Source organism: Rhineura floridana, chromosome 5, assembly GCF_030035675.1.
Source record: "Rhineura floridana isolate rRhiFlo1 chromosome 5, rRhiFlo1.hap2, whole genome shotgun sequence".
In the NCBI taxonomy this organism is placed as follows: domain Eukaryota; kingdom Metazoa; phylum Chordata; class Lepidosauria; order Squamata; family Rhineuridae; genus Rhineura; species Rhineura floridana.
In genome coordinates, this window is record NC_084484.1 from 7,744,107 (window position 1) to 7,805,054 (window position 60,948).

Below are 60,948 nucleotides of genomic sequence, written 5' to 3' on the forward strand. Positions count from 1 at the left end.
GAGTAGTTGCTGGCCAGCTCCAGGCGCTATTGGATGAAACCGATTATCTAGATCCATTTCAATTGGGTTTTAGGCCTGGTTTTGGCACTGAGACAGCCTTGGTCGCCCTGTATGATGACCTATCTCGGGAGAGAGACAGAGGGAGTGTAACTCTGTTGATCCTCCTTGATCTCTCAGTGGCTTTTGATACCATCGACCGTGGTATCCTTCTGGAGAGGCTTGCGGAGTTGGGAGTTGGAGGTACTGCTTGGCAGTGGTTCCGCTCCTACTTGGCGGGCCGTCTCCAGAAGGTAGTGCTTGGGGAACATTGCTCGACACCGTGGGCTCTCCAATGTGGGGTCCCGCAGGGGTCAGTTTTGTCTCCCATGCTTTTTAATATCTACATGAAGCCGTTGGGTGCGGTCATCAGGAGTTTTGGAGTGCGTTGTCATCAGTATGCTGATGACACGCAGCTCTACTTCTCCTTTTCATCTTCTTCAGGTGAGGCTGTCGATGTGCTGAACCATTGCCTGGCCATGACAATGGACTGGATGAGAGCTAACAAACTGAGGCTCAATCCTGACAAGACTGAGATGCTGTTGGTGGGTGGTTTCTCTGATCAGATGGTGGATATACACCCTGTCCTGGATGGGGTTACACTCCCCCTAAAGGAGCGGGTTCGTAGTCTGGGAGTCTTTTTAGACTCTTCCCTCTCACTTGAGGCTCAAGTAGCCTCAGTGGCACGGAATGCGTTCTACCAACTTCGGTTGGTAGCCCAGCTACGTCCCTATTTGAGCAAGGAGGACCTTACATCAGTCGTACATGCTCCGGTAACCTCGCGTTTGGATTACTGCAATGCGCTCTACGTAGGGCTGCCTTTGAACACAGTTCGGAAGCTTCAGCTAGTGCAAAATGTGGCGGCCAGATTGTTAACAAGGACCAAGCGGTCCGAGCATATAACACCTGTTCTGGCTCGCTTGCACTGGCTGCCAATATGCTTCTGGGCTAGATTCAAAGTGTTGGTATTAACCTATAAAGCCTTATACGGCGCAGGACCACGATACCTGTTGGAACGCCTCTCCCGATACGAACCGGCCCGTACACTACGCTCTACTATGAAGGCCCTCCTCCGGGTTCCGACTCATAGAGAAGCCCGGAGGGTGGTGACAAGATCTAGGGCCTTCTCAGTGGTGGCCCCCGAATTGTGGAACAGTATCCCCGAGGAGGTGCGCTTGGCGCCAACGTTGCTTTCCTTTAGGCGCCAAGTTAAAACCTTCCTGTTTTCCGAGGCATTTTAATTTAAGTTAACTTAATTTTTAAATGTTGTTGTAATTGATTTCAGATTGTTCTTATTTTTATATGTTTTTGCTGTATTATATTGTGTGATTTTATTGTATCTTGTGTTCACCGCCCAGAGAGCTATAGCTAGTCGGGCGGTATAAAAGTCTAATAAATAATAATAAATAATAAATAATAATGTTTGCAGCTGGCTTTGAGTCCCCTATGTGGACTATGCAAACAGAAAATGGATGTAAAAGCAGCGCCCCCAATCTCCAAGTGGTGCAAGACTTCCAGTGGTTCCTATATTTACCCGGGGTTTGGTTTCCTTGGAAAGAAGGTCAGCGGAGACTATGGTGCCTTATAGGATATATGGTTTTTATTTACACACATTTGAACCTGAGCTTAAGATTGAAGGGTTCACAGCATTAGCAGTCCATCAGATCTTGCTCCCCATTGCCCATAGCTTTGGGGGTCCAGAGAGCAAGCAAGCCTCTCTGTCTCCAGTTCCCAGCCTTTCCTCCTAGTTTAGAATAAAAACACACACACTTCTCCTTGGTTTCAGGAAGGAGGACCTCCTTCTACATGATGGGGAGAGCCTCTCCCCTGAAAAGAGTTCCAATAACTCCCTTTGGATAGGCAGATTGACCATTCAATAAGGCCATTAACTCACAGGCTAGCTTAACAAAGGAAACTAGCCTGACCAATAGAGCAGGTTTCAGATACAAGATTACAGGCTTGAAGGCAACCTAAAGAAATCATCTATCTCATCCCCCATAACATTATACTTTGGCCCAGTTTACATACCTAAAGCAGATTGTATGTCAGCATGAGGGAAAATGAATGTTCTTGCAATTGCACAATGCTTGCAGTGTCACGTGTCACCTGGTTGGCCACTGTGAGAACAGGATGCTGGACTAGATGGGCCACTGGCCTGATCCAGCAGGCTCTTCTTATGTTCTTAAGGCCCTACATGCAGAGTCCCTCGCTGGATCGTCACCTTGCAGTGGTGAGTGGGCTTGCGCGTTCCAATGAACCCTGTGAGCGATGCCGTCGGGAGTCACCCATGGCGGTAAGGTCAAGGGAGAGGAACCAGACAAAGAAGGATCCAAGAAAGCCCTCAATGGCAAAACAGGTGGAGGATAACAATGTGTATGTTACAACGGCTGTGAAGGCGGATGAAGGCTGCAGCAGATAAAAGACTTCCAGTCGTTGTGGTATCCCATGCCATTGGATCAAAGCCTTTTTCTGTTGATCGTCATGCGCTGATCTCCCCACATAAAACAAATTCACACACAGGTGTCTTCCAAGCACCTTATCTTGGAAGACAATCTTACTCAGCCACGAGTGATCACCAATAATAAATAACGTGCAGAGTCCACTCCTCTCACTTTTTGGCAGAGACACATTGGAGAAATACAGTTGCATCTCATGCTGTGCTTTGGCAGTCGTAAGAGCACATGTACATTCATGCTTCCCCATCATGCCTATGGAGCAGTGGCTTTAAATGATTGTGCGAATTGTACCTCTGCATTGCTGTAGAAATGCTAAAGAACTGATCTGCCTTTTAAAATAATCTTTTCATACAAATAATGGTGTTGTCACTTATTTTTTTCCTACCATACCGGTTGTTAGCAATTATAGATTTTAACCAAGTTTTAAAACTCTGGAGTCTAAGCAATAAAGCTTAGGACGGGGTTAAAATGGATTTTTTATTTTACTGCTATCACAAATCTATACTGAAGTAAAGAAACTTTTTTGCCTTTCAGATACCAATTCGGCATGTACATAATTAAGTATCCTAAATAATGAAATATAATATATTCTGTGTGCCATAGCCCAAAGTATCAAGCTATAAATTAGTAATTGAAAGCTTTATTAATAAATAAAATCTTGGATGCCAGTTCAAACTATAAAGACATGGGGGGGGAGCAGGGAGAAGGTTGCTTTTTTAGCCATTCATAAGCTAATTACAAGCATGTGAAAGTACTTCCACAGGCAGGTCTTACAGCAGCTTGGCTCAGTTCTGAGGTTTTCATGGTTCCCATGTTTGCAAGTAACTTATGATTGCAATTGGCTATTCCAAGCAAAAGGTGAGAGTAGGTACAGAAATATTGCCATAAATATGACCTGTAGTTTAGTGTGCTAAAAACGTGTACCAGTTTCAATTACCTTTCCTCACTCCCATCTGGCTTTGCCCCACCGTTCCTTCCAGTGGCCACAACATCTTCCAGTCATTTGCCCCCATCCCTCCTTTATCTAGTTCCATTTGCCTCTGTCCACATCTCCCCCTTCTCTTGCCCTCATTTCCAATTTCTTTTCTAAGCTCCTTTGGCTGAAGACAGACATAACATAGAAAGACAGAGGCCTTCAGAGGGCCACTGGTGAACCCAGATGCCTCCAGGTGAGCATATCTGCAACTGCTGGCTCAGCCATTAGTCTTATTTCTCCCCCAGTGCTTCAGGCTTCCCCCTGAAGGAACAGGTATGTAGTTTGGGGGTTCTTCTCGACTCTTCCCTGTCTCTCGAGGCCCAAGTGGCCTCGGTGGCACGGAATGCGTTTTACCATCTTCGTCTGGTAGCCCAACTACGCCCCTATCTGGACAGGGACGACCTCGCCTCCGTTGTTCACGCTCTGTTAACTTCAAGATTGGATTACTGTAATGCGCTCTACGTAGGGCTGCCCCTGAAGACAATTCGGAAGCTTCAGCTGGTGCAGAACGCAGCTGCCAGACTACTGACGAGGACCAGTCGGTCTTCGCATATAACACCTGTCTTGGCGCGTCTGCACTGGCTTCCTATTTGCTTCCGGGCGAGATTCAAGGTGCTGGTTCTTACCTATAAAGCCTTACACGGCGTGGGACCTCAATACCTTGTGGAACGCCTCTCTCGATATGAACCTACCCGTTCACTTTGTTCAGAATCTAAGGCCCTCCTCCGGGTACCAACCCATCGGGAAGCCCGGAGGGTGGTTACTAGATCTAGGGCCTTTTCTGTGGTGGCCCCTGAGTTGTGGAACAGCCTCCCCGAAGACGTACGCCTGGCGCCTACACTTTTATTTTTTCGGCGCCAGGTAAAGACCTTTTTATGCTCCCAGGCATTTTAATTTTCTTAACCATTTTAATCTTTTAATCCGTATTTTTAATTTTTGTCGTATTGTGTTTTTGTAGTGTTTTTTGTTGTTTGTTTGTATATGTTTTTATGATTTTTATTATGATATATTGTATTTTATTGTTAGGTCCAAACCCAACACGCAAGTCGCCCTGTCAACCCCAACTCGCTTATTACACCCGGGAAGAGTGCAAATGAACCCACTATCAGAGATCAAGTAACACGAGACAAAAACCTTTGCAAAGGGGACCCAATACTTACAAGCCGAAGCAGGCCAGCATGGGAACCTCGTTTATTGGTGTCATAGGGTTTATATAGGCTCACCCCGAAGTTTACAGTATCGGGCATACGTCACAAAATACAAAAGAAGCAGTTGCTAGACACTATAGCTTTGGGGCAGACAAAAGGAGGTAAAGGGGTGTAGGGGGAAGGACGAAAGTGGAAACACTAAGATTATCTCTTAGATTCCATGTCTGCATACTTCGCATGTCCTAGAGATAAGCACTATGCAACTACAGAAGAAGGGAAGAGTAAAGGGGTGGCCGGCTGCAACCGGGCGCCCCATGGGTAGGAGACAGACATGAAAATTACTACGCTTGCATATCAAAGGGTTTCACAAGTCAAGATCTGAGGGGCAGCGGAACAGCTTATAACATTTCTATGCAAGGCACCTTTATAGCAATAAACAAGGTCATAGGCATGGATGTGATACAAGAGATACATAGTAGGGAAGTTTCCAGCTTAAACCGGCTTTTATTATGCGAGCCACTGGAATGTAGGTAAGGGTCAGGTCACCAGGAAATAAACCGACATTTTATATCAAAAGTCAAATAAAGGCCACTTTGGTTCTATTTCCCATAAAGCCCAAGTTGGTTTAGATAGGACAAGTGAACTATAGTTTTACAAGCACTGGGGATTTCAATTTAACCCCAACAGTCCCCCCTTTCAGCCCTGAGAGACTAACTAGTCTCTCAGGTAGCTGTATTACCTTGCTTGGGTTGCCAAATCGGTCTCAAAGCCATTTCCATGTAAGTTGGTTGCGGTTTTCGGAAAAATGACAGTGTGAGCTTGTTTATACAGACTGAGGCCAATTGCATCAAATTTGGAATAGCAGATTGAGGCTTTCGGGAAAATGAAGAAATCAGCCTATGCAGGCAGGCGGAAGCAAGCTGGATTAAATTTGGGATGCATTGTATACAGCAACAAACAGCTATTAATAATACTATAACTATTACAACATAAAACACAATCTTGCGTCAGTCTGCTCAACTTCCTTTTCAGTACATCGACCAAGGAACTGTCAAGTATGACTGGACCTTTTGATACTACTAGAATGGCCCGTTTGCTTGGTTTTGGTCCCTAAAACTAAACTCAGAGACCTATAGACATTAACTGAATAACATTAGAAATACATTGCAAGTAACAACATCCAGTAATAATAATAATAAAAAAACTATTACTATAATCACATAAAACAATATCTTCTGCCAGCTAGACCAAAATTCACAGAGCCACCAAGGGCCAGCAGGCATTTGGCGACCCGTTAAGCCCCATAGGAAAAGAACAAGTCAGTGACCAAAGGAAAATCAAATGCAACAAATGCTACCATCTCAACAGTAATATTACCTTACCCACTGTTTTATGTCCCATTCTTCAAAGTCCAATTGCCATTTTCAAGTGGGTATATCACATGTATTGGTCACACAGACCTCTCCTCTTACTAAACCGCTTATCACCCAGCCCTCCTCTACCTCCTTTAAGCTGTAGCAGGAACCAAAGGAGACTGTACTCCATAAGTAACAAAGGGGACTCCCACTTATCCATGTGGTGAAGTGTGTGTTCCTTGTTTTGGTTGTCCCTGTCTCCTGTAAAGTCCAGGCCAGTGGGGGGGTCTCAATATAAGAAGACCCCCTATGTCTGTATATATTTTCCGATATGTGTGCTTCTAGTCAAGAAAAAATGAAAACTAATGCTATTTCTAACGAGCAATGGGATTCCCTGTGGATGGGGGTGTATCCGCCAAGGATTAAGATAACATTTATGAGACAGCGTTTAACTCTGCCCTTGTTTTTCTATGCACAAAACCTCTGGAACGCATTACCAGCCGTGGGGGTATGTGTGAGTTGGGGTGGAAGTTATAGCTCTTGGCTTTTGCACCTCCTAGATTCCACTTGAACCAAAACGGGGTTAGCCAAGCCGTACCACTCCCTCCTTTTATGTGAAAGGCAGATGTACACAGATGACCTTTCACATATTAGCAAGCACCGTTCTGCCCCCTGGCTCCAATACTGACTTCCAGGGTGTGACTGTGCCATATGAGATGGATACACATTACAAGGGCTAATTAGACAAAGATCAGAATTCAAATCACCACAATGGGGTGCATTATAAGGGTTAAACCTTCTTTGGCATCCTTATCCCAGCCAAACAGGGAATTCCAAATACATCCATGTTCCTATATCTGTGAGTGCTTATCTATAATGTAAATGACTGTATGGCAATCATGTGCTATCTAGACTGTACTTGCTCCCCCATTTGTTTAACTGCTTCTAATTGTTTCTGTACATAGGATGAGAAAGTAGTGTCTGAAGATCAGCTAGGTCATAACCTAATGAATTTACCTAGTCACAAGAGGGCATCACATTAGGTTTAAACAGCAAGGTGGCCTCAGTTTTGCCTATCTAGGAAATGGGCAAATCATACATTTCACAGACAAATTTAAAACAATTACCTGGGATCGAGTACCTCAAGAAGAGGTGTTATTTTCCTTATGGAAGAAAGAAAAACAGGTACAGGTTCTAATCCACAATCTAGCAACAATGATGAAGAAGAGAGAGGAAAAAAAACCCACATACAACATTTTGTTATTTCCTGTCATTTTCCCTTTTCCTGTCATTTTTCCCTTTTCTTATTACCATCAATAAATATTTCTCAAACTATCCTTCCTCTACCATCAAAATAACTTCTTTCCTAGAATCCTTCATTTTACTTACAACCTTTCTAATTCATGGGTATCTTTTCCCTGTCAAAGTGTATGGGGGGAGGAAAACATTTCTACCCACAAGGCACTACATACAAATTTAGTTGGCACTTACAATTGCCTCCCTTTATATACAGGTAAATGGGTAGAGTAGTTTCAAAAGTAATTTTGTTATTTTTGCCCCTTTGGCCACTGACAGAAAAACTAACTGTGCCAGGCTTTTATCTACAAGCAACAGCCAAAGGTTCAGGTCTAATCTAAACAAAAGGAACTCTAGTATCTTCTCCTGATTTCAAGATGTATGCTTAATACGTTTGTGCTAGATCTAGAGAACATGGGGGGGGGGAAACCAATCTCTTTCCCTTTTCTGTAATTCTGGCTCAACATGCAGTAACAAAACAAACAAAAACAAAAAACAGAACCACGTCAAAAGAAACGTAACATTTACAAGATAAGAAATAACTGACAAATAATGAAAAGCAAAACTTATTCTAGACAAATATCCCCCCCTCTGTGAACATCTGCTATTGGGATTAATGTCAAACGGCAAGGGCTGAAATAAGAAATTATATTTAATAAGTTACAATCACATAACAGACAGCACAATAATTAGGAAAACACAGCCAATCCGTCTTTATATAAAACATAGTAAACTATAGGGATCACGTTAGACTTAAAGCATAAAACTGCTGCAGAGAAAACAATCATCCCACTGTTTAAACAGACTGGAGAAAACAATTTTAAGAAGCTTGAAAAGGAAGGGAGCTCCAAAGAAATAAAACATTCCTCAATGGCAAGGACTGAGATAAGGAAGATATAAAACATTACATCAGGAAGGAAGATGCACACAAGTAATTTGTAGCAAGCAAGACAGACAAACACACAAAAAACCTTAATAATCTAAATTCATATCAAATAAGGAGGAAGGGAAGAAGGAGTTAACCCAGTACAGGAACAAAAGAAAAAGAAACCCCGACATTCTAAAAGGAATCGCTTAGTTCAAATCCTATACTTTCTATAAAAAAAATGCTAAGAACTACTAAGAGAACAGGTGGGCAGCGCAGCTGATCCAAGCAGTTAAAAGAGGAAAAGGTAAAATCAGCATGATTTATGAACGACAGTAATGGAAGGAAAGTTCCCTTGAAAGCAAACCCACAGAAAAACTTTCATACATACACTCAAAAAAAGCTATACGCATACAACCTCTCACTTGGGTACCCAACTCATACACATTTCTTTTATGCAAATCCTTCCTACTACCATTCTTACGTTCTTACTTCCCGGGAAAACACAAGCCTTACACACCTAGGAGTCTGACCCGTCCCTGGGCGTCCAGGTACGGCTGGTCTCGCACAATCAATGGCGTTTCCTTAGTCAATAACCATTTCTCTTTTTCTCCTTTTTCGCAAGCGCATGACCGTTCCCCCCCTGAGGGCCCCTCTCCTGGATCCTTCTCTTCCGTCTCAGCACTTGAATCGGAAGAGACTTGTTTCCGCGCCGGCCGAGGAGCCCCGCCTTCGGGACTGGAAGACGGCGCTGGCGCAGAAAGCATAATAGAACGACTTAAAATCATTCTTCTATCTGAGTCATCCTCAGAAAAATAACTTGGCCAAATAACTTTGGCCTCACCGGTCAAAGATCTGTCTTTCAGCATTGTAAAAACCCTGCAATCTCTGCACTCCCATCTGCCATAGGAGCCAGAAATGCAATTAATCTGAATGTTTTACCTCAATCCGCTCCCCTACTCCTCTTAAAGGAACGGGTTTAAAGGAGCCACTCTTTGGCTACCGTTCACCCGGTGCCAATACTGCAGTTACCCGCGGTCTCGCTACCGCACAGAGCTCAATCATCTTTCTCTTTTTCAGGCCTCTCTTACGCACAGGCAAGTCCTCCTCTTGCCACAGCATACACATTATTCCCAAAGGGCTGTCCTTTACCGGCACACTCCCTTTATTTCCCATGACGTCTGATAGCGGGTTTTCCTCAACTTTTTTTATCCCCAAAATGTCAAAGTCGCCCGCTTTTATTGATAACCGAGAAAATTCTCTCGTGGCGCCTGTTATCAAATTAAGGGGTGCAATGGCAAAAAGGGGGTCCGCACAAGGGATCCCGGATGAGCCCCCAATTGTTAGGTCCAAACCCAACACGCAAGTCGCCCTGTCAACCCCAATTCGCTTATTACACCCGGGAAGAGTGCGGAGTTGAGTGCAAATGAACCCACTATCAGAGATCAAGTAACACGAGACAAAAACCTTTGCAAAGGGGACCCAATACTTACAAGCCAAAGCAGGCCAGCATGGGAACCTCGTTTATTGGTGTCATAGGGTTTATATAGGCTCACCCCGAAGTTTACAGTATCGGGCATACGTCACAAAATACAAAAGAAGCAGTTGCTAGACACTATAGCTTTGGGGCAGACAAAAGGAGGTAAAGGGGTGTAGGGGGAAGGACGAAAGTGGAAACACTAAGATTATCTCTTAGATTCCATGTCTGCATACTTCGCATGTCCTAGAGATAAGCACTATGCAACTACAGAAGAAGGGAAGAGTAAAGGGGTGGCCGGCTGCAACCGGGCACCCCATGGGTAGGAGACAGACATGAAAATTACTACGCTTGCATATCAAAGGGTTTCACAAGTCAAGATCTGAGGGGCAGCGGAACAGCTTATAACATTTCTATGCAAGGCACCTTTATAGCAATAAACAAGGTCATAGGCATGGATGTGATACAAGAGATACATAGTAGGGAAGTTTCCAGCTTAAACCGGCTTTTATTATGCGAGCCACTGGAATGTAGGTAAGGGTCAGGTCACCAGGAAATAAACCGACATTTTATATCAAAAGTCAAATAAAGGCCACTTTGGTTCTATTTCCCATAAAGCCCAAGCTGGTTTAGATAGGACAAGTGAACTATAGTTTTACAAGCACTGGGGATTTCAATTTAACCCCAACATTATCTTGTTTGTTCACCGCCCTGAGAGCTATTCTGCTAAGGGCGGTATATAAATTGAAATAATAAATAAATAAAATAAATTTTCAAAAGCATACCCTGTATGTTTATCCATTAATCTGACAAAAAGGGTTTTTTTAAAAAAAAACAAACCCAAAGAAAAACAAGCGGTAGTGGAAAGGTTTCTTGTTGAAGATCCGGAAGCAGCCAATCAGTGCTGTGGGAAACGTGCAGAATTCCCCTTCCCACACAGCCATAAAATATATATTTGCACTGATTGCAGTGAGGGTCCTTCCAATGTAGTCCCACTGCTCTAAAATATTATATCTGTCTTTACCCTTGGTTGGTCTTCAGTCCCTACATTCTCCAAGCCTTTTTTCCTATGTTATGTATTTCTACCATTCCTCTTTACTTTGGGCCCTTCACTTTTATCCATTGGCATTACCTACTCAGGCCCTTGCTCCTTCCAATTTTCCGTTCAGACCTCATCCTTATTGCCAGCGAAAGACGGAGGTTTTGCAATGCAAATCTGTGTATGTGGAAGGAAGGAATTGGTCTATCGGCTGTGGGGTCACATATTTATTTAGGTTTTGTTTACTCTGCCAGCAGCACTGTGCTTTTCCTCACCGCAGTTCCTGAGCTTCCTTATACGCATAAAGGGGATTCATTTTTGAAATGGGCAGTAGAGCTGTGGATAATCTATATTTGGCATACATGTCGAGCAGGAACTGAATTGGACATAGATCCCTATGTGTGCTTAAGCATAAACATCCGGGTGAAAGGGACAGGGAAGTCATGCAGGGGCAGGGCTCAGCAGTGTGGCACCGCTCCCATTCATGCATATAACACGTTACGGGGACTTTAGGGGAAAAGGCATGAAGGAAGGCCACAGATCTCTCTGTCTGTACCTTTCCCCTCCCTCTCAGCTTTCTGATGGTGCTTCTCTTGCCCAGATCAGCAAAACAGTTCAGGAGGAAAAAGCAGACAGATACACATCCATGCAAATGCACAGGACAGCATATAAATAAATATTATTAATGAGAAATGATGACAATGAAAAAAAATTGTTATTTGGTCTGGCTTCCTGTTGCATCGACAGCTTAAGTTCCCATAGGATGTAGTCTTTAGTTCAGTGGGAATCCATCTCTCCCTTCTTTCAGATGTCTTGCGAAAACTATGTTGTTTAGAGAGGCCTTTGTAATTTGATATTTTTATTTTTTATTAGTTTGTATTTATTGATGTTTCATTGATGTTTTTAATGATATTTTTACATTGTTTTTACTGATTTTATTTTTATATGTTGTATGCCACCTTGACACATTCTTATGAAAGTATGGATTATAAATAAATGAATGAATGAATGAATGAATGAATGAATGAATAAATAAATAAGACCACATTCCTGTTTAGGATGAATTCAGTTAATCAATGTGATAAATGTCTTGATCTTTGGTTAGCTGGGATCTTTGCTGCCTTCATCCTTATTATGCAGCTTCTATTTCCCTGATGCAGTGTCATATAGTCTTGTATCCATGATGGGTGCAACCAAGATTTTCTGGGCCGAGAGCACAATATATGGATTGGGCCCTCTGCTGCACATATAAATAGATTTGCCAGGTCTCCGGTTTTCACCTGAAAACTCTGGTTTTTGGGGTCCTGTCTGGGTCTCTGAGTGAGTCACCTTAATCTCCGGACTCTTGGCTTTCATTTTAAAAAATTAAGTTTCTAGGTGGTCTGGCTCAAAAGATATAAACCAAAATGTGAGCCCCCCCACAAACTTCTGTTAGTACTTAGGGTTGCCAGGTTCTTGGCCTGAGACTGATCCTGTATCTTTAGGAGAAGAGAAAGTCAGCCAAGTGCAGGTGTTCTTGCAACACTGTAATGAGAAAAAACACAAGGTGGAATTCTCCCTTCCCTCTCCACAACTTTTAAAGATACAGAAGTCCTCTTGGTTGGCAGGCCCGGCCTCCAAGAGGTCTTCTGTATCTTTAAAAGTTGTGGAGGGTGGAGGGAGAATTCCACCTTGTGGTTTTTCCCATTAGAGAGTTGCAAGAACACCTGCACTTGGCTGACCTTCTCTTCTCCTAAAGATACAGGATCAGTCTCAGGCCATGGACCTGGCAACCCTAGTTAGTACCCATTGCTCTAATTCCTACCCTTTCAAGTTTTTAGCCAATAAATGAAGTCAGGGTTGTGATTGACAATATTTGTTGACCCCCAGGCAATACCTAAATCCCATTTCAAGTTCTGAGAATGGTTTCCTTTTCCTGCTTGTCTCACATCAGGAATTCAGTAAATATAAAACTTTCAGCAGCATAAAGAGTACTTACTTTGTACAGAATTGGGACTTGCTTTTGAGTAAACATGCATAAGATTGCATTACAACAGAAGATCACAGCAGGATCTTGGTGGGCATACACAGTAAACAGTTTTAGTTATAATAAAAGTGTACATGCAGGGTTTTTTTAATTACATGTGAAAATGGCATATTATACATTCTATCTTTCAAATAATTTTTGAACAGAAGTTTTAAAAAGTGTATATGCTGCAGTGCTAGACTTTTCTAACTAAGGAGTCAAACAAATTTAAATTTTACTGGACTGTTGAAGCAGTTTAGTTGTCTTATTCATAACCTGTTTTGACAACTTTCCCAATATGAAGCTTTTCTGGGAGTAAAACTGCAATGCTAATTCCACATACCTGGGAATTAACCCCATTGAATTCAGTAGGACTTACTTTTGAGTAGATGTGGTTAGGATTGTGCTGAAAATCAATGGGACTTTTGAGTGAACATTGAAAAGGATTATGTTGTAAATCTATTCTCCTCCGATCCTTTTTAAAAATTATTTAAAGCAGTTAGGCAGGTTTTACTTAGGTATCACTGTTTTTATTTAGCAGAAAATTAATCCTTTTAAAAATGTTCTGCAATGGCCAACTGGTTTTGACAATAAACTATTATATGGGGTGCATATATTTTTACATCTCCAGTGTGTGTGTATATGGAATATTTCCAACAACCCTGTGAGGTAGGGTTGGAAACCAAGGCAGCTCACAAGAAATAAATCCAATAACCATAAAACAAGTATCAAACAGTTGCAAAGCAGCTTAAAGTGGCATGATTCTGAATTTTGGATTGGGTGAGTGAAGTTCCTTATCACTGAATTGCAGTACATGCTTCCCTGTCTCAGTAAACCCTACTGAATACTTTGGGACATGCTTTTCCCTCTACATTTTAAGTGTGCCCTTCTTCCTTGGAGTGGTCATGGTTCCCCTCTCATGTTTTCACCCTGAGGGGCAGATTAGGCTGACAGATGGTGCATAGCCCATGGTCACCCAGTAAACTTTGTAGCTTATTTCCATTTAAAATTTAATTAAAATGATTTATATGCAGGCAAAGTTTATGAAGTAATACAGATCCACATAATACATTGAAAGCACATGCAACTCGCATTTAAAGTGCATGGCTTCCCCCAAAGAATCCAGGGAAGTGTAGTTTCCACCTCACAGTTATAGTTCCCACCACCCTTAACAAACTACAGTTCCCATGATTCTGTGGTGGGATTCATGTGCTTCAAATGTATGTTGAATGTGCTTTAAATGCATGGTGTGGATCTGCACCAGGTATGCTGTGCATTCATCAGTGAATTGAAAATAACAATTTTAAAAGATACTTTTTTAAAGAGAAGGGTTGTAGCTCAGTGGTAGGGCACATGCTTTGCATGCAAAGGTCTAAAATTCAATCTTTGGAAGAGACTATTGCCTGGAATCCTGGAGAGCCAATGCTAGTCCATGTCATCAGTACTGAGCTAGATGGTACCAAATAGCCTGAGTCAGTGTAAGGCAGATTCCTTTGCTCCTAAAAGTGGAAAGAGACCCAAAGGCCACAGTGACTCCAAAATTTATTTATGTCTTTTATTTACAACATTTATATATCGCTTTATTGCAAAAACAAAAACACCTTAAAGTGGTTTATAGAAGGAATTAAAACAATGAAATTATTGGCAAAAACAGTTAAAGAGAAACATTCAAAATACTAAAACCAATAATGAGTTAAAAACAAAAAAAACCATAATAGCTTCTACATGCCTGGGTAGGCTTGCCTAAACAAAAATATTTTTACAGGTGCCAAAATGAGTACAATACTGTAAAGCGGCTGCCTAATATAAATAGGCAGGGAGTTCCAAAGCATAGGTACTGCCACGCTAAAGGATCGTTTTCTTACAAGAGCAAGTACTATGTGGCACTCCTAACATGGAAAGCACACCTTGAACTTTGCCTGGTAGCAAATTGGCAACCAGTGCAGCTTTCAGAGCAGAGGCATTATGTGCTGATAGGGTCTCACTCATGTCAGCAATCATGCCACAGCATTCTGCACTAACTGCAGCCCCTGGGTCAGGTTGCACTGCGTGGGAATTTCTGTGACCTTGGCTGAGTGGCTGCCAGGATTTTTTTTAGTTTTAGTTAGGAACCCTGACTGGTTGTGGGATGCTGAGTTTTCTATCTTATTCATAGAAATCTTGTTGTGGTTGGTATAGTATTGCATTTGGGAAATCATCACTGTCTTTTGTTTTTCTTTTTCTGTTTGCATTTCATTTATCTCTGACCTTACTCCCTTACATCCATAGAAGCAACAACAGTGGTTCCAGGTAGTCAGCTGAACCTCCTTAAACCCACTGATGATGCACCTTGTTATTTGCATGATGGTTTGTTTCTTGCCCAATAGTGGTAAAAGAGAATTCACAAGTGTGGCTTCAATTGCTGCTGTTTCCAGTCTACTGCCTGTGAAGGTAGACCAAACCATGTGTATTTTCTCTGTGTCAATTATTTCTCACTGGAATTGGGCTGGCTGTCAAAGTGAGTTTATAGCAGCCCACAGAGTGGGCAGGAAAGAGTAGAGAATCTTCTAAACTCTTATTCATTTCTCAAATCTCTCTGCAGTGAAGGGTCAAGTCTGTAAAGAAGTTTGGAGCAGTGACTTTAAACGGTAGGCAGGGCATTCCAGGCAGGGGGTTGCCAATCCTGCTTGGATACGGATATCTTTGCAGAGGATCCCTAGTCAAGCCTTACCAACAGCACAATCCTAACAATATCTACTCAGAAGTAAGTCCTGTTGAGTTCTATGGGGCTTAATCCCTTAGTAAATGTGTTTAGAATTGTATCCTTCAGGGGCATCTGTCTTTACTCCTGCATGCTCCCATCTAACATCTCCACGACACTAGGCTCCTTTCTTCCTACAGGGACCTTCTGGTGACTGGCCTAGCTTGAGGGCACTTAAACCCTTCTTGCCAGAAGCAAGTAGGCTAGATTAAATGTTCCCTACCCAAGGTCCCTAAGCAGGTGAGAAGGAATGATCTCGTCATTTCAGCTGGACCTGGAAACACTCTCATTTGTCTAAGATTTCTGTCTTAATTTCCAATCTGTGAATTTTTTGTTTGTTTAAGAGGTATGCTCCAAGCAGCTGTGGTTGGTGCTTAATGTATCATGCTTAATGACCTCACTAGGGCCCACCCCTATGACATCACTAGGGTATGCCCCATGAGATTATGAAGGCCCTCCCCTGAAATTTCAGGATTTGGGATGCTTCTGACGTGGCAACCCTACTTGTAAATGAAGACACACATTTGCATATACTTTGTCATATGCAAGTTTTGCAGGTGGGGGTGGAGGGCCCAAAAGTAAATCAGGGACCACACACAAGTAATATGTCTGAGAGACAGAATGTTAACGGGTGAAGCATTCCCTATAAATTGAATCTTCATACTAGAAAAGGCTTAATTGTTTAATTTCTGCCTGCCACACAGCTGTTAAAGACACAAGAGCCATGGTCTCTCTCTGTGCCAACTCCAAACCTTGTAAAGTACTTAGGCCAGAGTAAAACCAACAACAACCCATTTGGGCAACTTGATAACATATTTTTTAATAAAAATATTAAAAATAACATTTGTAACTGGTATATTATATTTATATACTCATAGGCAAAAAGAGGTGATGAGGTAGTATAAAACACACACATAGAGCCAGAAAGCAAGCATTTCTCCACTCTCTGTGCTTTGATTGCTATATTCCACCTTTGGCATTTTACAGCAAAACACAAACCAGTTTGCCAACCTTGATAAACAATGACAAAAATATTCTGAGCACATGCAGTTTCACATTTTAAACTCACTTAACTCATAACTGGTTTTGCTTACTTACTTTCTTGGGCCAGTCACTAATTCTTAGCCAACCTACCTCACATGGGTGTTGTGAAGATATAGAAAGAAGTATAAAATGTCTGCAAAAGGATGCTTAGTACTTGTTTCATAGGCATAAAATTATGCTTCCTTTAACCAAAGTGATGCATCTTTGTATTTATTTATTATTTTATTTTTATTTATTAATTAAATTAATATCCCACGCTTCCTCCCAGAAGGAGCCCAGGGCAGCAAACACAAAACACTAAAAGCACTCTTAAAACATCTTAAAACAAAAGACTTTAAATTATATTAAAACAAAACATCTTTAAAAAATCTTTAAAAAATGAAACTGCTTTAAAAACATCTTAAAAAGCAATTCCAACACAGCTGCAGACTGAAAAAAGGTCTATACTTAAAAGGCTTGTTGTACTCTGAGGAAGCATGCTTTTCTGCCCCCCCCCTTGCAAGTCAGTATAGCCCCAAGGCTTCAACCAATCTTAATCTGGCCTGATTTCTGCAATCCTGTACCCACTTTAATTTACCTGGGAATAAGCTTCATTAATCACAAACAGACTTATTTCTGAGTAGACATGTACAGTAGGGCCCCGCTTTACAGCGCTTCGCTTTACAGCATTCCGCTAATACAGCGGTTGTGAATTGTAGAAAGGCCCCGCTTTACAACGCTTGTTCCGGTTTTACAGCGGTTTTTTGCCGCCGGGCGCCATTTTGGTCAATGTAAGTCAATGGGGTCCGCTTTACAGCGGTTTTTGCTTTACAGCGGGGGTCCGGAACGTAACCCGCAGAATGCGTGAGGCCCTACTGTATACCATTTTACTGTAAATTAACTATACAGTAAATCTTAATGAGTGTCTGCAGACATGTCTAAGACTCTGCAAAGCTTTAACATTTTAAATTTGCCATTGTAGGGGCAGAGGGGAGATTTTTTAACATCTACCCACACCCCCCTATTGGGTCCTCCTGCCTGTGCACAAGAAGTGACTGAAGGAATGTTGAGATTCGTAGTTCTTGAAGGATTTGTGATGTGAAGTTTTTGAGATAACATGCCACATTAACTTTTGTAAGAAAAAAAAATGCAATTTCAGTGAATATGTGAGTGGAGCCATGGCAGCTAGCTTCACCCCTGAGACTGTGCACTGACACATTCTTAATGAGTGCCTGGACTTTGGCTCCTGCACAGCAGGAGACATGCCTAAACCTCTGCAATGTTTGCACATTTTGTATTTGCATTTGTTGTTTAACACCCACCCACACATATTATGTATTAGTACTTGCACAAAATAACTTCTAGGGAGTACTTGATCTCAGATGAACCCAATGATGCATCCTGGTTGCTAGAGAGAAAGGAAGGGCAACAGGGAACAAAGGAAAATGAGATCTTCAGAATTATAGAGATTCCAAGGAGTAAAAAATGAGATAAAAGAAATGTCCAAGCAGCAGCACTTTTGCACCCAAGGGATTGCTATTGCCTGGTGTCCAGACAACCCATTCATCAGTCACAGATCACAGCTCTATTGGCTAAAAACAATGAAAGATGGAAGGAACGAAGCTGTCTCATCATCTCACAGAAATCACTTAGAAGTTTACTTGAACATTTTGCTTTGTATCTTCCCTTCCAGGATGCCTATCAACTTAATTTTTTTTACAAAATGAAAGCTTAGAATCCAGGTCCCTTGATCTCAGAAGCCCTGATCCATGTACAGTTTCATATGAGAAAAAGGCTGCTCACATCTGATGGATAGGTGAAGGGTGAATTGTCCTGGTTCTCCAGTTGAGGGTGATGAACCTCATCCCAGTCAAATTTCCACAGATGGACATTCTTTGCACCCTGACAGGTGGAAGAATAGCCAGAGGAACTTCTGCTTTCCAAAAGTTGGGATTTTACAAATCCTACACATCCTGCCAAGCCACACCCACCACATCTTCTGTTGGTTCCACCTACTCAAAAGTTTCTCTTATATGCTCCAACTAGCTCTACCAACAGAAGCCTCTCCAATGAACCATGTCAGCTAAAAGTGACCTCTATAGTCAGAGGCAGTACCAGATGCCAGGAACAAAGAAAAGAACTGTGCTACCCTCACGCTCTGCTTATGACCTTCTTAGAGGCATTTGACTAGACACTGATGGGAACAGATTATTCGACCAAATGGTGAAAATGTATTTGCCCAGGGCTACACACTATGTAGCAGAGATGGTTTCTGAGCCCCAGTGCCTCCTACCCCAAAGCCACCATCTTAATGGCAAATTATTATTATTATTATTATTTAGTAGTAGTAGTAGTAGTAGAAATTGGCTGATCCCTACGCATCCGACACCCACCGCCCAACCTTAAAATGACAGTTGGTGTGTTGTGTATTTTGCATAAAGAACTGAAAAGTACAGTACTGAACTATGTATGACCAGTATCCTATAACCAAAGGGGAAAACTTTCTCCTGTATTATTCATATTCTGAGCCTCCTCTTGGCAGGAGATGAAGACAGTGAGGAGGAGGTAAAACCAATGTCAAGGGGGGAAAATCAGGCATGGAAAGAGTCCAGGAAGACTTTGAAGGAAGTGGATTCACACCAAGGTGGTGTGAAGATTAATTAGCTAGCAGTCAGGTAACTTTGCTGAGTATTCATATGGCCATCCACTTTAATGAATTCATGATGCATGATGAATTTAGATTTAAATTTCAGTGAGTGGCAAATTAATTTGCATAAAGTTTCACTCATTGCTTGAACCTCTGCCAGCATTTAGAGTATAATCCGGAATAAGGGTTTTGTGGGGGGTGGGGGTGTAAAACTTGATAACCTCTTCTTTTTCACCCTCCCCCCTTTTCATTTTGGAAAGTAGCCAGTCTGAGGCATATATTGCTGAACTAAGCACATGCTTTTAAAAAAGTTTTCAAAGTATTTTCTTCCTATACTGAAAGTTAGACATTTTTAAAATCTCTATGGGCATCTTGCTCTTCAAATCTTGAAGTCTGCTGATCATGCACATAACTCATTCATGTGACCTTGTATGACTTTTGCAGAAGAGCCTGACATTGATGTTTGGGAGCCTGGCCTTTGGGCCCCACACCACATCCTTGATTTTAGGGCCCATCAAATGTTTAATAGGTCAGTGAAGGCAAACCCCTCTCCACAGCCACAGAGATAATTTCACATATGACGTGGATGCTCCATGCAGGCATCAGATTACTTGAAAATTTGATTTGCACAATTCTTTCCTCTCCCAAACAGCAAACTGAGCATCATGCAAAATTTGCAAACATTTGTACAAACAAATGTACAAACATTTTCTGCAGTATAATATGTGTAGGGGAAGGGTGTGCATTTTTGTTTGCTGGCCCATAAAGGTTGGAGAGAGGTATAACATTTTGTGAGCATTAGAGCTAGTTTGGAAATGATCTCACCGAGTTCAGTACTGAGGTATCCCTTTCTTTACTGGGATAATCTCTGAAGGCGTGTTCTGCAAATCTGGTTCAGTTTAAACCAAGATGGCTGTGGAGATGCTGTGTGGGTAGTACCTGTGATGTCACCAACACACCTTTTCCACAATCCCTACAGCAAATTTGCAATTGTTTTTAATTTTTCTGTTTTTACACACACACACACATGCACACAGAATGAATACACAAACAAATAAATGCATGTGCTACTTGAAAAGAAAAATGGATAGACTACATGAAGAATTGGGGGAGGGGCAAGGCTGACAGTTCAACCAGTGTTTAACTCACTGGTACGTTTTCCAGCATGCAAACTGTGAACCTAGTTTAACACTGCAGATTAAGAACCTTTTGTAATTATACTATGAGTGATACCCAATATTAGTCATACTCAGACCTCTTAAAATCAATAGATTTAAATAACTTAAGTCTATTAATTTCAATGGGTCTCCTCTGAGAATAACTTCACTTAGATATCACTCTATGTCTTTATGTCTTAAACTAGGCCTAGATGTCCAATAGCAGCTAATTAATTAATTAATTAATTAAAGCATTTTAAGTCCCACTTTTCTGCCAAAAGAAGCTCCCAGGGTGGCTTATAGATCACTAACAAGAAGACAGTCCCAGACCTCAGGCTTATAATCTAAAAAAAAAATGACACAAAAGAAAATACGCAAATGCAGGTACAAGTTCTTAGTTACAAGTTCTTCTAAGACCACCTGGGATGGAAAACATCAAAGAAAGGAGGTGTCAAAAGTTCCTGGTCTCTCAGCTGTGCCTTTCTTTTCTCCTCTGCCACAGTCTGATGTAATGGCTGCTGCCAGGCGATGGAGAGAAAAGACTGGATTCTCAGAAAAGCTGATGGTGGCCCTGCATATTGCCTCCCAAACTGGCTCACATCAATAAAAGAGAGGAGAGAGAGAGAGAAGCCCTGCTATCAGGCTCACAAATGAAAAAGACAAGACACATGAGGAAGCAGGGGTGGGAAAAGGTAAAGGAGGGAGGTTAGTTCTTCAAGGCTAGAACAAAGCAATGAGCTATAAGAGGACATTTATATCCAGTTCAGACCATGCTGATCTTTCCTTGCTGGTGTTCTTGCTTGAATAGCAGTTGATGGCTCTTCTTCCTTTGGTAGATGAACAGAGCTAGAGTGTCCTTTCTCCTTTCTTCTGCAGTCCCATGGCAACTATTGTCCTGTTACATGACACAAAGAGCCAGACAACTATTACACAAATATTTCTGACAGTCACAGAACTCAGACTGCCTTTTATTGCATTCCCTATGTAAGTATAAAGGGGAAAGACACAAGTGTGATGTCCTTCCCCACCTGTGACCACTAGTGATGTCTTACCACCGTCAGGCCCACCTTATGATGTGCAGCCCACCTCTGGTCACCCCCAGTCAGGAACATCAGGTTTATCTTTACCTTTCACTGCACTAGCATAGATCTCAAAAGATCCCCCTGCTAGGCCACACTACCCAACACTCTGTATCCCTTATAGCCTATAGACTGTGCCTTAGTCTCTGCCTGGCTATCTCGATACCTTGTGTCTATGGGTATAGGTAATTTCCAACCCCCCCTGCAGCCTCTTGCACTGAAGCTTACAGCCCTGGGTTTCTCTGTGGGACTGGACACAATATCTTTTCCTCTGCCACTGCCACCATTCGATACATTTACTGTTCAGCCTTGGTTACTCTGCCATCCCCCCTGGATTGTGTATCCCAGCTGAAGAATCAGGCTTTTAGTAAACCAAGAAATATTTATTAAGCATTAGAAATAACAAGATTACTTAAGACTTTGTTTACAAGCGTATGGTTTCATATATGTTCTCTTATGTACTTTACTTCCTAATTGCCTCAGAACTCCTATTTCACTCTCTCAACAGCCACCTTATACTCTCCACACCAACCTCTCCAACACACCAACAACACACCACCACAAAACACCACCTTCTCCACATCCAACTGTCATCCTTCCATTTATACTCCCAGCCATTCAAATGCTCCTCCAATCATCCAGCATTCTACAGCCCATGTACTCCCCCTCCTCACTCACTCCACTTACCATATGTCTTATATTATACCAGCGCTTACCATATTTACATTACAAATCAGGAACATCAGAACAAGCACCTCATATGATTAGTCTAGCAGGGGTGGGGAACCTTGTGTGACCCTCCAGATGTTGTTGGACTTCTGTTTGCATCAGCGCCAGCCAGCATGGTCAGTGGTTAGGGATGATGGGAGTTGTAGTTCAACAGGATCTGGACACCTACAGGTTCCCCACCCCATGGTAGAGGATAGAACCTTTGGGAAAAACTGATTGAGAACATGTTTAAGGCTATCTTATCCTGTTCTAAATGGAGTAAGTACGTCCTATGAATATGGACTAACAAAGAGCATGGATCCTTCCACCAGGTCTGCTTCAGCCCTTCATCTCCACTTCCATGCACTGTGGTGGATGTCAAATGTTGGCTTTGGAATGGGAAGATCTGCTTTTAAAATCTTCTTCCACAGTCATGAAGCTGATGCCACCCAGAATGACTTTAGGGGGTGGGTGTAGTGCAAATATGATCTCCATGCCTACTGCCAGGCTCTTTGACTAGATGTAAGCTGGGAAGAGGCAGGAGGCATGGACGAGTTTATACATCTGTGTGCATCTCTGGTGCTTTCAATTGTACCCCACCCCCTGCTTTAGACATGATTTGGGGCAGAGCCATTTTTAAAGAGAGAAGTCTACTGCTCAGTGCTTAAATTATGGAGTGGTGAGGTTTTCCTTCTGTCACATAGTCCTTGTAATGTGAGTAGGAAAACGAAAGTAGAGCTTTTGGTTATGCTGCAACAGTTCAGTAAAGTTCGTTTCTTCTAAACAGTGTTTGGAGTTCATTTCAACACTTGCAAATATTACAGTCCTGATTGGCCATTTGCAGCCATTGATTTTGCCCTTTTCATCATTTTGCATTAGCGTCCTCTTCTCTTCCTTTTAGGAAACCAACAGTGACTATGACATGTTAATGAAAAAGTGGGGTTTTCATTGTTTATACCATGTATGGCTAGAACAGCCATTAATTCAGACCTTCACAATGCATACTTCCACTTTTTTTGCTCTAAACCCAAAAAAATGATAAAATTCCTCATTTTCTTCCAAAGAATGTGCATTTCTTCTCCCTGCAAATTTGCCAGTGATTAAGGGCTCTCTTATGCATGCTTCACTGATCTAAGTAGAATAAACTGGTCTGTCCTGATTTATTGCAACACTCTTAACAACACCCACTAATTTCTTCTTTTACCGAGCTGAAACCACTTTATAATGTAGGACAAGGGAGAACTTTAAGGAAGGGCAAATACCCCCAAAAGGAAGAGGGCTCAGTTTGCTTGAGTGTTTGCCAACGAGTGTTAATTTGCTCATTTCTGGATTTGTCTTTGGGAGTTTTCTTCTCACTGACGACAGAAGATTTGACAGGTGTGAGAAAGTGAACATATTTTTTAGCAGTTGTGGCCTCTTTGTGGGGTGAGGGACGTGTCACTGAATGGCTGTATGGCAAAAGAACCCAAACAGTCAGCATTGCTAACAGTCTGGGACCAAACAGGACTTACATCCAGGAACTTCAATTTAACTGCACTGTGGAAAATACATGAATGGAATAATTCATGTCAGATTGTTGTGGAAGTACTTGGTACAGGGGGGCTGGGAAGAGAAGACAGAAAGTGATGATTTAAGAACAAGACCTAATGCAAAAGTGATCTACACATGCCAAAGGATGAGGTGGTCAGATGCTGAGGTGGTAGATTAGAGTGTGCCACTGCACAATGCAGATGGGAGCTGCCAGTTTTGAATGTTCCTCCATGTAATAAACTCTCAATGAGTAAGCCATCCTACTCTGTGGGATTGATTTCTGAATAGTGATGGAAGGATCTGTCAATTTCAGTTCTCTCAGTTTCTCATTTTTCCAATCTGAAATTCAGTTCTCAACTGTTCTGCAATGTACATCTTTTTTAAAAAAATAATCCTCATGAAAATTCTCCAGCATTTTAGTGAGGATTTCTTCAAACATACACTTTTTTGTATGTAGTTTTGACTAATATATACATATGTGCAAGGAATTTCTCCTAATATGGTGCATTTTTGTATGTTATTTTCACTAATACATACATTTTTATGTACACTTCACTTAATATATGCATTTTTGTAAGCATTGTTGGTTGGAGAATTGCACAGAAAAATTCAGATACGTGTGAATTTTGAAGGATGGCTGCGTTTTGGTTCTCACATTGTTTCAGAAAATATAATTATGATAGATTTGACTATCAAATCGATAGCCAGATTTTGATAGATTTGACTTTAAATGGAAACTGAATCAAATTTCTCCCCCTTCCCTATTGCTGACACAGCTCCACTGTACTCCAACAAGACTAAAATGAGCACTTTGCAAGTCTAGAGTTTCTTGTAAAGTGAAAAGGAGTGTAGTAGCAGCAGCAAACAATAACTGGCTATTAAAGTGCCCCTTTCTCAGCAGATCTCAAACTGAGGTCACCGGCTTTGTTTCACAGGCTTTTGCCCTTTGGCTCGTGGCTCTGTCCAGGCATGGTCTTAAGTAGGACCTGGAGAGGTGGGGAAGACAAATAACCTTTGTGTGGAGGATCCACAGGAGGAAATAGGTAGCAGTCTCCCCAGCAGGCTCCATCTGTTTAAAATATTAAATACTGTATGGAACCTCTGTTTAATTCCACTTCCAGCCATTTATAGAAAAGCAACATCTCATCATCCCTAAAAGACTCTAGCGTGGAAACAACTTCTGCATCTGTTCACACTAGCAGTGCACAGTTGTTTAGAACCAAATCAGTGATGTATTTACTGACAATAGCCTGACAAAGATCCTCCCAATTAACGGGCATTTGTTCTCTCTTTAATCTGTATTCACCTGTGACCAGGCTTGAACCAGGATGCAACCATTGGTGGGTATCTCATGCATCTCCTAGAGTGGTCCATGCTGTACAGTTTGTTTTGCACTCAAGTTTGATCAATGTAGCTTAACCTTGATTATCTCAAAGGCACAGGAATATATCCTCAGTCACAAGAAGCAATAAGGTGGGCACTACCCAGCACACTACCACTCTGCAAATTCCATTCATTTCAGGGTCGAACCAGATGGAATGAAGCAGCCACATTTATTGATACACATCTAAAGCACAGGTGGAGTTTAATTTTACAACAAAAATTACCAAACCTTTGCAATGCTCTGTCACTTGAAGCTCAGCTCTTTTCTCCCCAGCTTGGCTCATTTCTGGAGTACTTCAGAGATAAAGCAGGTGATATGAGGGAAAGGGTTCAGCTCTCCTCACTGACATGCACCTTGGGAAATGAATGGGACAGTTATGGGCCTATTGGGGGCCTGTGATTGAAAAGCAGTGTATAAATAAACTTTAGTGAGGAACACATTTATCTGTCTCTGTCACAACTCCTTTGGCTGCCAGCAGCACTTAACAAAAGCAGCACTGCACAAACCCATGAAGATTACATAGCAGCAAGGACTAAGAGTTTTTGCTTCTGAACTGCAGCACTGCTCATTCAGAGCTGAGAAACCAATTACACTGAGTTTTCCCAGCATGTCCACATACTCTTATTGTTAGCAGGTGATCTATTCCTACCCTTTTAAGCTGAGAAGAAAAGGAGATCCAGACAGCCTCAGCACCATTGTGCCAGGTGAGACTTCCTCTGTCATGCAGTAGACACATTAAAAACCAAATGCCTGTGGAAGGAGCAGCCTTAGAGAGACAGCACAGTCATTACTATCATGGCTCCGGCTAAAGCATTCTCTCTTCCTACCCTCATCTCTGTTTGCAGCAAACTATAAACTATGTTAACACTCGTAGAAAATATTAGACAAGAGAGCAACTCATAAGAATCCTAGTAATTGCTAATTTTAGTAATGTGAAAATCAGCCCGCAAGAGATACAGCATGAATTTTCCATTCTGTTCAGACAGCTTTTTCTTTTCGGACTGTTCTTATGGCAAATAATATGCAGAGAGGCATCATGTAGCTTCATTATGTGATAGCACCAGGCAATCAGAATGTGCATTATTAGCACACCTATTGCTTCATTCCATTTTAGTAGCTTCAACCACTTTCTTGACTTCAAATGTCCCAGTTCACATTCATAAGAATTTGCAGAATCAGAGCACATATTGTATCTGAATCACAGCTTGGAAATAACTAGTTACAAGTAACGAATTACTTGTAATTTATTACTTTTTTGAGTAATGAGTGGGTAACTTCATTACATTTTGTTGGTAATAGAACAAGTAGTAACTTCATTACTTTTGAGGAGTAATTGTAATGTTTCCAGCATTACTTTTGCGCATTACTTGGGGGGGGGGGGAGCAGGGGAAGTCTTCTGCTCCACTGATTTGTGAATAAAAATCATGTGCTTCAAATTGGGTTTCTGTGCCTTCCTTCATGCTCTATGGGTGTTTAGGAGGCGACAAAGGAGGTGGAGAGCGAGACGGGGTGGAGAAAACAATTGTTTAAAAATTGACAGGAGTGGAAGGAGAAAAGAGCTGGAGGCAATATATATATATACAAAATTATGTGTGTTGGGGTATCATCATTGCTGGGGTGGGGTGAGGGGATGTGAGATTCTGTTATGCCATTCTGTTAATCCTATGGATAAAAAATATTATTCTCATACCCTCTGTGTGTGTGTGCTTATTTTTAATATTGTTTTAGGCTACTTAGATGTGCAGCAGCCAAGGCCAGCACCCTGTAGGCAATTTGTTTTTTAAAAAGTAACTAAAATGTAATTGTAGCAATTACTTTTGAGTAAAAGTAAAGTAATCAGTTACTTTCAGAGCAATTGTAATTGTAACGGTAACTACTACTTTTGGGGGCCCATGTAACTGTAACTGTAATTTATTACTTTTTAAAAGTAATCTTCCAAGCTCTGATCTGAATCCCAAACTGTTCAGGTAAGCTAAATGGACCTTTACTAGCATCGTAGCAACTCTGGTAGGGCCTGGCGTGTCTCTGAGGAAAGAAGGGAGAATTCAGCAAAAGTGTTGTGTTGCTGATGTTTATTATTTTCTAGGAAGAACTTAAAGGCCCTTTTCTTGGGGAAGGGGGACTTAATCCCAAGACTTTCCCCCAAAATGAATAGCCCTGTTGAACCTTGCTCTATGGAGCTTCTGAACAGAGCCTTCAAAAGGCTAAGCGTACATCATAAATATGGTATTTAGTGTCTGACGTTTTCTAAAGCCCCTGAGACAGCTTGGCAAACCTCTGGCAGGAATCATTTCAAATTGGCTGGAATAATCACAGGTCTCAAAGGTTTGCAGTGACAAGATACACAATTACGGTTGTATGAAAGGGGGGAGCGAGGCTGCCCAAAGTTTCTTTCATGGCATAGCTTATATGGGGAGGAGGGCTTGTGAAATGGCCCTTTCCCATTGCATTAATAATATCTGAATAGGAAAAAGGAACTTTTGAGCTCTGCAATATGTAACATGCACTCCTTCTGCCTAGCTCCCCTGCTGATTGATAGCTGGGGTTTTGTCTCTTCTGACATATGCTTTCTTTGCTCCTTCTCTTGCTCTTTCCAACTCCCCCCCCCTTTCTTGAAGAAAAAGTAAATGCAGGGTACTTTGCTTTCAGTGTAGAGAGGCAGGGGTGGAACTGAAGGGCCTGCATTCAGGAGCTCTTCAGAAAGGGCTTCCTGTGCTGTGTGAGTCATACCTCACCCCCTCCCCAGACATGAGCTGAGTTGCCAACCCTCTGCTTCCCAGCTCCTGCTTTAGGAATTCAGACTCTTCCCCTTTTCATGAGAAATTGATTGCCACTGCAGTAAAATTTCCTGTCTTGCGCTACCCCTGGGCAAAGTGGGCAGATAAGAGAGGCAGATGTGATGGACATCTAGCTGTTCGTAACCAGTGCAATGAAATGGATTTATTAGCAGAGAAGGGAAGCCCATGAGCCATGCTAATGGTTGGCAGGGTTACTTGCTGGGGCCCAGACCCGGTAAAGCAGGCATGAGGAATCTTTGGCCCATCGATTGCTGAACTACAACTCCCATCATCCCTGGCTATTAGATATGTTTGCTGAGGGATAATGGAAATTGTAGTTCAGCAGCATCTGGAGGGCCAAAGGTTCCCCACATCTGCAGATTGAATACCAGCACTGCCATCTCCCTTTGCAGGGATGTAATAACATAAAAAGAGCATTACTGGATCAGGCCAATGGCAATCTAGACCAGCATTCTGTTCTCACAGTGGCCAACTAGGTGCCTATGGGAAGCCCACAAGCAAGATCTGTGTGCAACAGCACTCTCACCTCTTGTAATTCCCAGCAACTGGTATTCAGTGCTTCTGGCAGTTGAGGTAAAACATAGCCCTCATGGCTAGTAGCCGTTGACAGCCTTATCCTCCATGAATTTGTCTAATGCTCTTTTAAAGCTATCCAAGTTGGTGGCCACCACTACAACTTCTGGAGGTAAATTCCATAGCTTTGCTATGTGCTGTTTAACTGTGCTGCATGAGAAGTACTGCCTTTCTCTGATCTTGTCAGCTTTCACACCAAGTGAGAGAGCATCCCAAAGGATTTCTCTCTCAGTTTGTGTACATTACATCCCTTCCCAAATTAGCTAAGGGGACCTCTGCAAGATCTCCCCAGAAACCTGGTGCTCTGAGATTATATGTATAGAAAAAAAATCAGTTGCAATGCAGAATTGGTCCCAAGCCTTTACCTGGAGCACAGAGGACTAAAGAACTGGTGTTGCTGTGAAAGAGAGTAAGAAGGCAGAGAGGAGCCTCAGATTATCACTTTGGTGAACAGACAGACTGAGATGGGAGATGATCCAAAAGCCATATAGGGCTTTGAAAGTTAAAATCAGTGCTTTGAATTATGGAATGAAGCAACAACATTTGTAGTTATCTGAATCAGTAGAAGGTGCTAGACAAAAAGAATAATTTTTGTGTTCATCTCACTGACCACGTTGAAACTTGTTTGTTTCTTTTGAGCATCTTTTTCCTGCTTCTTCTTGGGCCACACAGCCTTTCTTTATTCTCTTTCCATGTTGTGAGGACGTGCTCTCTCTAAGCTCTTACTCAGAGAGATGGCTATGTATGCTGTTAGTGAATAAACCCTAACTTTTCTTCCTTACCTTTACCAGTGGTCTTAATGGATTGATTTGTTGCAACTGCCATGCTAACTCTGCTGACCTTCCAATAAATGAGTTAAAAACCAAGTTGGGAGTCCAATGAAGATGTTTCACTATAGGTGAGAGATGGTCTCAATGCCTAGCTTCTGTCAGCAGTCTGGCTGCAGTACTCTGGACCAGCCGCAGTTTCTAAATTGTCTTCAAGGGAAGCCCCATTTAAAGCACATTATAACAACCCAGTCTAGATAGCAGGGCCAGGCTGTTGCTATCCAGGAGGGCTCACATTTGGCCTCAACTGATAAAAAGCACCCTGTGCCAGCAAGTCTGCTTGAGCCTCAGATATGAATCTGAGTACTCCCACATTGCAACCTTTCCTTCAGGGTGAGGGCAATTCCATCCAGGTCTGGTTGAACACCATTTCCCTGAACAGAAAACCATCCACCAACAGCATCGTCATCTTGTCAGGAGAAATGAGTTTCTTACCTCCTTTGAAACCTTTGTTTATAGAGAGGCTGGTATCTGATGATACATCTTTTTTTGCAATGTATCATAACACATTATGAGCAGCAAGTGTCATATGCTTGTCTGACTAACAGCTTCACACTGAAAGGCTCCAAAACTGCTAAACCTATTTGCACCAACAGACTGTGGGCGCTGTTTCATTTCTTGCCAGATGAGAGGCCAAATGAGCCTCTCCCTTTCCTTCCTTCCTTCCTTCCTTCCTTCCTTCCTTCCTTCCTTCCTTCCTTCCTTCCTTTTCTTATCCCGCCCTTCCTCCCAGAAGGAGCCCAGGGCCGCAAACAAAAACATGAAAAGTGATTTAAAACATATTAAAACAAAACATCTTAAAAACATATTAAAACATCTTAAAAACATTGTTTAAAAACAACCTTTAAAACAGCTTAAAAAGCAGTTCCAGCACAGACACAGACTGGGATCAGGTCTCTACTTTAAAGGCTTTACAGCCTTCCTCTGCTTGCTACCCTTTCTCCCTTCCCTAAGGTGTTTATCCTTGGGGGACAAATAGCAGATGGGAAAGGGCTGGGTGGGTACAAGCATAATTGAAGTGTGTGTGTGTGTGTGTGAAGGTCCTACTCAAAGTGGATTATGCCTGCCTTAGTTCTGCTTGAAGCAGTTCAAATCTGGCTGCTCACATAGTCAAGCACTTGGATATTCACTGCAGGAATATTTTAAACTGTGGACCAGCTGCATAGATCTTTAATGCAGCCCATTCTGGTACAGATTTGTCTCTCCCCCCCCCATTTCTTCCTACAGTTTTCCTTTAAAATGCAGTAGTTTAGTAGACATGAGAGAATACAAATAAATAAATAAATAAATACATAAGCATTGAGAGATAAGTTTATATCACATGTTTTGTGCAATCTCTTTGCTGATTCCTTAATTTGTAATTCAATCACTGCTTGTGTGGCTGCCTCACTAGTCAATGTACAAAGAATATGCAAGTGGCTTGCCAAAAAGTATATGTTGCTCCAACTGCAGATTTTATTGCCAAAATATAATGCTCAGTGTGTGATTAATATGGGATTAAGGAGTTAATACCATGTATTGTGCGATGCAGTCTTGGTTCACCCCTGGCCTGTAGTCTTTTTATAGCTATGTTGAATTTAAATGACCATCTCTATACCTTGGAGAATTTTGCTCGTAAGTGTTTGTTAGCAGAACCAAATGGTCTATACTTCTGAACAAAAGAAGTTTCCATTTCTAATAAAAATACATTATTCAAGGGAGGAAACTCTGTATAAGGGCAATTTTTTACTGGATGTGCATCCAGTTGTTCCCCTCTGCTTTGCCCATAAACTTGCTGTCCTTCCTACTAGCTGTGCTGCTCACATGCTCACATTCATGATATTCAAGGGTTCTGTCATTCCTGCTCGAGGGATTCAGCCTCTAGAAGTACAGATTCTATAAAACCCTGGACGCCTTTCAAGGATCCAAGCCTCCTATTGCCACTCTTTGTGCACATGCCCTGCTGGCTCCAGGATAGAGGAGCTTCAAGTAAAGTCACCTGCAAGAGTCTCTGCAGTAGAGAGAGCTGAATCTGGGAAGTTGCCTGCCGTTTTAAGTTTTTCACAATGCTCTGGAGCAACGTTACAGCAATGACAGGCAGCTTTCCAGCTGCTGCTGCTGACCATAATTAAGGAACTGGGTGGAAGGGTGGTCCAACTGGCAGTACTCATGAGCCCTGCCACTGCTTGAGGATGCAGGTGCTGTGGCCAGCCTGGTGGACACATGCACTTTGGCACACACAGCTCCTCTTTACGAGATCCATATATTAAAACTTTTCCTTGTGGTACAAGCCATTCAGAGCACATTTTTATTTAACAAAATGTATATACTGTTTGATTGTGATGAAACCTCTAAGACAGGGGTTCCCAAACAGTGGTCTGTGGACCACCGGTGATCCATAAACTTCATTTAGGTGATCTGCAGTGTGTCAGTGGATTTGTGGTTAAAGACAGGACATAGCACAACCATCGTATTAAATATTCTTATTGATCCACTGCAATAAAAAATTATATTTACTGGCTGCCATTAAGGCTAACATCCCCACTAGTAATCAATTTGCTGTACTTGAGCCAGATCCCACGAGGCTGACAGCGATCCCCATCTGTGTTCCTATAGATCCGTTTGAGGTATCCAAAGTTATTTCTGATTCAACAATATCCAACCATGAATACAGAAGAATTCTGCCTGATCAGTGTTCTTTAAAGGCATCAACCTATGTTGTTTCAATGGAACTTAAGAAAGATTTAGAAATGGACAAAATTTCTGCAATAGATTGGCAGATCATGTGCATTTAAAACTGTTGTCTTGGAATCTTGCAGGCTGGAAATTTAAAGAGTTTATAGATAATATTAATGGCACTGATATGTTTTTTCACAAAACATGGGAATGTGATCCGATGTTCTTCAGTAGGTATGTGCCTTCTCTGTACCAGCTGTCCTTTTTAAGGGGAAATATAGAGCTATTGCTGGATTAGTCTGCCTAATTTCTTCATCACTGGATGTGATTATAAATGAGCTTCCTGTTCGGTATTATAAAAATATACACACAGAAATAGGAACTAATTTGGTTGGTCCTATTTCTTAGCAGAGTTGTAAAAATACAAGCAGCAGAATGAGAATAAACCAGCCCCACCTTTCTCTATATAAATAACAGACACAATCCTTTAGGTAAAAGAAAAAGAATGTTTACTCACAACCTCTTCACTTGTTCAGAAGAAGATAGGCTCTAGCTTAGAAGAAAGAAAATATAGAAGTCTCAGTCCATCTTGGTGTTTGTATTGATGCTCTTAGCGAGAGCATCTGTACCATGCAGCCTCTCTCAATGGTAGGAAGATCAGCAATGGAGAATATTCAAAAAATCCCCCAGGACAAAGGAGGAGGAAGTCGGGTAAGTAACCCCCACCCACTAGGAAGTTACATCATGGTAAAAACAGGTACATGGGATATTCCCCAAATATCCCTTAAAGGAACATGCAACATTTGCCTATTCCAACACTTCCAGCCTGTGAGACACTATTGTGTGCATAGGACAGTGTTTCTCAACCAGTGTGCCTCCAGATGTTGTTGGATCACAACTCCCATCAGCCTCAGCCAGCACTGCCAATGGTCAGGAAAGATGGGAATTGTGGTCCAACAACATCTGGAGGCTCACCAGTTGAGAAACACTGGCATAGGTGTTAACTTTATAGCTTTAGAACTGTCTCTATGTTCAATGTGTATTTACCCCTGGTATTCATAAGGATGACCATCACATTATTTGGTCCAAATTTTAGGACTACTTTCTGGAGCAAACAGTCAAGTTCCCCTCAGCATTTCCAGTTCTTGTAGATGATCTGAATGTTATATTTGGCCAATGTATGACAGTAAAGAGCAACTAGCTGGCTATTGTTGATAATCCAAAGGATACTTATACAATTTTGCTGGGAGCTGTTTGCTAAGCAAAATGAACTATATATTTTAAATACTTCAGGGCTGGGGAATAAGTGGGATGAATTGACATTTAGTTCTGTACCAGGGTTCAGTATACTAAACTATACTCTGATTTATAATGAATTAAGAGACCTTGTCTTACCTTTTGAGATAGGAAAGTGAACTGCCAGTGACCACTTGCTCTCAAGTTGACTTTGCTCTTGTCAAAAGAATCAAGATTAAATTAATGACATTTGCCATCTAAAATGCCTAGTGTCAAATAATTATTAATAAAATAATTAGGTGGTCTAATGCAACAGAGGATGCTTTTCTGAAGCTCCCTGATTCTCCCCAATTAATGGAACTGGATAGGCAAATAGTAGCTGACTCTTTTAAAAAAAGTTTTTATTTATGATTTAAAAAACAACAACCCAAAAACAAAAGCATACAATGCATACTCTGAATTCCAAAGTACTTGTACGTTACATTTTTTTGCAAGAAAAACAATAGCAGGAACCTGTTAACCCTCCTCTCCCCCCTGAACAGTTTCAGGTTTTATCAGATTTCTTTTTCCATGTCAAATCTTAGATGGACAAACCATAACTGACCATGTGTTGATGATGGATTCATTGGGTGGTCCTGGTTGCTTACATACTGAATAAAGCAATACCAAGTATTAATACATTTGGCAGAGTCCACTCGCTTATTATATGATTATAGTCTCTGGGTAAGCTTTTCCATGAAAGCTGTGTACCAAATCCTTTGAATCCATTGTTCCAAAGTAACTTTATTTACACTTTTCCATTGGTAGGCTATTGTTTGGTGTGGTGCCAGTAGTAGAAAGGTAATCAACTCCTTATGTTTCAAATCAGCAAAGAGTACTAACAAAGCCAGTTTTGGATGACATTCAATTTTCTGTCCAGTCATTGTTCCTATTTCCCTGAAAAACTGTTCCCAAAACTATTTGACTTTTAGTAGCTGACTCTTCTCCAGAATATCGTATACTAAGGATAGAATCCTTAGTATCCAAAATATGTTCAAATTTACAATCCAAAGTATGTCCTCTGAAATGGCCATTGGGACATGCTAAGGGCTGGTTTGACAGAATGTGCAAATCTTAGGAGCAAATTACATTGCCCGTATTTAAATTATTGTATAAATAATGCACCCCATTTGTCTTCCTCTTATTACGAGCTACAAAAAAGCACAGCGCTTTTACAAGAAGTTACAAAGCTTGAAGTACCAAGATATTTGTGGCAGCAGCTGGTATCTGCCTCCCATTCCTAGAGTTCTTTGGGCAATTAGTTTCAGGAGCTTTAGCTGGTAATATGGGAGGTGTTGAGTGCCATATACCAGCTAGTGTTTGGGAGAACCATTTTATGGCAAGTTTTAATAGTTCTCAAAATTGTCCTTCAACCGATACTTCTTACTTGCCTTCTGAAGCTCCTGAATGCCCCTGGCTACTATAAATGAATTCAAAGAACTAATCCATTGGTTAAAACCTGGGAAAGCTCCTGGTCCAGATAATCCCTTTGGAACTGTTAAAACTGAATGGTAATTGGTGGATTCTTTTTTTTGGCTGTTTTTTTGCTTAGATTATGGAGCAAGCTGAATCAGACTACTGTGGACAAAAGATTGTTTCTGATCCAAAGTTTATATTCAAACACATCAGCTCAAGTGCATTACTGTAACAGTAGTGATCTATCTGAAGTAGTTTTTTCTGCCTGTGGAGTTAGGCAAGGATGTGTTCTTGCTCCCAATTTATTTCATTTATACTTGGCTGATCTTCCCACAAATTTGGACTGAATATCTTCTGATGCTCCCAAACTAAACACCATGGAAGTTTACATCTTATTACGTGAAGACAATGCAAACCCAGTTAGGACTCAGATGGTTGCTCATTGGATTTGATTTGATTTGATTTGATTTTGTTTATTTCAGTCATAGACCAGTGTGAAAAATACAGTATAAAAATTATTAAGGAAAATACAGAGGTTCAGGAATAAAAATATCTTTAAAAACCAGTTTAGGCTGGTGAGACGAATTCATTTTAAAACCAATATTACATCTAAAATTAGTTATACATTTATCAGGTTACTTCTGCAGTGTATGGCAGCAGTGCAGAACCTAGCTACCTTTGCTGATATTTGCGGAGAGTGATCAGATAAAAGGAAGTCCACATAGAAAGCCTCCTCCCTGCCAGGTATGTTATGTAGAATGAGAGTCAGTAAGTCAGAACGGAGATCACGGTAAAATACACAGTGGAGTAATACGCGGCCCACTGACTCAACTTCCCCTTCGTTGCATGGGCACACCCGCTCAGCGTGTGGGATTTTTTTAAACCTACCATCCAGAAGTGCTGAAGGTAGAATGTTAAACCTGGCACAAGTAAATGCTTTCCTAAGCTTCGGGATGGTCAAGGTAGCTAAGTAGCGAGCGGGGACAGCTGGTCTTAAACTGGACCTAAGATCGGGGTAGAGTGTAGCCTGGGCTAGATGATTTTGAAGATCTATATCTAAAATACGTTGTAAAATAGCTGATTTTGCTCTTGAGTAACCAAGAGTGAAAACAGAGGAAGTGGAGAAACCTAGACTCAGTAACTTCTTGTTTAATGACCCCCTCCATTTGGACTGAAAAGCATCAGACAACGTAAGGGGAGCCAAGCCCACAGGAGCAAACGTCATTTTTAACCAGAAGTTTATTCTGGCAATCCAAATACACATTTCTATTTTGGTTAGCCCGGCTTCTGAGTGCACAATGGAACTGGGCACACATCCCCGAATACCAAGAATAACTCGCAAAAATTTGGTTTGGACGGATTCTAAAGGGGTGCAGTTGCCATAGACACATATTTGTGATCCATAAAGCAGCTGAGCAATTACTTGGGTTAGAGAAATCTGAATTGCTGAAGGGACATATTGACCCCCTTTAGTGTAAAAGAAGGACAAGAGTGCCTTCGTAGTTTTCTGGGCATTTGTGATAGCACTCTTTGCTTGAAGTCTCAATGCTCCAGATGATTGTAATATTATCCCGATGTATTTAAAAGAAGCTACCTGATCTATTGGGTGCCCATTTATCTGCCAATGATGCTTGACCCTTTTTCGAGAGAAGACCAAGACCTTGGATTTGTCATAATTGATTGTCAAGAGCTCTTCCCTGCAAAAGCAGGCGAGAGCACTTAGCAGACATCTTAGTCCAATACATGAAAGAGATAGAAGGACTACATCGTCGGCATAGAGGAGGATAGAAAGGGGCCTCTGGGACAGTATTATCATATAAAGAGCGCATAAGTAATAGAAGATGCCTGTCAATGCTAGAGGACTTGACCTTCGCCCATAGTCTATCTCTGGGTATCAAATCAAACGCTGATTTGAAGTCGATGAAAGCCGAGTATAGGGCTCCCCGGGGCTTGGCCATATACTTTCCTGCCAGATGTTGAAGAACTAGCCCATGGTCCATAGTGGAGCGATCCGCCCTAAAGCCGGCCTGCTCCTCGGCTGGGATAAGATCTTGCTCCAGCCATGTCTGAAGTTTCTCAAGTAAGTGGCGGGCATACAGTTTGCTGACAATGTTTAAAAGGCTAATAGATCTATAGTTGGAAGGGTCAGACCTTAAGCCTTTTGTTAAAAATTGGAATAACTATAGTGAGGCCCCAATCCTCCAGAATGCAGGCCGAATGGTCTATGATTGTAAATAAAGCAGCCAAAGTTGGTGCCCACCGTTCCACATTGGATTTAAAAACCTCGGCGGAGATATTGTCAGCCCCTGGAGCTTTACCTGGTTTAAGGTTATCGATGAGATTCGAAACTTCCTTGGCAGTGACAGGAGGCCACTCGGGATATTCATGTATGTCAAAATTTGCCATTTGTTGGCTGGCCTGTTCACAGGTATATATTTTACTAAAATGAGCTTCCCAGGTATTGGCTGAGATGTAGTAGTCCAGATTAATTGAGGATTTGGGCCATCCCCTGGCTACCAACTTCCAGAAGGTAGATGAATCCTTTAATCTGGAGGCTTTGAGCAGACGCTGCCAACATTCTTTCTGAGCTAGGGTCTTTTTCTGTGCTATTAAATGCTTATAGGATTTTTTCAGCTCCAGACAGTCTGTAAACAGCAACTGAGAGTTCTCAGTTCTGTATTGTTTATATTTGGCGAATAATTGTTTTTTTAGAGCTACACATTCCCGGTCGAACCAGGGTTTAGATTTAAAATTGCCTGTGGGAAGGAGAGTTTGGCCTCATACTTTAGAGGTTAAATCATTCTGTAGTGCGAGGGTCAGTTGTTGAAAAGACAAGAGGGCAGTTTTTGAAGATGTCACTGTTATTATAGCCTCACGGAAATTGAGGCATCTAGCCGAGTTTAGTGTACCTTTTATGTCCTTATCTAACGCAATCGACCACTTGATTCGGGATGATCGAAGTTCAAACTCTTCATTCAGAGTTGGTCTGTGGTTGAGACGGATGGATTGCTTGCCACAGTACAAAGAAAGGACCAGAGGAAGATGATCACTTGCAGGACAATTGTCTACTGAACAGGAAAGGATTGTGTGATATAGGTCATATGATACTGCAAAATAGTCAGTGGTTGATGATCCAGCGGCAGAAAGAAAAGTAAATTCCCCAGTGCTGTCTCCTTTCACACAACCATTGGCTGCAACTAGGTTCAAATTGTGAAACATAAACCGGCATAATTATACCCTTTGTCTTTCAAATGTCTATCCGGTAAGCCCCAGGATTCCTCTGTTGGTGGCTGTGACTCTTGAAAATGTGAGAAAAGAACCTCATCATTCGGGCCTGTTCTGGCGTTGAAATCCCCAGCTAGCACCACTGGGGCTTCAGGGTGTAGAGCTGTGACTTTGGCAATATATTCTTCTAGTTTTAAAATGGCAGCTTTCATTGATGATTTTTGACGACAGGGGGGTGAATATACATTGACAATCAGCAGGCTCATCCTGTCAAATTTGATCATTAGGGATGTTGCAAGCTTCTCAAGGGGGTCCGGTTTGCTAATGGAGGCATGTAGATTTGTAGAAATAAGCGTACTCAGGCCACCCTTGAGCTGTCCCACCTTAAGGCTTGGAGTAGCTTCAAGCGAGTGCGTTGTAAATCCATTTATATCTGGGCCTTCTCGTAGCCAGGTCTCTTGGAGAAGGATGATATCATGTTTTTTTAAATACTCTAGAAAGGACGAGTCTGGGGCTTTGCTCTTCCAGCCAGAGATGTTTCACGATAGGATCGATAGATGAGGGTTGTAATGGGCTGGTATATGTCATACTGGAACTGAATGAATGAGGGATGGGTCTTGTCTTACGGTTGAACGACAAGTTATCCCCGACTCTGCCCCATGTGGAGCAATTATCTTGAGGATTGGGTCGAGTCTGCTGACGTTAGACAGTACTGGCTTGGGAAGACGGATTGGATGAGTCGAATAGCCACCTGCCTTCTGGGGGAACCCTTCTTTAGGATTAAGCCATCTCATGATCGTCCATTGCAAGGGAGTATAATTACTTTTAACAATATGAGAGGAAGATGCTGAGTCTTCCGTGGAATGGTCACATGTCCTGCTTGGAGCTGTTAGATTCCTTTCAACTGCAGTCTGGACTGTACAGAAGTTTTTATTAGGGGCAAGACATCCTTGAAGGACTCTTGTTTGATGTTTAAAATGCTCCTTGTGTACTCTCTCAGGGAGCCCATTCTTTCTGGGGTCAGTCTCAGTACAAGTTCCAGGGCTAACGGGCGTCAGTCTCTTTTCTAGGTGCGACCTTAATGCTTGTAATCGCAATAGAATTTCAGTTTGGGCTGGGAAGGATAAAGCAGCAAAGGAGTCCAATAAAATCCTCTCCTCTTCCATTAGTGGCTCCATATGATTAATGGATGCCAAAGTATGCCCAGGAACATCAGATTCAATTGTCGCTATCATTGGTCGTGGAGCAGGGCTTCTTAGATGTAAGGGTGATTCCTTAATCTCCAAATCGATCAAGTTGTTTCCCAGCTTATTAGAAGTCTTTGCCAGGCCATCCTTTTTTGATAAAGCAGGGTGGATATACAGTGGCTGTGGCGGGGCAATGTTCTCAAAAACGTGTGATATCAGTAAGCCTCGCGATGCTAGAGAGTCTCTGCTAGCGAGTAAATGGCTAGCTTTACACGGGTCAACAAAAGTCACCACTGTGCAAGCAGTGACATAGCTGTAGAACAAATACTCTACCAGAGTTATATCATCGATGTTTAGGTCACTATGGGGAATACTTTGAAGAGTTTTTGATAAGTGGATTTTGCGCTCTCTTTGTGAGAGAGAGCCCAGGGGTTTAGGGTAATTGGATATAGCTAATTTGTGCCGGTTTAAAATTAAGGTCCAGTTCACGACTCTTGTCTGTTTCAGGGAGGGTTTGAGTTCAATAGGTATGAGTGACCATGGATCTTATAGGTCAAGGATCTGGTTTTGCGCTAGATCTTTATAGGAAGAAGGCGGTGGGGTGTCGACAGGCTCATCTTGAATTAAGTTGGTATTGGCACAGTTGTCTTGTTCCATCTGGGGGAGTCTTGCCCCTTTTGGCTTCGTTTTCGATTCAAGCGGAGCTTCAAGTAGCTTGAAAAGTTTTTCGAAGTTCATTTTACTGTGACGATGGTTCTTTGGATGCTTAATGTTCTTGATGTTCTTCCTTTTTTTAGTTGGGTTTGCCTTCTTGCCACGACTCATCATTGGGCCACCTTTTTGTTTCTTCTTAGGTCTCAGAGTGGGATTACTTAGTGAAAGAGTTTGCATAGAGTGCCCATGGGGGGGGTTTCTTGAATTCTCTTTATCACGATCTGCACCAAACTTTATGGTAGCTTCTGCCAATGTAGTTAAAAGTTGATTGGTTTCAGATAAAAACAGCTTTATGTGCTCCAAGTCAGTTGTTATTGTTTTAAGCCATGACTGCATTTCTGGGAAGGTGCTTTTAATTGAGACGTTTGCCTCATTGGACGACCAGCTTTGGTAGTTAGTTTGGTTGGTGTATTTTATATTAGCCTTCACTTCAACATCAGGGTAATCCAGTAGATCAGAATGTTGATTTAGAGGCTTTTCAGTTTGTTCCAGTTTGTCCCAATTGGCTGGCCTTTTTGATGCTCCTTGGAGGGTCATGTTCTCCACCCATGCAATTTCCTGCGCAAGGTTTAGAGAGGGCAGATTGTAAATGTTAGATTGCAGCTGTGCAGTAACGTCCAGCAACCAGTCCATTACTAGGGCTGGAGATGGAATATTTCCAGCAGTTTGTTCTTTGGATTCCCTTCCCTCAGTTTTCCGCTCCTTGGGAGGATAGAAGCAGGTTATTTTTGGTTGTCTGGCCTGGCCAGCTTGTGAAGAAAGCTCGAGGGAAGGGACAAAGCTCAGATTTTTATAATCTTTCCTAGTAAAGACCATCTTTCAGGGAAGCCTCCTACTGTCGCTTTAAGGTCTGCTGGGGCCAGTTCAGCCGCGATGCGTTAAGCAGAACAAATTAAGGGAACTGTGGGTTGAAGTTTGTGAACAACTTATAAACAGCTTGTATGCAGCCAGCTATAAAATAATGACTGATAGAAAAACTAGTCCTCAAAAGCCTTTTAAAGTTTTAAGTTTTGAAGCTGCGGTTCCCAGGTGCTAGATACGGTTACTCCCTGCTCATAGATTAGGAAAGTAACTCACTTGACTTAGCTTTGGATGCCAGCCAAGCCAGCCAAGCCAGGCCAAGACGGAGGAGAGCAAAAAGAGCGTTTTAAGCAGAAACGACCATAAAAACCAGAATCTTGGAGGAGGTGGTGAAAAGGGCACAGATAAGAAGTCAAAAAATAGTAAATAATAGATACTGACTAGTATAACTGGCCTCTTATCAGATGAAAGCAAGGAGCTCCTGCAGCTGCGTCCTGCTAGATCGCCATCTTCCACTCATTGGATTTGCAAATTATTGTAGGAAAGAATTTCTAACTGTTCATTATGCAAAATCAAAGGCTATGGTGTTTTCAAAATGGAAGGCCAAGTATTCTTGAACCATGGAGGGCCACAAATTAGAACAAGCACCTTGGGATCTGGTTTCATGACTTTACCAATAGGACTGTGCAGGGCATATTAGCAAAGGCTAAAGCAGAGCATGCAGTTAGAGCCTTACCTAGATTTCTCTTCACAAAAGGAGAAAAAATGTTCTAGCAACTGTTGGTCTAGCAACACTGCAAAGGTTGTGAACCTGATTTTATATGGAGCCTCAGTTTGGTTTTCTGAGCTTAAATTTTCTTTAGAAGGAACTCATCCCTACATTTTTAGAGCTATACATGGTACACCTAAATGTGTTGCTAGCAGTGCCCTTAATCTGGAAGTTGAACATAGTTCATTCAATAGCTTAGCATGGATGTGCTCTATTCCAGTAGTTCCCCAATTTTTTCCCCACAGACCACTTGAAAATTGCTAAGGGTCTTGACAGGCCATTTAATAATGCTAGTTAACAGCAATTGTAGTGCACTGTGCTAGATGCTGTATGATTTTTAATTGTATTTTTACAGACATGCTGTAGACCACCTGAATGACGCTCATAGTTTAGGAACCCCTGCTGTATTCATTATTGGCTCTGAATTTGGTCCTACGCCTCTCTTATGCCTGTGGCATATTAGATGTTGTTCAGTTGTTTTGTGTCTACATGGAAAGAGAGTTAAGGCACAATCCAACTTGCATTTATGCTGGGCTGAGGGGAGCTGGATGTGGCAGATCTCTAGCTGAGCCAGCTGGGTCTTGGCTCAGCCAGGCTATGCTGGCATAAGTCCCTCAGCCCAGCTCAGCTGACTCAGCCCAGCTCAGCTGGAGCTCAGCTGAGACTGGCGTAAGTGAAGCCAGCGTAAACTGGTGCAAGTCCCAAAAAAAGGGCTTTCTGGTGGCATGTCAGGGGAGGGGTTGAGATGAAGGGACTTAGGCCACATTCCACTTGTGCTCAGAGTGCTTCCTGCAGGTCCCAATCCAGGCAAAAGTTATACCGGGGAAAAGGTCGATCTAAGAAACTAAACACCATAGAAGTCAATGGAGAAGGCTTACTCCCCAGTAGGGGTATTTGGGAGAGAGGCTTTTACTTTCTGGTCCCTGCACACAGCTCCTGGCTGAGCTGGCATTCAGCCAACCCAGAGACTCCTGAACAGGAATTGGAAGCAGCAGAGTTTACACTGGCTTCTCTTGCTCCAGCACAACTTACACAGCCTTCCCCTAAGTTGGATTGTTCTACTAATGAGAAAAAAAGTATTGCTGGTTTGTCCTTCATATCTACTGCCCTTAGACCTAGTACAAATGAAATCTATAGTTAAACAGAGAGTAACAAATATGGATATGCAAGAGTCACATGTGTCAGCTAAAGGGCCATGCACACCATGGTCACTGGAACTGTCTTGGCCCTCCTTTAACAAATATATGCCATATAACAGTTCTCTAACAATACCTAAGTGCAGAAGAGCAGTTTTGTTGGCACGTTTTAACATTTTATCCTATAAGATCCTAGACAGCAAATTGGGTAAAGTAGGGATGGAAAGATCTGTTAATTTCGGTTCTCTCAGTTTCTCACTTTTCTAATGTTAAATTCAGTCCTCTACATTTCTGCAGCAATGTATGATTTTTTTAAAAATCCTCATGAAAATTCTCCACCATTTTAGTGCGAATTTCTCCAAATAAACACATTTTTGTTGGCAGTTTTGACAAAGGGACACATTTGTGCAAAGCCATTTCTCATCACTTTGTGCCTTTTTGCATGTTATTGTCACGCATGTATTCATTTTTATGCACACTTTCCCCTAATATATGCATTTTTGTAAATATTGTTTAGTTGTTGAACTGCATCTCAGAATTCTAATAAATGCAAATTTCAAAGGATGGCTGTGTTTTGGTTCTCATATTGTTTCGGAAAGTGCGAATTTGATAAATTCTGCTTGAAATGGCAACTGAATCACAATTCTCACCCATCCCTAGGCTAAAGGCAGTGGTGGCTGGTGCCCATAATAGGCAGAAGGTAGGGAGACCAACAGTAGCTGATGAGAGAGCCAAAGACAGGCAGAGCCACTCCCTAACTGGATGTAAGAAAGAAGGCACACAGGCAGGCAGGAGCTGGTTGAGGGCAGACTGAGGTTGGTGGGGCAGTGTCCCATTTGCATTAATCTACCAATCTGTACTGGCTAATATTCCCTCAAGGATAGATGTTCTCCTTACGACTATTTGAGCTTAAAAGAGTTTCTCATGTGATTTTCTACTGTAGATTTATTCTCTTATGAGGTGGTTTCCCGGTGAATCCTTAGATGCCCTTTTGAATATATTCCTTGAGGGGTCTAATAAATCTATTACCACATAGGTGACAATATTCACTAGTAGGCAAAAAAATGTGGTTTTAGAACACACCTGTAGCCCACAGATATTTCTATCAAACTTTAAAAAGCAGGGAAATTGGGCAGCTATAGTGAATGCACCAGGAGAGCAGGAGACCTGACCTCCTCTCTGAGATATTGTACTGCCCTACAAATTTGTAAAAATGCAAACACAATTTCGGTTTGTCTTTCACAGTCCAATCCACTTCCTGTGTAGCTTGGAAGAATCTGGGAGGATTTGGAGGGGAGGGAGGAGGAGGGTGAAGTCGGGATTGGAAGGGGATGGGGAGGGGAAGGGGAGAAGGAAGGGGGAGGGAAGGGAACGAGGAAGGGGATAGGAGAGTGGAGGAGGGGAGGGAGGTTTGATCATTTGCATGCTTTTTGAGTTCAGTGGGATTTACTCCTGTGCAATCATGCTTAGGATAGGTGAAACCAACCATGGGGGAGGGGCAGAGAGGGGAGGAGGAGGGCAGGGAGGGGAGGAGGAGGGCAGGAAGGAGATGAGGAGGGAGGAAGGGGGAGGGGAGGGGAGGGGGAAGGGAGGAGATTTGATGGATGGGCACTGGGCAGAGGGGAAGCCCCTTTCCTTTCCAAAAGGGAAACATTGTGAACAGTATCATTCTTTTTCAGCATTTCCCCCATCTTTTTATTCTAGGTACATGTTTACAGCAGGTACATGCCCAAATTTAAACCAAAGCTGTCCCTGGCCACATCTACAGCAGACCTTTATTTCACTTTAGACAGCCATGGCTTCTCCCAAAGAATCCTGGGAAGTGTAGTTAGTGAAGGGTGCTGAGAGTTGCTAGGAGATACCCTGTTTGCCTGACAGAGCTTCAGTCAGAGCGATTCAGTGTTAAACCACTATGGCTACTGGAGCTCTGTCAGGGGAATAGGAATCTCCTTTCAACACCCTTCACAAACTACACTTCCCAGGATTCTTTGGGGGAAGACATGACTGTCTAAAGTGAAATAAAGGTCTGGTGCGGGTGTGACCCCTGATTAGGCAAGCCTAGCAGCTGTGAGTCTGGCTTTTAGAACACTGACAGTTGGTTCTTACTGAGCATGCCCAGCCTTGTCATTGAGTTCAATGTGATATTTCTTAAACTAATTAAAAGTCAGCCAGGCATTTTTAAAACTTTTAAAGTGCAGACGATGAAGGTCAGAGTATGGGGTAAGGTCAGTAATAGAATTACTGTGAACATGGGTGATTTTTAATGAATTTCAAAAATGATGAGAACTCTGACAGAAAAATGTCCAAAAGGGGTCTAGTTTTTTTCTCTCTCTTTTTTCACTTTGAACTCTTGATTCTCTCTGTTTTGTGTATTGCCATAAAAATTGAGAGGGTTCTTAAGCAAGCGTTTCTGAGTTCAGGACTATAAGTTTTGTAAGGTTTTGTTTTGAAATGAGCTTATGGGAAGCATCAGAATGGCATGGGGGCATTTTCAATTTAACATTGTGGAATGCAAAAAATCCATGCTGACTATAGTATACAGCCACGATATCTCACTGTTGTAATATCTCAGATCTGCCATGATTGTTAGTTCCTAATTTGTCACCTTTAATAACTGGTTCTTCTGAAACTGTGATTTTTTATTTCTTTTATATTTTGTACTTTCTTTAATGGTTCATTGACCATATTAACATTTGATTGATGGATATTATTGCACACTGCCCTTCCTCATAGCCGAGAATGCTCTATAATCTTTACTCACCAGTAAGTCTTGGTCAACAAAGATTCTTTCAAATACTAAACTTCCTGTTTGCAGTTTCTGTTCCTGTGTTTTCACTATTTTTAGCAAAATAGCACTAGTTTGCTATCTAAATTATAATAGTTAGTAATTAAAACCTTCCTGCTGCCCCTATGGGAAGAGCAATTGACACTAGGACATTTCATGGGGCATTTAGGAGGCTATTCATAGCTAATTATTGTATTTGTATCCAATTCTCATTTGTAATGTTTTGTTTTAATATTTTGTAATGTTCGATTTGATTATTTAACAGAGCAATCTAAACTATAGGAAGCCAGTGCAATTTACACAGGGGTAAATTATGCCAGTGTATTTGACCCTTATTCAAAACTCAGTTTAGGAGTGGGCCTGCTGCTGGCTGAGGAAGTCTAAGCCTGGCAGAGGGAAAAGAAGCCTTTAAATTAGAGTTTGACTTTCACTACCCTTTTTGCCGGTGTAACTCCACTAGTGTGCTAGTTCACATAACTGACCTGAACACAGTTTGGAACAGGGGTAAATCTCCCACTGTCCCATCCCACCAAGCCCCCTGAACACCTCTGTTTGGGGATTTTTACCCCAGCCTCGGCTGAGACCTGGCTGAGCTGCAATGGAAGACTTCCGCCAGCATATCTCTGGGATGAAGGACTTGAGCCGACTTAGCTAGCGATCTGCCTATTCCAAATTCTGCTCATCCTGGTGGATCTTGGGTTTGGATTGCTTTCTAAATAAAAAACAGACTGCAAACGTTTGAAAACAACATGGTCTGGATTCTCTGTAAGAAGTGACTGAATAAAGGTCTAGTGTGACAATAAGATGAGATACTTGTAGATTTCATCCAGAATGTTCCCTATCTGCAGATGGATTCAGACAGAACTGGCTTGACATGAGTCAAAAATTTATCTCTAAACTGGCCAGCTGAATTGAAAATTTGCCTTTTTTTGTATGGGTTGAAAAATTTCCTTAATTTCAATGTATTATTAATCCATTAAAAAACCCCTAGACCTGATCCTGCTGTGTGTGCATGTTGAATCCTATTAGGAAAGTGGTAACCATGTTGCTCAGCTATCTACCAGTAAGTAGGGAGCAGATTAAAAGTAATTTAGCCTTCACAGCTGTGATCTCTGATTTTCTAACTGGCCTACATGTGTACAACCTCAGCAGTGGAATGGGGTAATACTCAGTGAAGGCCAATAAATTGTGTCTGAGTGCTGGCAGTATGGAGGCACTGTAATTGGGTGGTTAATGAATCCAGAAAATTGGTCCAGAAAATTGCTTTGGAAGCAGCGTCATCATTTGGAAGTTATCTTAAATCTATCTCGATCTTTAGAAGCCCAGGTAACCTCAGTGGCTATGAATACCTTCTAGTGGCTGGTAAGATCGCTATGGTTGTTTCTGGACTGGGACAGCCTGATTACTGCTGTCCATTTGCTGGTAACCTTCAGTTTTGACTACTACAATGCACTCAATGTGGGGCTGCCCCTGAGATTGTCCCAGAAGCTGTGCAAAATGCAGTGTCATGACTGCTCACTGTGGCAGAATATCACCATTATGTTACACTGCTGCTGAAAGACTTGAACTATCTGCCAATTAACTTGTGGGCTGTGATGTCTTCACCCACCAATCCCTGCCTTCCTGCAGCAGATGAGGGATATGTCTGCCTCTATACACAGTATAATATACTCTTTACACATGTACAGAGGCTATTCAACAATTCTCAACCTTATGTGCAATATTTCCACTCACAGCCTGGGCACTCCCTGATATCCCACCCTTATCTCTGGGTTCTCCTGGATACCCCTAACCCACGGTGGTAATATTTATTGCTAGGTTATACATGTAGCAAACCTGTCCTTCAAGGGATACCAATATGAAATAAAGCCGCCACCGGTTTCAGAATGAAACACCTGTTTAGTATTCACCAAGAGACACTGTAGATTGTGTTAGATTCAGTACCATTTGTTTATTCAACATCCCCCTGACTAATATTTGTTTATGGTATACAGTAACCTTACATAGGAGTGAGAATAGAAAAACAAAAAACAAAATGATACTTTATTATTTTCACAGGAATATCTGTAAGGAGTATTTTTAAACCTTACAGATAGAAGCGAGCTCTGATACAATATATCACTATGCTACACTATCTAAGTTCCTTCCTAACATTCCATTTTACCACTCCTCTCTCTATTTACCAAATAAGGACATATATTAGCAAATAAACATCAACAAAACCAGGATTACTTATTTACATAGTCTTGTGATGTCGCAGGATGCTGGTTGTGGTATACAAAGCTTTATACAGCTTGGAGCAGGATAGCTGACAGATTGACTCACCTCTTATATACCTAAGTGATCACTCTGCTCTGCAGCAGAGGGCCTCCTGCAGATACCATCTCATCACGAGAGTGTTGCATAAAATGTGGGAATTGGACCTTTAGCATGGCAGTACCTATCCTTTGGAACTCCCTCCCATTGTATATCAGACAGCACTGTCTTTAAGGCACCTACTGAAGATCTTCCTCTCAAGTCTTTTAAGTGGAGATTTTTATTCCAGTTTTAAACTGCATTGCAGCGGATTGAAATTTTATTTGTATGTGTTTTTATTGTTCTTTTCATTGTCAAATCACTTTAGGATGATTTATGGGAAGCAATTTATAAATGAAACAAACAATAAAGCAGGAGTACTGATCCAGCTAGGGGTCATATATGTGTGAAATCAGGCTTCTGTGCAAGCAAATGGTCCTGCAGTTTGCTCACTACCTTTATATCTATATATGCATGTTATATATTGTTGCATAATGTGGTTTTTTCCTAGTGTTCCTTCTGAATTCATTGCAACTGTGGACTTGGAATTTTCACTTTGAATTTACTTGTGATTATTGTGTTCTAGTTCTTAATGTTATACTGTGAAATGCATTAAAATCTAGTCCTGGTGTTATCTTTTACCTGAAAATAATACAGTGTTATTTATCTTCTTTTCCATGTAAATGTAATTTTTTGTCAATTAAAGTTTGTTGTTGTTAACAACAACAGAAATCTAAAGGGAAAGCTATCCCAGACCTGGAATGATACATATTTCCAACAAGTGTTGGACCAGGCCACTTTAACCTGGGCTGTAAATGTTTTCTTTTTTAATTATAATCAAGAGTACTTTCTGTGTGAAAGTACTCTTGATTATAAGCTTTTTGTTTTCAGTCAGCATTTATTTCAACCTTACTTACCATGAAGCTACTGGATGACAAAGTCAATAGCACATCTCAGTTGATTACTGCTGTCTGAGGTAAATCAGGAGATATGAATTACACCAAGTGGTAGACTCTGGCAGGACCTGCTAATGATGAGATATCAACTATTCATTGTTGCTCTCTGATTAATGATGGCTTAATTGTGCTTCTACCCTGTGTGCAGCCTCTTTCCCAGATATATGTAAAAATATGAGCACCTTCACCATGGAGTGAAGTGAATCTCTTTTATCAGGCACTGGCAAAGCTGAAGAGTCCCCAGGGTAAAACCAAAATAGATTAAACTCTTCTATTTCTCAACTGAATATCAGGGGCAAGGAGTGGCACATCTCTCTGAATATAACACTTAGCAAAGATATTTTTCCTGTAGTTGCTGGGTTAGGTTTGAAACATATTGGCTATGACGTGTCTATGGTGCCAAAGGGAGAACAACGCAAGTACTGAAAACAGGGAATAGAAAATCAACACCTTAATGACGTGTTAATTTCCTTTGCATTTTTGATAGGTAATTCAAGGCCCTTTCTTTCTCATTCAGCCTTTGCTCAATGATAGGGCTGTTCAGATGAAAAAAAACCTGCGTGTGTTCCATGGAGTGCAAGCCCCTTGTCCATTGGCATGTGGATACAGTGCTCTGTTGGGTTAATGCTATATTTGCGGATGTTGGGGGGAGGAGCATGGCCAATGAGTGTGTTAGCATTGGGGGCAGAGCTAGCAGGCATGGCCTTTCTCCCCTCACATAAATTTATGGCACATGCCAGGATTATTTGTATGTGCCTTATTTAAAGGTTGAGAGCCAGTGTGGCATAGTGGTTAAGGTGTGGACTATGACCTGGGAGACCAGGGTTCAAATCCCCACACAGCCATGAAGCTCACTGGGTGACCTTGGACCAGTCACTGCCTCTGAGCCTCAGAGGAAGGCAATGGTAAACCCCATCTGAATACCTCTTACCATGAAAACCCTATTCATAGGGTCGCCATAAGTTGGGATCGACTTGAAGGCAGTCCATTTCCATTTTTTATTTGAGGGTTTATCTTGCTATTTATTATCTAACCTAAATTTACTATTTTATCTTTTGCCCATGACTGTGCATAATCTGAGACAAAACCCTGCAGTATTTATGGTCTAACAGTGGTCTGCCCTGGATTGATTTCTGCTTTTCTCAACAATGGTAGAGAAACAGGGAATAGGTTAGTTTGTCCATCCCCATCTTCTGCTGCACCTGTTGCTTCTGTTCCCCTCATCTCCTCTTAGTGCTGTTCCCAATCCATTTTATCGCTAATGAAGCCTCCCAATTTTCCTTTTCTCCCCAACCCCCCTGCCCTGCCCCCCTGTGCCAAACTGGCATGAGGACAAGTTAAGAATCATTGTAGGCAGCTGTCCAATGTGCCAGCCAGAAGTGGGGGTGGGGAAGGAGGTATGAGATTTAGTCAGTCAATTGGATAGGCGATTGAGTTGCAGGATCTTGGATAGCTCTAAGCAGAATGTTTGCTTCAAAGTCATGTGGAGCTCACTTGAGGTGTTTCACCCTGCTTGGACCAGTCCATCTTCCAGAGCTTTGCTCCCTTCTTGAAGAGAGGAGAGCCTTGAGGGGGCATCCTTCTGTCCTGAAGCTAGTAGTTCATTGACTTTCAGCCAGCTTCCTTCTTATAAGTTGCCTCTGCTAGTGAGAAAGCATTGGGGAGCATATAAAGGGGGTGGAAATTCTTCAGGGTAATTTGGCTTTGGGGATGCTGCCTCCAACAGTTCCATTTCAGGAGTCACTGACTCAAAGGATTTCTAGCTAATAGGCTCAGACTCGGCATTGGAGCCTTTCAGCAGCTCCACAGCTTGCATCACTGGTCTTCATGATTTAGCTGTCTCCTCACCTTCTGTGTCAGTCCTGGCACCTCCTCAGTTTTGAGGTTAAGCTGGCTCTCTTCTTCCTTTCTTCTTTTCGGTCATTAGTAGATCAGGGAATAGGGATTCAACCGGTGCTGGATGGGGTCGCACTCCCCCTGAAGTCTCAGGTTCACAGTTTGGGTGTACTCCTGGACTTAGCTTTGAATTTGGAGGCCCAGATTGCTGCTGTATCCAGGAGCGCATTTGCCCAATTAAAACTGGTGCGCCAGCTGCGCCCGTTCCTGGAGCTACCTGATCTGACCAGGGTGATGCATGCCTTGGTTACATCCCACTTAGACTACTGTAATGCACTCTACATGGGGCTGCCTTTGAAGACTGTTCGGAAACTTAAATTGGTACAAAGAGCTGCAGCCAGAGTGCTAACCGGGGCTGGTTACAGGGACCATACAACTCCCCTGTTACAACAGCTCCACTGGCTGCCAATTTGTTTCCGGTCACAATTCAAAGTGCTGGTTTTGACCTACAAAGCCCTGTACAGCTCAGGTCCAGACTATTTGACAGATCGTATCTCCCTACATGAACCTGTCCGGGATTTGAGATCTTCAGGTGAGGCCCTTCTTGTGTTCCCCACACCTTTACAAGCACATATGACGTGGACACGAGATAGGGCCTTTTCGGTGGTCGCCCCTAGGCTGTGGAACTCCCTTCCGAGTGAGGTGCAATCAGCTCCATCCTTGCCGTCTTTCCGGCGACAAGTAAAGACTGTTTTATTTCAACGGGCATTTGGGATAGAGAACGACCAGGATTAAGTGTCATAGGTTTGGTGATTACATTATATGATTTTATTATTTTAAATTGTCCGCTGTTTTTAACTTATATTTTATGGTTTTAATTTTTCTCATAGTTTAATTCTTTTTTAATAATATACTCTGTATGTTTTAATGGTGTTGTTTTTAGTTGTAAGCCACTCTGAGTCCTATTGGAAAAAGGGCGGGGTAGAAATAAAGTTTATTATTATTATTATAGTATCCAATGGCTGAATGTGCTGTACTGTGTTAGGCTATAGGCAGAGCTTGGGAAAGTTACTTTTTGAACTACAACTCCCATCAGCCCAATCCAGTGGCCATGCTGGCTGGGGCTGATGGGAGTTGTAGTTCAAAAAAAGTAACTTTCCCAAGCTCTGGCTATAGGTACAAGGGCCAATGAGAAGCAACACTGACTTTCTGCCTGGTTTATTGCTGTCACTAAGCCTCTGAGCATCATCTGCCACCTTCAAAACAGGCTGAATTATTCCTTTCTAAAAAAAGAAGAAAAAAAGAGATATAATTTAACATTATCTTAATGGATACATTGTATGTCATTTAATGTCCAGATTGTATCCTTCTGTAGGTTGTACATGGGCAAGTGTTCTACGTGTGTGTGTGTGTGTGTGTGAGTGTGTGAGTGTGTGAGTGAGTGAGTGAGTGAGTGAGGATGACTGACGTGTAGTGCAGTACTGGAGAAACTTTCTCAGTTCCAGTAGCTTTGTAGGTGATGTAACTAGTCCTGTCACTGAGAGAATCACAGATTGCAGTGGATCCTATTCCAGTGTAAAAGAGTGAAGGCTTTTGATGGTGGTATCAGTGGGGGAGTGGAAAGAGGGAGTCTTTTTTTCCACTAGGTTGATCTTTATGAAGAACTGTGAAGGGAGCCCTGAAGAGAAGTAAAAATATATCAGAAGTCATACAGGTGTGTGTGTGTGTGTGTGTGTGTGTGTGTGTGTGTGTGTGTGTGTGTGTGTGCGTGCGCACACTCACACCAACATGTGGTCACATCACTTTGGATGTGTATGTGAGAAGGATCAGATCTGAAACCTTTACAACTCCAAAACACAAAGCCCTTTTAGACGGATATCATCATTGAAAACTCATTAGAAATCTGTCAGAGGAGCGGGGCACAGATTGCCAAGAGAGGTCTTAAAGGCCTTTTTTCTTTGCACAATACCTGTAATGAACTGGAAGGACTGGGGTGGGGCTGGGAAGCAGATTTCCTACCATAAGCTGAAGCCCCTTTTCAGTTGGCTTTTGCAACACTTTTACGATGTGTTCAAATCAACACTCACATGTTGGTTAACCATTCTTCAGCTCAATGAGATGTTTTATCTGTCTGACCTCAACCTTTGCCATATGGTAGAGCAAACTGTTCAGTAGAAAGGCAAGCAAGTTAAAAAAGAAGGCTGAAGACTTCTGATGACAAAACTCTGTGTTAGGCGAGGTAACTACTTTTGTGAAGCCCTTTTGACAGACAAGTATAGTTTGGTTTATAAAGTGGAGAGATCTCAACACGGACAAATAGTATCTCATAATGTGCAGCTCTCTTAAGAGTTTACCTCAGTTTCATAAGTGGCTAAATGGGGAGGGGGCCACAGCTCAGGGGTACCACAGATGCTTTGTAAGTAGAAGATCCCAGGTTCACCCTCCAGCTGCAAGAGTGTCAGCTAGCAGTGCTGTGAAAGTCCCTCTGCCTGAGCTCCTGGCTAGATGGTCTGACTAAAGCACCTGCATATGTGCATGTGTACTTGCTGTCTGTTGTCATTTAGAGTCACTGATGAAAGTTCATTACAAATATAAGCTATTGCAGCTGGTGGCTCCATGTTAGTGGGGCAGAGGAATCCATTCTGGGTTTTAGTCTGAACTTTCAAGGAGCTGCCCAAGGTGCTGAAGCATAATCACAATAATTATTTTTTTAAAAACAACACCACCACTAGGTTAGCATCCCTGTCAGATCCACTGGAAACTGAAAGAATAATAATTTGTTATGGGTTTGTAAGGTCCCCAGGGCTGTTGAAGGGAGCTGAAGGCTAGCTAGCAGCTAGCTCAACTTCCTGTCTTGAGCAGCAATCCTTCACATCAAAATTTCCTGGGAAGCCCCCAATTCCTTATTGACTTCTTAGGTCCAAGGGCAAGGGTGGGAAACCTCAGGCCTGAGGGCCAACTGTGGCCCTCTAGGCCTGTCTACCCAGGGGACTCTCCCTAGGCCACATTCATCCTCAGGCCATGTCCCACAATGGCCCTGCTCTGTATCCTCTTTGAATGGCTCTGCCTGACTGGAATATGTTCTTGACCTTTGAGAATGCCTCTTACTTGCCTGGATGGAGGGGTGTGCGTGTGAAGAAAGCTCTGGCTTTTGTGCAGCTGGAATGCAGCCTACTGTTTAAAGGCAAGAGTCACATCAATTGTCCTGTCCACATTCTGTCTGTGCCCTGGCCCACCACTGGCATGTAGCCTCTGGACAGTTCCCCATGAGGGAATGGAACCCTTGAGCTGTAGGGGTTCAAATCAGCCTCCCTTTGGAGTTTTTTTTTTAAACTACCACTGACGTTTTACAGGAACAGATCACACCCACTCCCTTGACTTAGTGTGATAAACTGTTCCTTTACATCTTCACACCAGACAGGTGTTCCTTATTCTGTCACAAAAATACAGAGACTTTAATCATGAGCTGTTTTCCCCCACCCTTGATTTCTACAGTAGTGAACTCTGCTCTATGCAGCTACATACATCACATTTGGTGAAGGGGATCATCTAACTCAGCAGTTTTAAAACAATGTTCTAGGAAACCCTGGGATTCCATAGAAGCTTATCAGGGGCTCATCAATAATGGCGGACAAATTTTCCTGAAAAACAGAGAGCTCACTCTCTTTTTCCCTTCCACTATAGTGCCTGGATGTAGGACAGTGTCAGGTATGTTCCATTTGCATCTTCAGTCCAGATGAGTCAATGATGAGGCACACCAAACCAGAATGAACAGCATGAACTGATAATATTCCACAGGAAACCTGCTGTGGTTCCCAGCAGATGAGTTGCCATGGAAAGAGTTTGCTGGAAGTACAAAGTTTGGAAATCACTGCTCTGCCCCACTACTGGCTGGAGCATTTTGACACAGTAACTACAGACAGAGTAAGACACTTTCAAAGGAACACATATGCCTTTTTGACTGATGGTTATACTGCAGGGGTACATCTATAGTCCATAAGAGCTAAAGCAGGAGAGAGAGAGAGTATATTACCTGAAAAACAGTTATCTGATACCTGCTGCTGCATGCAGTCTGACAGTAAGATGAAGACTGAAAGTTAGAGCAGCTTCTGACTGCTAAAGTAAAACTAAAACTGCTGTGGAAAACAGCAGCCATTTTGACTTGTTTAAAACAGGACTTTTAAAGACCACATAGAGGAATTTAATGATGATAAATACAGGTAGTAAATTTTATATGCCTGGAACATTATGAACAACAAGTTCCCAGCCTTGCTGAAGTTTATGTAAACTAAAGCATATGTGGAATGGTATGACAGAATGGTATTTCCAGTGTGACCAGGAAATGCTATCTTGTTATAGGATGGGTTGGGCCAGATGTCCACTTGGGATCCCTTCCAGCCCTGTGATTGTATAGTTGTAAGACAGGGATTTGGGGTCAAGAGAGTTAATGGAGCCAGCAAGACTGCTGGAGATTGTCTTGATGGCTCTGGCATAGTGGTCAAATTTCCTGTTTTGGATCCCCACCCCCGATAACATCAAGGTGTCTCTGTGTGAAAGAGGAGAATAGACTGGAGAACTGGAGTTTCTGGAGAGTCAGGCTAAGTTTTAGACTCTGGAGGCTACCAGCATTTGGGGGGCTGGATGTGTCTCCCTAAAGATCTGATAGAAATCTGGCCAAATTTTCAGACATCTGTTGTGTTAAGCTGTATCTTACCTATATAAATGTATAAATAAAAATGTGAGGAGAACGTGCCAGGTAAGGGGAACTCGTCCCAGACAAATAGTGCCTGTGACTTGTTCCGGTTCTCCTCACATCCCCAGGACTGCTGGTTGTTTTGTCAGTCAGCCTTCGGATCTCCACATGCTGTTATTAAATGCCAGGTCGGTATGTCATAAGATCTCTCTTGTTCATGATCTGATTGTGGAAGAAGCTGCCGACCTGGCCTGTATAACTGAGACCTGGGTGGGTGACCAGGGAGGAGTTGCTCTTTCCCAGATTTGCCCACCTGGGTATATGGTTCAGCATTGTGGTAGAACCGAAGGTCGGGGAGGTGGGGTTGCTGTGGTCTATAGGAGTTCTTGCTCACTCACCAAGCACCCTGTCCAGGTGACAACTGGTTTACAGTGTCTCCACCTTGTGTTGGGCCAGAGAGACAGACTGGGAATTTTGTTGGTGTACTGCCCGCCTTGCTGCTCAACAAATTCCCTAACTGAGCTGACAGAGGTAGTCTCGGAGGTACTGTTGCGGTCCCCTAGACTATTGGTACTGGGGGACTTCAACATCCATGCCGAGACTGCTTTATCTGGGGCGGCTCAGGACTTCATGGTTACCATGACGACGATGGGGCTGTCTCAATTTGTTACTGGCCCGACACATGTGTCGGGACATACCCTTGATTTGATCTTCGCCACTGGACATGGAGATGGTGATCTGGAGGTTGGGGACTTATCATCTATACCATTGTCATGGACAGATCACCGCTTGCTGAGGTTTATACTCACAGCGACCCTTTCCCCCCGCAAGGGCGAGGGACCTGTTAAAATGGTCCGCCCCTGGAGACTAATGGATCCTGAGGGTTTCCAAAGGGCTCTGGGGGTTTTTCCGACTGAGAAGACTGGTGCTCCTGTTGAAGCCCTGGTTGATTTGTGGAATATGGAAATGACCCGGGCGGTTGGCATGATCGCTCCCATGCGCCCTCTCCTTTGCAGAGCTCATACAGCTCCATGGTATACCTTGGAGCTGAGAGCGATGAAGCAAGAGCGGAGAAGGCTTGAGTGCAGATGGAGGCGGACTCCTGATGAATGTAATTATGCCTTGGTAAGTGCCTGTTCAAAACAGTGTATAGTAGCGGTGAGGGTAGCAAAAAAGAGATATTTTGCTGATATTATTAAGTCATCACTCTCCCGCCCAGCGGAGCTTTTTAAAATTGTACAAGGGCTTTTACATTCTGGCCCTCGGGACATTATAGATTCATCTGTAGCCCGCTGTGATGAATTTGCCAGGCATTTTCAAGATAAGATCACTTGCATTCGTCGGGACTTAGACTCCAATATTATAGCAGTTGGTCCTAATGAAGCATCCAGAGCACGGTCTTGTCCCCATTTATTGGATGAGTTCCAGTCGGTGCAGCTCTAGGATGTTGACAAGATCCTTGGACTGGTGCGGGCGACCACATCTGTTCTGGACCCTTGCCCCTCTTGGCTGGTGAAAGCTGGCAGGACCGGAACCGCCGACTGGGCCAAGGAGGTAATAAATGCCTCTTTAAGAGAGGGAGTGGTCCCTGACTGCCTAAAAGAGGCGGTGGTGAGTCCGCTCCTGAAGAAACCCTCCTTGGACCCAGATAACCTGAACAACTATAGACCTGTGGCGAATGTTCCATTCCTGGGCAAAGTCCTGGAACGGGTGGTTGCCGGCCAGCTCCAGGGGCTCTTGGATGAAACTGATTATCTTGATCCATTTCAATCCGGTTTTAGGCCCGGTTTTGGCACCGAAACAGCCTTGGTCGCCCTGTATGATGACCTTTGTCGGGAGAGGGACAGGGGGAGTGTGACTCTGTTGATTCTCCTTGATCTCTCAGCTGCTTTTGATACCATCGACCATGGTATCCTTCTGGGGAGACTCACGGAGTTGGGAGTCGTGGGTACTGCTTGGCAGTGGCTCCGCTCCTACTTGGTGGGTCGTCACCAGAAGGTAGTGCTTGGGGAACACTGCTCGACACCCTGGACTCTCCGTTGTGGAGTCCCGCAGGGATCGGTACTGTCCCCCATGCTTTTGAACATCTACATGCAGCCGCTGGGTATGGTCATCAGGAGTTTTGGGGTGCGTTGTCATCAGTATGCTGATGACACGCTGCTCTATTTCTCCTTTTCATCCTCTTCAGGTGAGGCTGTGAACGTACTAAACCGTTGCCTGACCGCGATAATGGACTGGATAGGGGCTAATAAACTGAAGCTCAATCCAGACAAGACCGAGACGCTGTTGGTGAGTGCCTTCACTGCCCAGATGGAGGATGTTCATCCTGTTCTTGATGGGGTTACACTCCCCTTGAAGGAACAGGTGTGTAGCTTGGGAGTTCTTTCTGATCCTTCCTTGTCTCTCGAGGCCCAGGTGGCCTCGGTGGCACGGAACGCTTTCTACCATCTTCGATTGGTAGCCCAGCTACATCCCTATCTGGACAGTGATGACCTCGCCTCAGTTGTTCACGCTCTGGTAACTTCTAGGTTGGACTACTGCAATGCGCTCTACGTTGGGCTGCCCTTGAAGATAGTTCAGAAACTACAGTTAGTCCAGAATGCAGCGGCCAGACTATTGATGTGGACCAGACGGTCCACTCATATAACACCTGTTCTGGCCCGTCTGCACTGGCTTCCTATTTGTTTCTGGTCTAAATTCAAAGTGCTGGTTTTGACCTATAAAGCCCTACACGGCATGGGACTGCAATACCTGGTGGAACGCCTCTCCCAATACGAAACTACCCGTACACTGCGCTCGACATCTAAGGTCCTCCTCCGAGTGCCATCACATTGAGAAGCTCGGAGGGCGGTGACTAGATCCAGGGCCTTTTCGGTGGTGGCCCCCGAATTGTGGAATAGTCTCCCCGGTGAGGTACGCCTGGCGCCGACGCTGCTATCTTTTCGGCGCCAGGTGAAAACCTTTTTATACTCCCAGGCATTTAAATTTTTTTTAAAATTTTAAATATTCTTTTTAAAGAAATTGTTTTGTAGTGTATTTTAAAACAGTGTTTCATTGCTGGTATGTTCTGATGTTGTTTGGTTTCTGTTCTTTGTTTGTTTTGCTTTTCGATTTTCTTATATTTGTTCTATTCATATATTTTCTTGCTTATCTTCTATGTACACCGCCCAGAGAGCCTTTTTGGCTTAGGGCGGTATATAAATTAAATTAAATAAATAAATATTTCACAAAATACCACAAGTCTCTAGTGACCTCAAGGGAAACCAACATAGGGTACACCATAAAACCTCTGGAACACCTAATTGGGGTATACATAACAATATTCTAATATTACAACAGTTAGCTTAGACCATCTCCCCACCACCACATAGCATTACTAAAAGCAAAATGTTATCAGTTCCATCAGAGAATATGTGATCTATTAAGCCCAATGCAGGCCACCAGCAATGGATAATCATGACAATGAAACATTCAGAGGGCAAAATGGTGAGGAGGAGAGGTTTGAAAGCCTCCTATGTCAGTTCCAGGCCTTTCTGCTTTGGTGTTAACCTGGTGAACTTTGCTTAGCTTACTCTTCCTTGTTTGGAATGAGGGACTTGGCTAAATCCCTGGAGATAGGGGATATTCATTCCATAAAAGGCCATAAAATGGACTGGATGAGAGCTAATAAACTGAAACTCAATCCAGACAAGACTGAAACACTGTTGGTGAGCTCTTTCCCTGCCCGGATGGTGGATGTTCATCCTGTTCTAGATGGGGTTACACTCCCCTTGAAAGAACAGGTTCGTAGTTTGGGGGTCTTTTTTGACCCTTCCTTGTCGCTTGAGGCTCAAGTGGCCTCGGTGGCTCGGAATGCATTTTACCATCTTCGTTTAGTAGCCCAACTACGCCCCTATCTGGACAGTGACGATCTCGCTTCAGTTGTTCACGCCCTGGTAACTTCTAGACTGGATTACTGTAATGCACTCTACGTAGGGCTGCCCTTGAAGACAGTTCGGAAACTTCAGCTAGTGCAAAAAACGGCAGCCAGGCTACTGACGAGGACCAATCGGTCTGCGCATATAACACCTGTCCTGGCCCGTTTGCACTGGCTACCTATTTGTTTCCGAGCCAGATTCAAGGTGCTGGTTTTGACCTATAAAGCCTTACACGGTGTGGGACCACAGTACCTTGTGGAACGCCTCTCCCGCTATGAACCTACCCGTTCACTTCATTCAGTATCTAAGGCCCTCCTCCGGGTACCATCTCACCAGGATGCCCGGAGGATTGTTACCAGATCTAGGGCCTTTTCTGTAGTGGCCCCCGAATTGTGGAACAGCTTACCTGAAGAGATACGCCTGGCGCCTACTGTGCTTTCTTTTAGGCGCCAGGTTAAGATCTGGCTATACTCCCAGGCTTTTTAATGTTTTAATGTTAATGTTTATGTCTATGCTTTATTTTAATATTGTTGTTGATATATGTGATTGATTTTATTATAATATTGTATTTTTAATCTGTTTTGTACACCGCCCAGAGAGCTACTAGCTATGGGCGGTCTAAAAATGAAACAAATAAAAATGAAACAAATAAATAAATATACATGCTAAATGTGGTTTGATGGAAGAGCAGAAGAAGAGATGGTCCCACAGGAGAAGAATTCTTCAACACTGGAAATTTCAGAAAGAATAATTGTTCAACACTGGAAATCCATGGCTTTAGTGGCAAGGTTAGTTATAGCTGCGAACTGGAAATCTGCCTCTGATCTTTCCCTGGACCACTGGTATCAATCACTATGGAATGTTGCAGTCATGGAGAAGATTACACATCAATTAAATCTCAGTCAAAGCCATGAAAAAACCCATCTTTTACAAAAATATATGGCGTGTGTATATTTCTTTGTTTCTGTTTTATCCTTTATGGCCTTCATACACAAATTATACTTCCTACTTTGTTTTCTTCTCCTCCTGATGTGGAGTGCATGCCAAAAGTTTGGTTGTTGTTCCCTTTTGCTGTTATATGTTTTTTCCCTTCTTCCTTTCCCCCTGTATTGGAATTGTGATGAGTATATATACTGTCATTCATCTTGCTGGATGAATGGTGTATATTTAAAAAACAATAAAAATGTTTACCAAAAAAATGGAAATCCTGTACTGGCCCATACCAGCTATTGGGTGGCATGCAGGACCTTCAGGACCCAGCAGCCCATGAAAAGATCCTGTTCAGTGAACTACAAATGGAAGTGAATTTCCATGAGATTTAGAATGGATCCTTAGAACTGTTTACTAAGTAATGTGTAGAGCGTAAGGTTTGGGATCTAGAATGGAACCTCTGTGTACGTGGAATATGTATATTCATTTTTATTTCTTCAATTGTTTAAGTTTCGTTTTCTGGATATGTCTTTGGAGTATGTTGGAATATGGAGCATGCATTACCCAAGCCACAGAGCCTCCCCACCACCACCACCACTGCCAGCAGCAGCATCTCCTGCTCCTCCTCCAGTGTTCCTTGCTGCTGCCGCTGCCACCTGTCACAGGACCTCCTGCTCAACAACAATAGCCACCACTGCCTCAGCATCCGCCTCCTTCTCTGGGCAAGGCCCAGGCCCCGGAGCCCAAGCTGCTGCCACCGCTGCCCAACATGGATGACCACCAGCAACAGCAGGAGCAGCAGAAGCCGGGGGGGGGGAGCAGCAGCTGAGCGAGCCCAAGGACATGGAGATGGAAGCAAGCCTATCTGGACACTGGGGGAAGGCACTGCTACCAAGGAATCTGTCACAGCCTTCTTTGAAGGATATGGACTGTTATACAATGATGGGACTCTACTGTATATTTGCGCTCCCTCCCTCTCCCTCCCTCCCTCTCCCTCCCTCTCTCTCCCTCTCCCTCCCTCTCTCTCTCTCTCCCTCTCTCTCCCTCTCCCTCTCCCTCCATATATATATATTCACTAATAGGCAAAAAACCTTGCGGTGCAAGAATGTACCTATAGCCCACAGCTATTTCTATCAAACTTTAAAAAGCAGGACAGCTATAGTGAATGCACCAGGGGAGCAGGAGACCTGAACTCCTCTCTGAGATATTGTACTGCCCCACAAATTGGTCAAAATGCAA

At 42.6% G+C, this 60,948-nt stretch overlaps 1 long non-coding RNA gene across 2 annotated transcripts; it reads right to left on the bottom strand.

Moving 5' to 3' along the window:
- Positions 1-19,720: 19,720 nt before the first annotated feature.
- LOC133385771 (uncharacterized) lies at positions 19,721-40,901 on the bottom strand. Of its 2 annotated transcripts, XR_009762941.1 has the most exons (5): positions 40,834-40,901; positions 33,170-33,226; positions 32,292-32,327; positions 25,150-25,274; positions 19,721-21,115 (listed from the first exon to the last, which is right to left on the bottom strand). It is a non-coding gene; the product is annotated as an uncharacterized LOC133385771 (long non-coding RNA). The 2 variants fall into 2 exon arrangements; XR_009762942.1 differs by lacking the exon at positions 32,292-32,327.
- Positions 40,902-60,948: the final 20,047 nt, after the last annotated feature.